The sequence below is a fragment of the Chrysemys picta genome, chromosome 1 (genome assembly GCF_011386835.1).
Source record: "Chrysemys picta bellii isolate R12L10 chromosome 1, ASM1138683v2, whole genome shotgun sequence".
In the NCBI taxonomy this organism is placed as follows: Eukaryota; Metazoa; Chordata; order Testudines; family Emydidae; genus Chrysemys; species Chrysemys picta.
The window spans coordinates 4,705,637-4,776,814 of record NC_088791.1 but is presented as its reverse complement, the minus strand read 5'-3'; the positions used below and the strand labels follow the sequence as shown (position 1 = coordinate 4,776,814).

At 48.3% G+C, this 71,178-nt stretch overlaps 1 protein-coding gene and 2 long non-coding RNA genes across 4 annotated transcripts; all 3 read right to left on the bottom strand.

The window, feature by feature from the left end:
- Window positions 1–13,863: 13,863 nt before the first annotated feature.
- Window positions 13,864–35,980, bottom strand: LOC135972707 (uncharacterized). The gene is made up of 3 exons (XR_010589191.1): window positions 35,277–35,980; window positions 19,659–20,228; window positions 13,864–18,620 (listed from the first exon to the last, which is right to left on the bottom strand). It is a non-coding gene; the product is annotated as an uncharacterized LOC135972707 (long non-coding RNA).
- Window positions 35,981–39,698: 3,718 nt separating this feature from the next.
- On the bottom strand, window positions 39,699–54,833 carry CIMAP1B (ciliary microtubule associated protein 1B). Of its 2 annotated transcripts, XM_065551651.1 has the most exons (8): window positions 54,702–54,797; window positions 52,201–52,351; window positions 51,456–51,590; window positions 50,766–50,969; window positions 47,391–47,492; window positions 43,427–43,548; window positions 42,861–43,001; window positions 39,699–42,359 (listed from the first exon to the last, which is right to left on the bottom strand). In XM_065551651.1, exons 3-8 carry the CDS (start codon window positions 51,562–51,564, stop codon window positions 42,279–42,281), a joined length of 759 nt encoding a protein of 252 aa, XP_065407723.1. In that variant the 5' UTR covers window positions 51,565–51,590; window positions 52,201–52,351; window positions 54,702–54,797; the 3' UTR covers window positions 39,699–42,278. The 2 variants fall into 2 exon arrangements, with proteins under 2 accessions (XP_065407723.1, XP_065407720.1); XM_065551648.1 differs by lacking the exon at window positions 52,201–52,351 and having other exon boundaries at window positions 54,702–54,833.
- A 5,993-nt stretch (window positions 54,834–60,826) lies between these two features.
- On the bottom strand, window positions 60,827–66,324 carry LOC135972701 (uncharacterized). Its single transcript, XR_010589182.1, has 2 exons — window positions 65,784–66,324; window positions 60,827–62,184 (listed from the first exon to the last, which is right to left on the bottom strand). It is a non-coding gene; the product is annotated as an uncharacterized LOC135972701 (long non-coding RNA).
- Between the last annotated feature and the right edge of the window lie 4,854 nt (window positions 66,325–71,178).

The following is a 71,178-nucleotide window of genomic DNA, read 5'->3' as shown; positions in this document are numbered from 1 at the left end:
GTTGCTCCCGAACAGCTGTTATCAAAGGGCAGTGAGATGCGCCGCTTTGGTGTTTGTGCTGGTGCCGCCAGCATTCATCAGCACCCTGGAGGCTCCTTGAGGGCTGTGGGCAGTGCCTCTGGAGACACATGGGGCCAGTGTGTGTGGCATTTAGTTGTTGAGTGTTCTCCTGGGCACCTTTCCCGCTCCCTCCTGGCCAGGGCCCAGGGAGCCTGGGACTCTGCAGGTGACCAGATGGTTTAAATTAATGGTAATTCATCCTATCTCCTAGAACTGGAAGGGACCTTGAAAAGTCATTGAGTCCAGCCCCCTGCCTTCACTAGCAGGATCAAGTACTGATTTTGCCCCAAATCCTGAAGTGGCCCCCTCAAAGATTGAACTCACAACCCTGGGTTTAGCAGGCCAATGCTCAAACCACTGAGCTATCCCTCTCCACCCCCCAGCAGGTTCTCGCTGAAAGGCCGGGGAGGCAGGGACAGAGAGATGGTTTTGTCAGAGCAGCCATCAGCAAGAGTTGGTGGCTGCACTCTGAGACCAATGAAGTTTTGTTGTGAGAATCACTGCCCTAAACATACCTTGCTGGTAATACATGACTAGAACATGGAAAGTTTACATTAATACAGTTTTCCCTATAGAATCATAGAATCATAGAATATCAGAGTTGGAAGGGACCTCAAGAGGTCATCTAGTCCAACCCCCTGCTCAAAGCAGGACCAATTCCCAGCTAAATCATCCCAGCCAGGGCTTTGTCAAGCCGGGCCTTAAAAACCTCCAAGGAAGGAGACTCCACCACCTCCCTAGGTAACGTATTCCAGTGCTTCACCACCCTCCTAGTGAAATAGTTTTTCCTGATATCCAACCTGGACCTCACCCACTGCAACTTGAGACCATTGCTCCTTGTTCTGTCATCTGCCACCACTGAGAACAGCCGAGCTCCATCCTCTTTGGAACCCCCCTTCAGGTAGTTGAAGGCTGCTATCAAATCCCCCCTCATTCTTCTCTTCTGGAGACTAAACAATCCCAGTTTCCTCAGCCTCTCCTTATAAGTCATGTGCTCCAGACCCCTACTCATTTTTGTTGCCCTCCGCTGGACTCTTTCCAATTTTTCCACATCCTTCTTGTAGTGTGGGGCCCAAAACTGGACACAGTACTCCAGATGAGGCCTCACCAATGTCGAATAAAGGGGAACTATCACGTTCCTCGATCTGCTGGCAATGCCCCTACTTATACAGCCCAAAATGCCGTTAGCCTTCTTGGCAACAAGAGCACACTGTTGACTCATATCCAGCTTCTCGTCCACTGTGACCCCTAGGTCCTTTTCTGCAGAACTGCTACCTAGCCATTCGGTCCCTAGTCTGTAGCAGTGCATGGGATTCTTCCGTCCTAAGTGCAGGACTCTGCACTTGTCCTTGTTGAACCTCATCAGGTTTTTTTCGGCCCAATCCTCTAATTTGTCTAGGTCCCTCTGTATCCGATCCCTACCCTCTAGTGTATCTACCACGCCTCCTAGTTTAGTGTCATCTGCAAACTTGCTGAGAGTGCAGTCCACGCCATCCTCCAGATCATTAATAAAGATATTAAACAAAACCGGCCCCAGGACCAACCCTTGGGGCACTCCACTTGAAACCGGCTGCCAACTAGACATGGAGCCATTGATCACTACCCGTTGGGCCCGACGATCTAGCCAGCTTTCTATCCACCTTATAGTCCATTCATCCAGCCCATACTTCTTTAACTTGGCGGCAAGAATACTGTGGGAGACCGTATCAAAAGCTTTGCTAAAGTCAAGGAATAACACATCCACTGCTTTCCCCTCATCCACAGAGCCAGTTATCTCATCATAGAAGGCAATTAGGTTAGTCAGGCACGACTTCCCCTTCGTGAATCCATGCTGACTGTTCCTGATCACTTTCCTCTCCTCTAAATGTTTCATAATTGATTCCTTGAGGACCTGCTCCATGATTTTTCCAGGGACTGAGGTGAGGCTGACTATAGCTATAGCTATAGCTTAGCTAGAGTGGTAAATGCACCAATTACTTATGCGAGCCAGAGGTTTGTTTAGGGTATTACTTCTAGCTGTCTCACGGGTCATGGGCTCACAGCTGTATTGTGAAAGAGACAGGCTTGGCTGGCTCAGCCAGACTCTTATTAACCAGAGGGCAAAAGGAGAAAGGTAAAGACAAATGCACCGGACTTCACTTAGGAAAAAAAATCCAATGCCCGTGAGATGCTGTCTGGAGAGACTCATGACTACGAGTGCTGTCCTCAGGGCAGACTGTGAAAAAGCAGGGCGGAGACCCTAGCTGGTGCTATGTTCTATATTTAGATTTCACCGACCCAGTACCAAGTGTGAACTTCCAAAGCACACCAATAGTTTTATAATGGAGTCTCAGAAAATCCCCTTTGACACTCTAGCCTATCTTGCCTCCCATGCAAGCTGGAATATGTTGTGATTGGAATAACAGAGACTTGGTGGGATAACTCACATGACTGGAGTACTGTCATGGATGGATATAAACTGTTCAGGAAGGACAGGCAGGGCAGAAAAGGTGGGGGAGTTGCACTGTATGTAAGAGAGGAGTATGACTGCTCAGACCTCCGGTATGAAACTGCAGTAAAACCTGAGAGTCTCTGGATTAAGTTTAGAAGTGTGAGCAACGAGGGTAATGTCATGGTGGGAGTCTGCTGTAGACCACCAGACAAGGGGGATGAGGTAGACGAGACTTTCTTCCGGCAACTAGCAGAAGTTACTAGATTGCAGGCCCTGGTTCTCATGGGAGACTTTAATCACCCTGATATCTGCTGGGAGACCAATACAGCAGTGCACAGACAATCCAGGATGTTTTTGGAAAGTGTAGGAGGCAATTTCCTGGTGCAAGTGCTGGAAGAACGAACTAGGGGCAGAGCTCTTCTAGACCTGCTGCTCACAAACCGGGAAGAATTAGTAGGGGAAGCAAATTGGATGGGAACCTGGGAGGCAGTGACCATGAGATGGTCGCGTTCAGGATCCTGACACAAGGAAGAAAGGAGAGCAGCAGTATATGGACCCTGGACTTCAGAAAAGCAGATTTGACTCCCTCAGAGAACTGATGGGCAGGATCCCCTGGGAGAATAACATGACGGGGAAAGGAGTCCAGGAAACCTAGTGACAGAGGCTGTGGAAAAAGCTAATGTACTCAATGCTTTTTTTGCCTCTGTCTTCACGAACAGGGTCAGCTCCCAGACTACTACACTGGGCAGCACAGTATGGGGAGGAGATGACCAGCCCTCTGTGGAGAAAGAAGTGGTTCGGGACTATTTGATATGTGATAAATGGTGACTTACAGCAAAAATATTCACGTTACACCCAGTCACAAGAGACCAGTCTCTCACCCAGGTCAATTTGCCTCCCAGATCTCACACCAAAGACAACACTGATAGCCAGGTCTATAGTAAACTAACTAAAGTTTATTAGCTAAGAAAAAGGAATGAGAGTTATTGAGATATTAAAGCAGATAAAAATATATGTACAGGTTAGTCACAGTTTAGAATTCCTAAAGGTAGAAGAGATTTGGAAAACTGGCAGTTTCCCAAAAGTCTTTTAGGGCAACTGTCATAACTATAAAGGGAAGGGTAACAGCTGTCTTGTGTACCGTACTATAAAATCCCTCCTGGCCAGAGACTCCAAAATCCTTTTACCTGTAAAGGGTTAAGAAACTCAGGTAATCTGGCTGACACCTGACCCAAAGGGCCAATAAGGGGACAAGATACTTTCAAATCTTGGCGGGGGGAGGGGGAAGGTTTTTGTTTGTGCTCTTTGTTTTGGGAAGTTGTTCACTCTTGGGACTGAGAGGGACCAGACATCAATCCAGGTTCTCCAAATCTTTCTAAACAAGTCTCTCCTATTTCAAACTTGTAAGTAAATAGCCAGGCAAGGCGTCTTAGTTTTACTTTGTATTCTCAACTTGTAAATGTACCTTTTACTAGAGTGTTTATCTCTGTTTGCTGTACTTTGAACCTGAGGCTAGAGGGGAGTCCTCTGAGCTCTTTAAGTTTGATTACCCTGTAAAGTTATTTTCCCTCCTGATTTTACAGAGATGATTTTTACCTTTTTCTTTAATTAAAAGCCTTCTTTTTAAGAACCTGATTGATTTCTCCTTGTTTTTAGATCCAAGGGGTTTGGATCTTGATCCACCAGGAGTTGGTGGGAGGTAGGAGGGGGGATGGTTAATTTCTCCTTATTTTAAGATCTAAGGGGTTTGGATCTGTATTCACTAGGGAAGTGGTGAAGAGTCTCTCAAGGCTACCCAGGGAAGGGAATTAGCACATTTGGGAATGGTGGCAGCGGACCAGATCTAAGCTGGTAGTTAAGCTTAGAAGTTTTCATGCAGGCCCCCACATTTGTTCCCTAAAGTTCAGAGTGGGGAAGCAGCCTTGACAGCTACCCAGAGTACCTCTTCTTCTCATTCGGTTATTCTGCCTGTGAGAATCCAACCAGTCCAGAGATGAAGAATTTTTCCTTGTGTCCATACTTCTAGTTTCTTCTCACAGAAAAGATGTGGGCTCTTCCTCTGAGGGCAGACAGAGGGATGCATATAAAGTCTTTGATCAGCACACACAATGACCACTTGCCTACAAATGCACACGAATTTTCACTTTCCCGTTAAATTTCTTCCTTTGCATTACACAAGGCTTCTTTCTCATTGGATGGGTTATTTAGTTATAGGGGTATATATAATATAAATGTTTGCTATTACATTGTAACTGGGTACAGATAGGTTAAAACAAAACATGCACCATCATTTGTCAGGATGTTTAAACACCAAATTCATTCTTATACATTTAACAATCACCTTCATTTATACTTATACACAAGTTAATTGGGGGGAGGGATAGGTCAGTGGTTTGAGCATTGGCCTGCTAAACCCAGTGTTATGTGTTCAATCCTTGAGGGGGCCTGTAGTAGGTTTGGGCCGAGGTTCGGCCCTCAGCGGGGCTGTGGGGTGTCCCACCGCCTCGCTCTGGTCCGGCAGTAGTCCGGGGCAACGGGCACACAGTTAGGGGCTCAGGCCCATAAGCAGGGGCTGAGTCCAGAGGTCCGAAACCCAGGCCCTTAAGCAAGGGCTGAGGCAAAGTCTATAGCAGCCCAGGCCCTAAGTCAGGGCGGGGCAGCAAGCAAATAGACCATCAGGTCCCCAGCCTCTCTAGGCCAGGGGAAACAGGGGGAGTCTGCCACTCAAGGAGTGGGTGGCAGGGGGGACGCAGACCCTCCCACTCCACTGCGTCCCAGTGCGGCGCCCTAGCAGCGGCGGAAACTCGCTGCTCTCAGTGGGAATCCCGGCCGCAAGACACCGACATCGGCTCTGGCAGTGCACCAGCCAGACTGGGGTCGGTTGCCCCCGGGCTACTTCCACACTCCCCCTCATAGGGTACCTGGGCCGTCTTAGTGTCATCGGTGCTCTCCACCAGCATCGGCTCCTCTGGGTAGCTGGCACGGGGCAGGCTTGGCCAGTCCTCCTCGGGGTAGCTGGCACGGGGCAGGCTTGGCTCCTCCTCGGGGTACCGGGCGAGAGGTAGGCTCGACCGGCCCGGTGCGTCAGCAGGCCGGTCGTGGCCTGCGGCTGTTTCCCAAGTGGGAGCTCGGCCACGGACGTCTGCTCTCTCCGCCGGCCTGGGCTCCACTGAGCTCTGCAGGTGGGCTTTTATACTTCCGGGTCGGGGCCGTGACCTCGGAGGGGTGGGCGCCTGACCCGATGGCTCCACCCACGTTGGGATTAGGGGAGGTTCGGCCCTCAGCGGGGCTGTGGGGTGTCCCACCGCCTCGCTACAGGGCCATTTAGGGATCTGGGGTAAAATCAGTACTTGGTCCTGCTAGTGAAGACAGGAGGCTGGACTCAATGACCGTTCAGGGTCCCTTCCAGTTCTATGAGATAGATATATCACCATATTATAATTGGTCTGGCTTCAAGCTGTGAGTTTGTCAGTTCTCAGTTGACACTTGGCTTACCAGCGTCACAGCACAACTACACAATGGGAATAACTGGCTAGGGAGTAGTATTGCTGAAGGTGATCTGCGGTTTCTAGTGGATCACAAAGTGAATGTGAGCCAACAATGTGATGGAGTTGCTGAAAAGGCTGATATCATTCTGGGGTGCATTAACAGCAGTGTCATATATGAAACAGGGGTGGTAATTCTCCCACTCTACTCAAAACCTGGAGTGCTGTGTCCAGTTCTGGGCACCACAGTTTAGGAAAGAGGGGGAGAAATTGGAGAGAACCCAGAGGAGAGCAACAAAAGGGATAAAAGGTTTAGAAATCCTGACCTGTAAGGAAAGATTAAAAAACTGGGCATAGTTACGTAACCTTTCGGTGGGCTAGAGTTCACTTCATTGCCCTTCTCCAGTGCCCCAAACCCCCAACTCCCATAGAAAAGCAGCTGGAGACCCAAAATTCAGTCTCTAAGGATTGCACACAGTCAACTTCCCCATGTTCAAGTCCCCAAAAGAACAAAAGGGAGGAACTTAATTAAGTACCAACTTTATCAATTTTATGGTAAAGAAACACCATAAATAATAATAATTTAATTTTTGCAACATAACACAGCTATTTTATAACCCACAGACGTTATCTTCACAGTTAAACATAAACAAAGGAAACAAATGAAATCTAAACAGGTCAGTCCCCACAGAAACACAGTGAGAAGGAACTCAGATTCCCAACATGCTGCTTTTTTGACTGCCACTGCACATTGAGTGGATGTTTTCAGAGAACGATCCTGAACGACTCCAAGATCTCTTTCTTGAGTGTTAACAGCTAATTCAAACTCCATCATTTTGTATGTATAGTTGAGATGGTTTTCCAATGTGCATTACTTTGCATTTATCAACATTCAATTTCATCTGCCATTTTGTTGCCCAGTCACCCAGTTTTGTGAGATCCCTTTGTAACTCTTCGCTGTCTGCCTGGGACTTAACTACCTTGAATAGTTTTGCATCATCTGCAAATTTTGCCACCTCACTGTTTACCCATTTTTCCAGATCATTATGAATATGTTGAACAGTAATGGTCCCAGTACTGACCCCCCAGGGATACCACTATTTATCTTTCTCCATTCTGAAAACTGATAATTTATTCCTACCCTTTTGTGACAGCATACCCCATAAGGCTTCATTGGGGGGGGTTGTTTATAAATGTATGTATGATATAACTGGAATATGTTTTGTGCTGGCTGTACCATGTAACATATCTCTGTAAAGGTTATGGTCTACTAATCTGGGAGAGGGATAGCTCAGTGGTTTGAGCATGGGCTTGCTAAACACAGGGTTGTGAGTTCAATCCTTGAGAGGGCCATTTAGGGATCTGGGGCAAAAAAAATTAGTCCTGCTAGTGAAGGCAGGGGACTGGACTTGATGACCTTTCAAGGTCTCTTCCAGTTCTATGAGATAGGTATATCTCCATATATTACTATATCTATTCACCCTATTTGTACATATATATCATTTTCTACTTGAGGTTAAGAATATGGGCTGTATGCTTGCTTGGTTTCTAAGTAAGCTTTGGGAGGCATTTGGTCAGCTTCTTTAGGAAGGAATTCGCCAGTTTAAGTACCTGATCAGGAAACACTTGGAGAACAATGCATCTAAGAATATGCCAATCCACATAAGAAGTCTTCCTGGAGACATGCAAGATACCATGTGGACAATGGCTCCGGCCTGTAAAGACTGAGTCATGCAGGGACATGTGACTTGCCCGGGTGACTCCAGAACTCCATCTTGGAGCTGGACTTTGCATAGGAGGGAGGAGGGGGGTCTCCACCCACGAGAGAGAGTCTATTTAAACCCGTGGGAGACCCCTCCATTTTGGTCTTGAGCTGGCTAAGGAAGGAGCCTCTCCACCCCACAGGATACTTGAAGGGAACTGGAACAAACGACAGTAACTACAGGGGGTGTGAGTGATTGCTGGACCCAGGCTAAAAGGAGATTAGCCTGTAAAAGGGAGCATTCTGGAACTGGTGAGGATCTTATCTGTATTCAGTTTGATTAGGTATAGATTTGCGCATTTTATTTTATTTTACTTGGTGACTTACTTTGTTCTGTCTGTTACTACTTGGAACCACTTAAATCCTATTTTCTGTATTTAATAAAATCACTTTTTATTTAGTAATTTACTCAGAGTATGTATTAGTACCTGGGGGAGCAAACAACTCTGCATATCTCTCTATCAGTGTTATAGAGGGCGAACAATTTATGAGTTTGCCCTGCATAAGCTTTATACAGGGTAAAACGGATTTATTTGGGTTTAGACCCCATTGGGAGTTGGGCATCTGAGTGCTAAAGACAAGCACACTTCTGTGAGCTGTTTTCGGGTAAACTTGCAGCTTTGGGGCAAGTGATTCAGACCCTGGGTCTGTGTTGGAGCAGACGGGAGTGTCTGGCTCAGCAAGACAGGGTGCTGGAGTCCTGAGCTGGCAGGGAAAACAGGAGCAGAGGTAGTCTTTGCACATCATGTGACAGCTCCCAATGGGGTTTCTGTGATCCAACCCGTCACACCTTTGTTTCCCATCTTTTAACCAGTTACTGATCCACGAGAGGACTTCCCTCTTATCCCATGAGGGCTTACTTTTCAAAAGTCAATTTAAATTAAATACATTTTTTTAAAAAAATTATATTTTTTTAGAAATCTAGACCTGTTATGTGTTTTGGTGTAACGTGCATTATCCTTATGTTAAATTTGCATTATCCTAACAAAACATTTACTTTATTCATATCTCTTTTATACGTTGCAGGTCAAAGTGAAAATGAAAAAAGACAAAAAACAATACAATTTTTTTTCCACTCAAAGGCCTCAAAAACTAACCAAGGTGAAGAACACATCAAGAACCAAGAATATATCAACATGTCATCTGAAGGTTCAAGTGGTATATCTACATCCGACCAGCCCAAAGCACAAATACAGCTACCTACTAAAGAAACAGTGTCTCCAAAACCTAAAGGCAGTTCCCGATGTTTGTCAGTCAAAGTGCTCCCATTTATTGAAGTTACAAAAGATGGTTACTGGTGCACCTCTTGCAAAAAAGCTTACGAAGAAGGAAAGCTTCCCAATGCTATAATTGATAAAAGTGGAGGAGCTTGGTTTGTCAAACCAATCAGGAAAGCCAGTGCTGACAAACTATGTGAAAAGGCTGCAAAACACCAGGCCTCTGGAGTGTATCAACATGCAGAAAGCCTTATAAGCCCACTTTCAAAGCCAATTTTAGAAGTACTTAATGAGGCTGTTAAGAATGCTGGAGACACAACACAGTTCATGCGAACAAACATGGCTGTGGCATCCTACTTTCTATTGAAGCAAGAGATACCACACACTACAAACTGGAGGCCAATGTTAAGTGCATTGTCACTTGTTCATCCTGAAGTTGAACACTGGTTCCGAACAAGACCAGCAAATGCTCACTATCTTTCTGCAAGAAACTCAACTGACTGGCTAGAAGCATGCGGTGCAACTGTGAAAGACTCAACAGTTGAAAAAGTGAAGAACTCTCTCACCACATTCCAAAAATTTGCATACATGGCTCATGAATGCACTGATGCAAATGGGCATCAAGTATTAAGTCATTGTGTATGTTATCTTGATGTCCGGGTTAGGCCAGTAGATGCATTTCTAGATGTTCAAGTTATAGAAGACACATCGGCTGCATCTGTGACAACCCACATCTTAGAGGACTTAAATGCTTGTCAATTGGACCCCAAACAGATGGCTGCTTGTGCATTTAATGGAGATGCAAACTTCTCTGGAAGACAAGATGGAGTACAAGCTTTGCTCAGAGAAAAGTGTAACCCTAATCTCTCCTATACACGCTGCAGAGGCCATCTACTCCAATTAACAGTAGTACGAGCAGCAGAATCTTCAAAAGACATTTAAAAAGCTATAAATGTAATGTCTTCATTATATTCTTTTTACAGCAAGAGTCCAAAAAGACTGAATATCTTGGAAAATATAGAAGATACACTGGGGGAACTGAAGTTCAAATTAGTCCAACCAGGGAAAACCCACTGGCTTTCTCATGAGCGATCCTTCGCTGTTGTCTTAAAAGTACTCCAGCCGTTATTACTGGCTTTGGAAAGTATCTACCAAGATGGGATGGATCTAAGTAGTGAGGCTGGTGGATTACTTTTGCTACTACGTTCAGAGAAGACTATTGCCATTCTCTCTCTCGTAAGTCTACCGTTGAAACCACTTGGGTCATTAAACAATGCCATCCAGGCATCCGCTACAACAGTAGTAGATCTTTGTCCAGCAATAGAAGATGCATTTGGATCAATCAGAGATCTATCCATTGGAAAAGTACTGGAAGAAGCAAAGACTTCAGTCCAGAAGTTGACTACTGAAGGCATTTATATTGAATCCTTAAGTGAAGAAGACAAGAAGTGTTTAAGACAACTGAAAAAATACGCAGACTTGATTCTTTAAAATCTACAACAGCGATTTCTAGATTCTACTCTACCTCTACATACGTTTTACAGATGCCTGTCCTATAAAACACCAACAGTTGAGTGGAGTGAGGCACTACCAGCAATGGGGCTGCCATGCGATTAGGACAGAATAGAGAATTTGAACACAGAGTGGACTATCATACAACGAATGAATGGATATTTGACTTCAACTTCTTTTTCATCATCACTAGTGGCTCGACCCGTTCTTTGTGTTCTGTTTCCTCGGATGAAAGAAGAAGGAATTCATTTCTTGCTACTTCCGGTCACAATAGCCACAGCTGAGCATTCTTTTTCATCATTGAATAGAATTTTGTGTTCTGAAAGAAGTCGCCGTCTGCCTGATCATGTGAATGAACTAATGAGCATATCAACTGAAAGAATGGAAGTACCGGGCACACGAGAAGCCACCAAAGATGAACGCATTGCATTCAAGAAGTTCCTTAACAGAGTTGTGCAAAATTATAACAAGAAACCAAGAAGGATGTAGACATAGTGCTTCATAGAAGGCTTGAGTAGCCAACTTTAATTTGTGTGATGATTTTAAAACATGAGTTAAATTAATAAAATGGTCATGAAACATTTTTCAGTTTTCACTATGGTGCCATACAGACCACCTTCCCCCTCACAGTCTCACCCCTCATCGGTCCTGACACACACACCCCGTAAATTCGAACACCCCCCCACACACACACACTCAATTTCAATTCCTGCGGAAGCCACTGGTGATAAGCTATGCATTACAAACTCAGTTGATGGACATCATGACGGCTACTACTTTGATGAGAAGCTGCCTTGATTTCGCTGTGGCCTACAGAGACAACAGAAGAGGCCCTCACTGTTGCCAGAGAAATGGCAGAAAATTTAGGAGCTGAGTCTGTCTTCAAGGAAACTTGTATTCATTGGAAGAAGAGACAGTTTGGTTATGAGGGCAGAGATGAGGTGATGGGAAGCTCGAAGAAAAATTCAAGAGGGAGTTTTTTTGCTTGCTCATTGACACTGCTCGAGTGTTCACCAAAGAAAGAAGCACAGCGAAAAGATCTGAGGGTTTTGTGTGACCTCAATAAGGTGCTAACGGACAGGAAGACTCTTGAAGAATTGTACGGATTTTCAATGAACGCTGACAGATAGGGAATATTTGGAATCAAGTCCTCTCTGTCGAATTGGACAATATCCATCACATGTTGCCACATGGGAAGCACTCTCCACTCCAAGTTCTCCAATTCATTCATGATGCAGGGCTGAAGGACACTTTCCTAATGTGTGGAGAGCTTGCGGATTCTGCTCACACTGCCGGGAACAATCCCGAGTGACGAGTGCAATTTTTCAAAGCTCCAGCTCATTAAAACATATCTTCTGTCGACGATGGCCGATGAGAGACTGACATTGCTTGCTGTTTTATCCCTCAAAAATGCCATTGGCCAGTCTTTGGATCTCTCTAGTGCTGTGCTTCAGTTTGCAAGGGCAAAGGTGAGAAAATGAACTTTGGAACTAAAGGAACACGGTACCATTCTAAGGCTGTCACCTACGGTAACTCTAGTTAATACTGGTCTATCCAGTGCACACCGTTCAATTTCTTGATGTTACTAATTTCAGTTATTCTTAAAATTAAAAAAAACCTATAAGCTTAGAGGATATTATTTTCTTTATTTGCATATACATGGCAGGAATAAATATATATTTACAGATCCTAGCGTGCAAATATATCGTCTCATGTGACAGGGATAAATCATGCATGCAAATTGTACCTCAAAGTCATGAAATGGGCTACAATTAAATAAAAAAGAAGGTATTCAAAAGTTTAATAAGTGGAGGAGGGAACTCCGAAGACAGTCCTCACCTGCGGCGCCATTTGGTCTTGGCTGACCCTGTGTGCACGTCACACCAGGTGGAGTTAGGAACAAATTAGGGTTGTCAAGGAATTAAAAAAATTAATCGTGATTAATCGCTCTTTTAAACAATAATAGAATACCATTTATTTAAATATTTTTGTCTGTTTTCTAGATTTCCAAATAGATTGATTTCAATTACAACATCAAATACAAAGTGTATAGTGCTCATTTATTATTATTATTACAAATATTTGCACTTTAAAAAAAAAACAAAAGAAATAACATTTTTCAGTTCACCTAACACAAGTACCTTGGTGCAATCTCTTGATCATGAGAGTTGAACTTACAAATGTGGAATTATATGCAAAAAACACCTGCATTGAGAAATAAAACAATGTAAACTTTAGAGCCTACAGGTTGACTCAGTCCTCCTTCTTGTTCAGCCAATCGCTCAGACAAACAAGTTTGTTTACATTTGCAGGTGATAATGCTGTCGGCTTCTTGTTTACAATATCACCTGAAAGTGAGAACAGGTGTTCACATGGCACTGTTGTAGCCGGCGTCGCAAGATATTTGCTGGATGCACTAAAGATTCATATGTGCCTTCATGCTTCAACCGCCATTCCAGAGGACGTGCGTCCATGCTGATAACAGGTTCTGTTTGCCAACCATCCAAAGCAGTGCAGACTGAAGCAAGTTCTTTAGAAAGCTCACATTGGTACCTTCTTTGTGTTTACATCAATTGAAGGAGTTATCAGAGTTTGGTTTGTAACTCATTAGGCCTTTAGGAACAAAGGGACTCTCGAGTCCTCCAGGCAGTCTAAAAAAATTTGTTAAAACACTCATGACTAAGGCATCTTCTAACCATTTTAATTTATTCCCCTGTGTGAACTGGAGACGTCCTATTCAACTTGCTTTCTCTATAACCATTCAGATGATGTGTTAGAGATCCTTTTCCTTTAGTGCTGAATCTTGCACATACACTTTGTAACTCAAATCCCTTAGGGAGCTCTGAAAAATGTCACCCACAATTTTTACTTTAGGCTTTAGGAAGAAATTCCCTGTTTCCTTCATAAAGAACTAATTCATTGTTCTTCTGCTTTCTTTTGAAGCTGCTGGTGAATGACACTCATTGAGACAGGATACTGCATTAGATTGGCCACTCGTCTCTTCCAGACTGGCAACTTCTACGATCCCATGTGCAAAAGTAATGCTAGGTGCACATCTTCTACTGGTCTATCTTAGTGTAGCTCCAGTGAAACAACACAGACTTACACTAGGGGAGGAGGTTGTGATTAGTGTTTGGTTTTGATAATAAAAGAAAACACTTCTGTTTTGCTAAGGTTTACAAACCAAAGCACCTGCTATCCCAGCCATGTCCTGTGTGATATTTTTTTTATGGACTGGAAATTAATGAAAGAAATGTTATAAATAGTAAAACCTAAGAGTTACAAAAACCTCGGGATTGTTCTTTCAAAAGTTTACCGTTGAACACTGACTTTTGCTGCTTTTAATTATCTTAATTTAAAGTAAACAAACACACAGCCTGGTTACCTTGTCAAATCTTTTTTTTAAACATTTCCTTTATTTTTCTAGTAGTTTACATTTAACACAGTAACTGTACCGTATTTTGCTTTTTTGATTTGTCTCTACTACTGCCTGATTGCATACTTCCAGTTAAAAATAAGGTGTGTGTTTGACTGGTCAAATTTATAACTCAGGCTTTGGGGGGATGGCGAGGAGCAATCATTAGGTCAATGGAAACTGTGGGTCATGTTAAACCCAGCAGGCATATTCATGGGAAAAGGAAGAAGCAGGAAATGAACGGCAAGATACAGATTCATGTCTGATCGCAAAGGCCTGGCTTTGAGAAGTGTTGAGTACACCAAACTTGATGGTTTTTTTCTAATTCCTTCCTGGCTCTGGGCTTCCTCTATTAACAATACAGTGAGCCTGATTCTCAGCTACACAATGGGTTTTTACACCACTCTGAAAAGTGCAAATGGAGCCGGGACTGTAAGGAGTGTGGAAGCAGAGAAAGAACTGACAGGAAGGGGATTGCAATGCATGACAGTTCGTTAGCAAGAGTTAGGCTAACTGTAACCCCAATAACGCGAGATTTGTAGAAGCGAGGAATGTGTGAGGCGAGTGGGAAAGAACTGTGTGAGAAGTTGTTGCGACCTTGTGTAGATAATATGGAATGTAGACTAAGAGTCTACATTAGTGAGCAAAACACAATATCAGAATGACCTATGTATAAACAAAATGCAGCTGTTGGTCATTATTGTCTGTAACAAAAGGCATAAATGCTTGCTGTAATTGTTTACCTGTTGAGAGACCTGTTTAGCTCTCTCCCTCTATGCAATTGACAGAGAGATAATAAAGTATCTGATTTGCTGTACCCAAACAAAAAGTGAGAACTCTGTTATTCTCCGACAGGAGTATGTTACCTACATCTACATTAACTTGAATGTCTCTTTCCCAGGAGAGAGGGGTGTCAAAAGACTTTAGTTTCAATGAGAATGATGCTAGGTGATCTCCTATCCATGAAGACGGACCCTTTCTGCCTTTTGACTTTCTAACAGAAGCTGCATAACGGAGAAGTTTTTCAACTTTTGCTTTTATTGTGTTTTGCTTTAGTTGAGACTGAGCAAGGTGAAACAAGGAGTTTAAAATGGTGGCAGACAAACTTGATTGTCAAACTCTGCAATTGCAATGAAGAAGTAAGAGAACTGTGTGAGAAATACACCACTTTGGAGCTGGTGATGGGACACGGCCCTTCATGAAACCGTGGAAATCTAGTCTTGCTACTCTGCTTCCTTTCTTTATTTTGACAATTTTCGACTCCCCTTCATTCCAAATTCAAACATATACCACCTCATACTACTGGTCTTCTAGTTTAATTGCTCTTCCATTCGTTATCTTTTCATATCACCAAGGGCTTTGATATCCTTTGGCCAAAAATGTCCTCCAGGTTTGGATACCTCCAGAGTTGGGGCACAACTCAGGAACCTTGTAGCCTGTTATAAATAAATGTTGAACATGAACTGCTCCAGTTTGCTTCAGTGGGAGTTTTAAGTACTCAGTACTTCAGAGAAATGGGCTTGGATCCTCTCCTGTTAGTCATATAAAAATGCTCCTTTGGAAAAAGGCTGGCTTAGCTATGTCCAGAAGCAAGAATAGTGGCTAATTTATCCCAGGTCCAATTCTGTTCGGTCTGAATACTTGTGTGAAATGCCCTCATTGGAATTCAAAGGATCAGATTTGCTAGGCCTTCCAATTTAAAGAAAAGAAAAGAAAAGAAAAGAAAAGAAAAGAAAAGAAAAGAAAAGAAAAGAAAAGAAAAGAAAAGAAAAGGTGTGTTTGCAACATACTTGTGAAATCAACTTTTGGTTGTGTTGTTAGGATATAGATATTCAGGCCTGTCTGCAAAGGCCTATACTTGAAGAATTTAGGTGTATTCTTATCACTAAGCTAGTTATAGAGGTATTAAAGAAAGAATCAAAATCACTGTCTGTCTGTGTAAGGACCTTCTCTTACTGTGACAGTTTGAGGTCCTGTTTAGTCATACTGAAATAAGGCAATGTGGGGCTGTTAGGAAGGTGATCCGATCTATCACCTCCAGAGAAAGGGAAAAGCCTAGAAGATGTAAAAGGAAACTTAGTTTGATAGCATCCTGTCTGGCAAGAACTCACTTCTCAATAGCTGGGATGTGAAATCCTCATTTCTGTATTGTTCTATCACTGTAGTCTCCACTTCCCTATTGTTTGTCTGTATAATCTCTGTCTGGTTCTGTGATTGTTTCTATCTGCTGTATAATTACTTTGTTTGGGTGTAAACCAATTAAGGTGGTGGGATATAATTGGTTAAATAATCATGTTACAATATTTTAGGATTGGTTAGTTAAATGTGAGTAATATGATTGGTTAAGGTATAACTAAGCAGAACTCAAATTTTACTATATAGTCTGCAGTCAATCAGGAAGTAAGGGGGGAATGGGAACAGGGAATGGGGATGGGGGAATTGGAATCATGTTTCGTTAAGGGGGGGAATGGGAACAGGGACACAGGCAAGGCTCTGTGGTGTCAGAGCTGGGAAGGGGGACACTGAGGAAGGAAACTGGAATCATGCTTGCTGGAAGTTCATCCCAATAAACATTGAATTGTTGGCGCCTTTGGCCTTTGGGTATTGTTGCTCTCTGTTCATGCGAGAAGGACCAGGGAAGTGAGAGGGTGAAGGAATAAGGCCCCTAACAGATATCATTTGAGCAAGGAGTGGAGATTGCTGCTGACCAGTTGATGAACACAGAAGGGCAAAGAATGAGAAGAAGATTCATTTCATTGAGCTATATTGGTGCAGTGAAATCAAAAAATCTCAATACGAGGTTGAACTATTTCTGCCCCATTGCCCTACAGCTCAAAGTTCAAAGCTCATGTCAAAGAGCTGACATAGTTGAATTTAAACCTCCCCCCCACAGTAGGTTGCCCTAGAGGACGGCTTTCCAGATGGATGCTACGTGCTACATGTCACTGGACATCCCATCAGAGGAGAAGAGAAGAATGTCCTGGAAAAAGGAGAATTATTCAGAGATGGCTGCTGATTCCATAATTAAGTTTCTGCAGAGTCTCTGTTGGGGAGTTTATTATTCAAAATGCTCTCAAATGACCTGCCAGAGATACATTAGTTTTAACATTCATCCTTAGCACCGGGAGGAGGGGTAGTGATGGAAATGGGGTTTGGTTTGGTCAGAGGGCTCCAGATAGTGTTGCCATCTCTCCAGTCACACAAACCCTAACACTGTTGCCCTGCCCCTACCCCAACCCAAGGCCCCACCGCCAGCCTGCTCCTTCCCTGAGGCCCCACTCGTTCACTCCATCCCCCCTTCCCTCCGTCACTCACTTTCCCTTCCCGTCACTCACTTTCACGGGGCTGGGGTATGGAGTTGGGGTGTGGGAGCAGGTGTGGGCTATGGGCTGAGGCCGAGTGGATCAGCGTGTGGGAGGGGGTTGGGGAAGTGTCCCATGCTGCCGGCTCCACAGGGAGGAATTTTGTCCAAGGCCATTTTTAAGCAAGGAGGGAGGAACAAGGAGAACCAGAAGACCAATATTAGGATGCAGTAGAGTTTTTAATGCAATTGAAATTGGCAATATACAGTTACAGGAAGAAATACTACAGAGCAGAAAGAATGTATTTCCAGTGTTACTAGAAGGGCTACGAACAATCGCAGGCCTCAGTGGGGTGTATTTCAGACAAGATGTTCTCTTTGCTTTGTTGCAGCTGCAGAGGTTGACAAACGAGTCCCCTTTACAACCATTTGAAGTTCCTTGTTTTACCCCAGTTGGTGGGAAATGAGACAAAACCAAATAAAAGCAGAGAACTATGAAACTTCTCCCTATATGTCGGCCATAGCAAAGATCAAAGTGAGGCGCTAACGGTATGTATTGATGGAAAGGTTAGAACATTTGAGATCTAATTCTCCTTGACACCAAGCTCTCTTTTTCCCCTCTAAAGGGACTTAAACTAATAATAAATGTAACTGATATCCATCTTAAGGTCCCTGTTTCCTTTACACTGCGGGGTTAGTGTAAACAGCCTGAGTGTAATTCAGAATGAGTCCACATGTGAATAAGAGAAACAGAACATGGCTGGCAAAGCCTTGGCAGAAAGAGTCATAAAGCGTAACAGTAGAAATGCAGCATGGCTATCAGACCACGGTGCTGCGCACACACAGCTCCCACTGAGTTCAACTGAAGCCATGTATGCACAGCACTTCTGAAAGCCATGCCCAAAAGATTAGGGGTGAATCTGTATCTTGCTGTTCATTTCCTGGTTCTTCCTTCTTCCACGGATGTTCCTGTTGGGTTTAGCATGGCCCACAGCGTCCACCGAGATACCTACGGCCATATCCCCCATATCCCAATAATCCCCCGTAACCATAAAGACCTGGGTAACCGCAGTATCCCCCATGGCCCCATAATCCCCCATAACCGTAACGGCCGCCGTAACCACCGTATCCCCCTAAACCATACAATCCTCCGTAAAGGCCTCCATAGCCGAATCCCCCATGACCGAATGAGCCCCCGAAACCAGGTCCGACCACAGGTGCTCCTAGGGCTCCCACTCCACTGTGCTGAGGGAAATTGCTGAGAATAGGTCCTGGGAGGGTCACGACCACCGGTGAGGGTCTGATCACCACTTCGGAGTCCTGGCACTGCCTAACGCATGGCTCGTTGCAGGTGCCAGTGACTGGACAGGGCCGGGCCACCCCGCATTCTGGATAGCACAGGCTGGAGAAAGTCATCTTTCTGCGATGGAGGTAAACCTGAAACACACAACAGGGATTAGAGTAAAGGGAAGGTACACGGGCCGTTTCAAGAAAGGCTTCATCTCGATTACAATTGTAGTGAGGTCTGCATGGCGCCTGAGAGAGTGGGGGGGGGAGTAAACTTAGTCTCTATGTGTGTGGCCATGTGTTTGTTCCTATTTTCTCTTTCTAAGCTTCTTCTCCACTCACACTAAACTTCCCTCCCAACTGGCCCCTTTGAGCTCCTATCAATAACATTGTCTGAAAAACATCATGGTCATCACTTCCTTTTGTTTGGGGATTTAAGCTCTGCATGCAAACCAGTTGAGTCCAGTGTCAGAGTGTGGTTCATTGGTTTGCCAGAACTAGGGAGTCATCAATACTTGCTGATGAATAAACAGAAAACTTTACTTTTCTCCAAAGAAATCACTAAGGACCAGCGCCTTAGCTGGGATAAAATGGGTTCATGTCCACTGACTTCCATGGAGCAACAGTAAATAACACCATCTGAGGAGAAGCACTTTCAATGGGTATTTCTGCTCAGAAGAACCTAGGAATTGCTAGATTGGAGCACACCACTTGTCAGCTTCATCCATTTTCGTGTCTCCAGTAGTGAGGAGTAACAGCTACTTGAGAATAAAGTAGAAGACCACTGAACTGGCCCTTTCTCTACTAACCTGGACAAATGTATTCATAATTCAGATAAGTGAAATGTGGTTTAGTGACTTTCTGCAGCTACTGAAAAGATTTAGTAAAGAGTCCTGTGGCACGTTATAGACTAACAGATGTATAGGAGCATGAACTTTCGTGGCTGAATACCCACTTCTCCGGATGAAAAGATTTAAATGCCCTAATTCTTTTTCCAGATAATAGAAAATATGTTTCCCATGAATCCACCAGTGCCTGCAACTAAATAACTACACAAGTTCATTATGGAAGAGCATAAATCCCTCATAAAAAATCACAATGAGTAAAAGCAAGATTCAGTGTTAAATGAAAATAAACCTACTGTCACATCTCTAGAGTTCAAAAGCGATTGAGTCTAATTCGACTTACCGAGTTCACCGAGGAGATGAAGTCCGGAGAAGTGATTAGAAAAGCCTTGAGTCTTGAGCACTTTTATACAGTTCCTAGGACTGCCTAGAGGATCTGCGACGCTGTTTGTGGTGGAGGTGCTAATTAGTTGCCAAACAAACTTGATTGCCTTGCTATGTCTTCTTTTGGATGGAGCTGTTTTCCTCAGGGGTTTTGATTATTGGGGCAATCTCAGCCTCAGAGGGCGTGATATGCACGTTGCACCCTTCATCTTTCTTTCATCTTAAATTGTACGGGTGAACTACATTCCTCATGTCATTCCACTGCCTTTTTTTGTGGCTGCAATGAATGTCAAGGTGATTCTGAACCACATCGGTAGCACAACTGGCTCTGATGGAAGGAACCCAGTTTGGTTCTTTCAGTTCATACTGGTCGTGGCCAGGGGTATTGGGTCATTCATTGTAAACCTGCTAGGAAGGAGGGAGCCATTTTTCTGCATTCTCGCTATCTCCATCCCTACTGGGTCAGATCCACTTGCTTTGAAGTCAAAGAGAATCCTTCCATTTCCTCCAGCATGTTTCCTGTCAGGACCTGAAATTTGAAATTCACCTGTTGGCAGGGATATGGTAAAATGCCCTATGAATAATTTTAATCCCACTTTACACTTTCAAACTGGATCTTAGCAGGGACCTAAGTGTGATGGCTGTTTGTCCAGAGGTGAATTTCTCCCAATGGTGAGTAAAACTTCACCTAATATTGGACCTCCACTTGTGTCACTAATGTTGTCACAAAGGGCTGCCTAGGACAGATTTGCTCACGCGTCAAAGTAGGGATGGTGGTGAGTGAAAAGATTCAATCCTCTTTTGTAGATAAGGTTTAAGTTAAGTTTTGGAATCTGTACTCCATCAGAAACCATCTCTCCATCCATGAGCAGGCAAGAATCTGAAATCTTGTAAGACAATGCATCTGACTGAGCCCCGCAAGAAGCGGAGGAGAAATGAAAATAACTCATTCTTGGGGCAGGAGGAGATGGCTGTGTGATGAGATTTGACATAAAGTCGGACTAACCATAGGGCATATTGCAGAAAACATTCCTGCCTGAACCACAATGTTGTTTAGAATGTAAAAGATATCCCCAAGAGTGGGTTCCATATCCAGGGAAGAGGCCAGAAGGATCTTCCGTTAATCTTACGCAATGGTAATGAATTCTTCCAGGTTAGTGAAATGAGGCTCAGGGTAGGTTATCTCTGTAATATTGCCAAAGGAATTACAAGTGTGTACATTTCAAGCTTGTGTATGTGTCGTGTAAGAATAAAAATCTTAATACTGAATTCAAATGGAAAAAATGTTGGGATAAGACAATGTAAGTCTGCTCAAGTGTAAATGCCCACCACTGAGGCTAAATCTTCAAATAAAGGGAATTAAAGTGCATGGCAAGACTTTAGGTGGTAGTTTATTGTTCATTCTTTCATGAGAAGATGTTTCACTCCAAAGTTCCCCAAAAAACCATGAAAACAAAATGTAAAAAATCCAGAATGAGCCTCTCTAAGAGTTACTCTCAGGTTAGTGATTTATTTGGAAGCCATCTAATGTAATGTATTAGAGGGGTGGGCGTGTTTGACGATGCATCTGAAGAAGTGGGGGGTTTTACCCAGGAAGGCTTATGCGCAGATAAATCTGTTAGGCTTTAAGGTGCTACCCGACTCCTCATGAGGTTCAGGAGATACAGGTTAGTGTTCTGCATGAGTAGTCCCAACTATTGGGGTTCATTTTTGACTCTGCCAATCACTCCCTGTCTGACCTTCACCTAAATGTGCCTCTGCTTACAGGTATAATTGTAATATGCAGGGTGGATCATCTGAAGCGTCCTCTGATCTAAGCATTTCAAAGCACTTCACAAACACACATCATGTTTTATTTGACCAAAGAGGTGTATTATTATAATAGTAGAAACTTTTTACTAGAATTAGATGTTCCAATATTGAAGATTGGCTTCACTTTAAAAATTCATGTCAAGGTCTCAGATGTCACTCCAGTGCTCAGTTCATGAGTGCCAGCCTCTGAAATGGGGGCTCTTTGATTTTCATTCAAATGAACCTTTGCATTTACCCTTTATATACATTTTAAAATTGAAGGGTAGGTGCTGAACCAGTGGAAAGGAGAACAGTTCCATCAACTTCAAATTGAAGGAAGGCACTTTACCCAACCTGGGTGAGAGAAAACCTTTCTGCACCTCCACCCAGAGCTGCTCAGATCTAATATACAGGGAAATCAATGGGAAACATCAGCTATTGCATGTCCACCCATGAGCAGCCAAGAGAACTGTGTCTTGTGAGAGACTTCAGCTAATAAAGAAAAGGAAAAAGCACAAGACTGACAGAGTTAAGGAGAACTTCTTCAACTGTAGGATTGCTGTGGGATGAGACTGGATTAATTGCAGGTCTGATCAACCTAGGGCATTCTGTAAGCCCCTTCTGAGCCAAAGTTTTTCATCCAGAATTAGAATGATTTTAAAGTGCAAAATTTACCCTCACCAGAACTTTTCTAACCTGAACAGCATAAAATGCCGTCCCTCAATTGTAGGGCAGAGAATATCACTGAAGTCTATAGAACTGGACTGATGTACACTAGCTGAGGACCCTTTACAGAGCAGAGTTTGTTAATCCAAGGGACATGCAAAGCTTTTTTGAATGAAAAGCCAAACTGCCGCAAATAAGGAGTGAGGTTGTGGTTCGGTCAGGGAGAGGCATTTCTTTGGCCTTTTAGTGTTTCCTATCCCCCTCCTGCTCTAGACTGGTTGCTTGACCTTATGTCAGGAGAGGAGTTTGAGGCAGGACTGTCATTCAAGTGTACACTCCTATATTACACTCCCACCATACCCAGCAACACGTTAGCTCTATCTCTACCCCCCGCCATCTGCTTGTGGGCAGAAGTAACACACAGTGTCTTTGTTCTTTGCTGACATATACTGGTAAAAATATAAAAAAAATCAATAATCAAATGAGCAAAATAGCCCCAAAATTCTATCTCAGGCAAATATACAGGACTGAATACAACATTCTCATCACTAACACACTAACACTCCTGAATAGCTGTTACCAAGGGCAGTGAGATGTGCCACCTTGGTGTTTGCTCTGGTGCCTCCAGCATTGATCAGCACCATGCACCATGCACACTCCTCAGGGACTCTGGGTAGTGCCTCTGGATGTACGTGGGGCCAGTGTGCGTGGCACTAGAGGGAGCTCTTGTCAGTGGAGGCGGCTGCGGCATTTGGTCATTGGGTGTGTGACGTGTGACTCCATATGTTTTATAGAAATATGCTTATGAGTGTGAATATGATGTAACTGGAATATGCTTTATGCAAAAGGTCTCTTGTAAGGTATCATAACAAAGGTTATATCCTACTGAATATATTCCTCATATTTGTATGCATGTATCATTCTTGTATCTGAAACTAGAAATGTGACGTATAACTCTGAGGTCCTATTGTAATTGTGCAACGGGTGGGCCATTGATGGTGGTTTAGAATTTTGATGGCTCCCATGGACTAGGACAATAGTTTGTAAATGGTTTATTTACCTGCAAACCTTCCTGTGTACGTGTGGGCCAAACCAGGAAGAATGGAGACTGGGGTCGTACAGTGACATGTGACCATGTGACATGCTACTGGAATCCATCTTAATCCTTGTACTTTTGCATTGATGAGGCTGGGGTGGGGAGCACCACAGACAAAAGATTCCTGCCTTGTGCCAAAGCTATAAAAGGGGGTGGAGCAGGACAAAAGGGCTGCCAATCATGAGAAAACCCCTGCTTATCACCTGAGTTGTCTGCTGGATCTAACAAAGACCGTACCATGGGAAAGGATTGGGCCCAGACTAGGAAGGACTCTAGTCTGTGAAGGAAGCTTATTGGAAGATCTTTGAGGGTTAGCTATTATCTGTAATCAATTTCTTAATGCATTAGGCTTAGACTTGCATATTTTGCTTTGTGACTTACTTTATTCCGGTAGTTATTACTTGAAGCCACTTAAATCCTACTTGGTATATTTAATAAATCACTTTTGTTTATTAAAAAATACAGAGTAAGTGATTAATACCTGGGGGAGCAAACAGCTGTGCATATCTGTTTATCAGTGTTATAGAGGGCGGACAATTTATGAATTTACCCTGTGTAAGCTTTATACAGAGTAAATTGGATTTATTTGGGGTTTGGATCCCATTGGGAGCTGGGTGTCTGGGTCCTGGAGAAAGGTAATCTGCTGAGCTGTTTTCAGTTAAATCTGCAGCTTTGGGGGCATGGACCAGACCCTGGGTCTGGGTTGCAGCAGGCTAGCATCTCTGGCTCAACAAGACAGGGCTCTGGAAGTCCCAAGCTGACAGGGAAAATGGGATCAAAGGTAATTTCAGCACATCAGGTGACAATCCCAAGGGGGTCTCTGTGACCAAACCCATCACAGGATGTTCTCCTGGTCATCTGCTCTGCTTGCATGTGGCTGGGGAACGGGGAGCCTGGGACTCTGCAGGTGATCAGATGATTCCTGGAGTGGGCTCTTGCTGAGGGCCTGGGAGAGGCAGGGACAGAGAGACAGTTTTTTCAGAGCAGCCATCAGCAGACTCTTATTAAAGAGAGGGAAAAGGAGAAAGGTAAAGACAAGTGCAAATTACTTCACTTAAGAAAAAAATCAAATGCACATGAGACGCTGTCTGGAGAGACTCATGACCATGAGTGCTGTCCTCATTGTAGACTGTCAAAAAGCAGGGCAAAGACCCTAGCTGGTGGTATGCTCTATAATTGGATTTCACCAGTACCAAGTGTGAGCTTCCAAAATACTACAATAGTTTTACAATGGAGTCACAAACAGTCCCCTCAGACACTCCAGTCTATCATGTCTGCCAGGCAAGCTGGACTGTGTGTTAAGTGGTGGTGACTTCCAGCAAAAATCAAGAAAATAGTCACATTATATCTAGTTCCACACTCACCCAGGTTGGATTGCATCCGAGATCTCACACCAAAAACAACACTGATAGTCAATTCTACAGTAAACTAACTGAAAAGTTTGCTAGCTAAGAAAAAGGAATGAGAGTTATTGAGATATTAAAGCAGATAAAAATATATGTACAGGTTAGTCACAGTCTAGAATTCCTAAAGATAGCAGAGATTTGGGAAACGGGCAGTTTCTCAAAAGTCCTTTTGTGCTACCCAGAGTAACTCCTCTTCTCATTCAGTTATTCTGCCTGTGAGAATCCAACCAGTCCAGAGATGAAGAATTTTTCCTTCAGTCCATACTTATAGTTTCTTCTCACAGAAACGAAGCTGAGAGACTGACTTCTGATGTGGGCTCTTTCTCTGATGGCAGAGAGAGGGATGCATATAAAGTCTTTGATCAGCACACACAATGACCACTTGCCTTCAAATACACAAGAATTTGCACTTTGCTGTTCCGACTTGCATCTGAAGAAGTGAGGTTCTTACCCACGAAAGCTTATGCTCCGAATACTTCTGTTAGTCTCAAAGGTGCCACAGGACCCTCTGTTGCTTTTTACAGATTCAGACTAACACGGCTACCCCTCTGATACTTGACACTTTCCTGTTAAATTTCTTTATTTGCATTATATATAATGTAAATGCTTGCTATTACATTCTAACTGGGTACAGGTAAGTGAAAACAATGCATGCACCATCCCATTAGTTGTCAGGACGTTTAAACACCAAATACATTCCTTACATTTAACAATCACTTTCATTTATACTTATACAGAAGTGAATTGGCCTGGTTTCCAGCTGTGAGTTTGTCAGTTCTCAGCTGACACTTGGTTTACCAGCGTCACAGCACAAGTACACAATGGGCAATAACTGGCTATGGGTAGTATGGCTGAAAAGGATCTTGGGTTCCCAAAAGCTTAGACTGAGTTCACTGGAGTCTCAGTTAAAGTCTCTGATCACTAAATCTACACAGTCTGCTGAGTCAAAAGCAACATCTTCCCTCCATTTGTTTTCAGGAATCTTTGGTTGGAATCCAGGCAGACTCTTCCTCCTCCTCCGCTGAAATCACTGCTAGCCAGTCAGAGAACTGATTAACCAACCACCCCAACTCTGTTACGAGAAAATGCAAAACAGAGACTAGCAAAACATAAATGTCTCTTCCCCACGATCACATTCACAGAAAAGTTGGTGACTTACACTCGTTGAGACAATTTAATTAAACTGTTTGGCTAAAATCAAAAAAATTCAAAGTGAACAATTAAAATAAAATAAATTACTGTTCCCTCCCATTTTCCCCTGTAAATAACATTCCCCAGGCTTCCCTGTTGGAGGGTTGTAACAATTAGCTTATGTTGTGATCCACTTTCACCATGTTTTCTTTATTCGGGAGGATAATACTTCTCCAAAAGAATGACAAGTTTGTCGATTTCTATCTATTCCATAAAAAGCAAGAGAGAGTCCTGTGGCACCTTAAAGACTAACAGATGTATTGGAGTATAAGCTTTCGTGGGTGAATACCCACATGCGTCTGATGAAGTGGGTATTCACCCATGAAAGCTTATGCTCCAATATCTCTGTTAGTCTTTAAGGTGCCACAGGACTCTTGTTGCTTTTTACAGATCCAGACTAACACGGCTACCCCTCTGATATCTTGTCCATGATGTGGTAGAACTGTACATCTCAAGACATATTTCAAACTTCAAAAACTTGCTTTAGCTCACACCAGTCGTTGCAATGAAAGTCACCAGGTGCACTGTGTGTGCTACTTTATCTTTCCTTGGAAACACATCTCTCTAATGGGTCACAGTAACCCAGTGGTAAGTAATTTTCTCAGGTTTGTGAAATGAGATACAGGATATGTTCTCTCTTTAACGTTGCCTTCTTTATACATGAACGTAATCATGGTTCCAAGGAATTACAAGTGTGTACCGTTAAACTTTACAGTGTTTACAGTTAAAGCTTGTTCATGTGCATTGTAGGAATAAAAATCTCAATATAGAATTCAAATGGGAAAAACTTTGGTACAAGAAAATTTATATCAACTCAAGTGTAAACACCCACGATTAAGCCAATACCTTCAGATAAAGGGAGTTGAAGAGCGTGGAGGCACTCGATGGTTGATCATTGTTCTCACTTAGATCAGAAGATCTTTCACCCAAAAGTTCCCCCCAAAATCATCAAAACATCAATAAAAAAATATATCCAGAATGAGCCTCTCTAAGAGTTCCTCTCAGGTCAGTGACATATTTGGAAGCCATGAATGGTAGGATTCCAGTAGGGTTCAGGAGATACAGATTAGTGTTTGGCATGAGTAGTCCAAACTAATGGGGTTCATTTCTGACTCTGCCAATCACTCTGTCTGACCTTCACCTCCGGTATCTCCGTCTCAAACAGGTATAATTATATCTCTCAATGTGAATTGTCTGAGGCTTCCTCTGATCTAAGCATTTCAAAGTACTTCACAAATGTTCATCAAGTTTTATATGGCCAAAGAGGTGTATTATTATAATAGTAATAACTTTTTACTGTGATGAGATGTTCCAATATTGAAGATTAAATTCACTTGAAAAACACATGTCAAGGTCTCAGATGTCAGTCCCCTACTCAGTTTGTGATTCCTAGCCTTCAAAACTGGGGCTCTTTGATTTTCATTCCATATTCCTTTGCATTTCCCTTTTATATATATTTTAAAGTTTAAGGTTAGATGCTGAGCCAGTGTAAAAGAGCACAGTTCCATCAACTTCAGACTGAATGAAGGCACTTCAACCAGCCCATGTTACAGAAATCCTTGTTTGGAGTGTATCTTTCTGTGCGTACTGTAGCCAATGAATTTAGTTTATTGTTCATTTATTGTGTGGTTATGACTAACTAACATGTTATGTCATATATAATCGTATGTTGACTAGAGTTATATTGTAGGATTATAGAAGTATAAGATTGATTAGTAGTTAGAAGAGATAATCATGTATTAGCTATCAAAGTAATTAGAGCTGAAACGCAAGGCCTACAGCCTGAGGCCTGTAAGATTTTATCTTAGCCATACTGGGACATAGAGTTAATTAATTAATGCTGATATAAGTAAGTGACCCAAGGATAACCCGATGTGCTAAGAATACAGGAAAAGACGTACCAAGTGCTAATATTGCTGGAAGATTAATTTTAAATCTTAAAAATGCTGTAAAGGAGCATCTGTTTCCAACATGTGCCTTAACCATAGGATACAGATCCTGCATCAGTGCTAATGAGAATAAAGAGAACCTAGAAAACCTATCGAAACCAGGGTCCCTTAAGTTTCATGGGGACATCAGACCAATAAGGAAAAAGAGGGTTGACACATTTATGGAAATACACAGAACGCAGGTATAGACAGAATCACATTATAAAAGAGAGTGCCCAGAGCAGGAATATTGAGCTCCCTTTGGGAAGCTCCAGCAGGAACCATCCCTCTACTGATGATCAATCCAGAAGAGACGCTATTGTTAAGGATGTGAGCACAGCTAGATTTGTAACTTGTGCATAGAATTTCTATATGCTTGATAATCATAACCTAAATTGCAACTTTACTAAAACTTGTAAAACAGACTAGACCTTGTACTTGTGAATGTCTGGGTGGTCACTACCCTTGGTCTTTATGTGTTCCCAGAGACTCTAACTCTGAAACAAGTAGTAGAAGTGACTTTCACTCTGTTAAGCTTGAAACTGTATCCGCAGAGCCGAACCCACAGTGGTGTAATACCACATAACAAAATTCACTTTAAATAAAAGAAAAGGCTACAGTACTCTGCATCTCCTCCCCCAGCTGCTCAGATCCAGTGTACAGTGAAATCAATGGGAAACATCAGCTACTGCATCTCCACCCATGAGCAGCCGAGAGAACTGGGTCTTGTGGGAGATGTCAGCTAATGAAGAAAAGGAAAGAGCACAAGAGAGACCTAGGGCATTCTGCAAGCCCCTTCTCCGACAAAGCTTTTCAGCCATAATTTGAATGATTTTAAGGTGGAAAACACACCGCCAACAGGATTTCTTCTAACCCGAGCAGTATAAAATGCCTTCCCTCAGTTGTAGGGCACAGAACATCATTGAAGTTTATGGAACTGTTCTGATGTACACTGGCTCAGCCGCCTTTACAAAGCAATGTTTGTTAAGGAAAGGGAAATGCAAAGCTTTTTTTGAATTCAGGTCAAACAGTCCCAAATTCAGAGGCTAGGAATCACGAACTGATGACGGGTATGACGTCAGAAACCTTAACATCCAATTTTAAAGTTCATTTCATCCAGAATTTCTCACATGCGGCCACCATTGGGTTTTTTTGCAGTCACGACAGCCTCCAAAGCGTGGATCAAGATTTGAGCGGGGGGGTGGGGGGTGGGGGCAAAGAAGTGTCTCCTCCCTGCCACGCCCAGATGTTGCTCCCAAATAGCTGTTATCGAAGGGCAGTGAGATGCGCCGCTTTGGTGTTTGTGCTGGTGCCGCCAGCACTCATCAGCACCCTGCAGCCTCCTCGGGGGCTGTGGGCAGTGCCTCTGGAGACACTTGGGGCCAGTGAGCGTGGCATTTACTCGTTGAGTGTTCTCCTGGGCACCTTTCCCGCTCCCTCCTGGCCAGGGCCCAGGGAGCCTGGGACTCTGCAGGTGAGCAGATGGTTCCTGGGGCAGGTTCTCGCTGAAGGGCCGGGGAGGCAGGGACAGAGAGATGGTTTTGTCAGAGCAGCCATCAGCAAGAGTTGGTGGCTGCACTCTGAGACCACCACAATTTTTGTTGTGAGAATCACTGCCCTAAACATACCTCGCTGGTAATACATGACTAGAACTGGGTCCATGGATAGTTTACATTAATACAGATTTCCCTATAGCTTAGCTAGAGTGGTGAATGCACCAATTATTTATGCGAGCCAGAGGTTTGTTTAGGGTATTACTTCTAGCTGTCTCACTGGCAGGGCCGGCTCTAGGCACCAGCAAAGCAAGCAGGTGCTTGGGGCAGGAAATTTGCAGGGGCACAAGAATCCAGCATGTGAGCTGAGAAACAACAGGGGGCCCTGGGAGCTGTAGTTCCTTGGTTAGCTCCCTGCCTATAGAGCCAGCCCTGGAGCAGGGAAAGAACTACATTTCCCAGCATTCCCTCGGCCGCTATTAACAGGAAAGGGAGAGGGAAGGAGTGTAGAACTGAAACTTCATGCTGCAGCTTGCTGTGAATGGTAGGGACAGAGCCAGCTCTAGGGTTTTTGCCGCCCCCCCCACCTCAGCCCTGGGCTCCCCCCGCACCCTTGTGTTGCCCCAGCCCTGGGCTCTCCCCCGCCCACACCTCCTGCCGCCCCAGCCCTGGGCTCTCCCCCGCCCACACCTCCTGCCGCCCCAGCCCTGGGCTCTCCCCCCACCCGCACCTCCTGCCGCCCCAGCCCTGGGCTCTCCCCCGCCCACACCTCCTGCCGCCCCAGCCCTGGGCTCTCCCCCGCCCACACCCGCTGCTGCCCCAGCCCTGGACTCTCCTCCCCCCCCGCCCACACCTCCTGCCGCCCCAGCCCTGGACTCTCCTCCCCCCCCACCCACATCTCCTGCCGCCCCAGCCCTGGACTCTCCCCCCACCCGCACCCGCATCTCCTGCCGCCCCAGCCCTGGACTCTCCCCCCACCCGCACCCCCTGCCACCCCAGCCCTGGGCTCTTCTCCCCCCCCACCCACATCTCCTGCCGCCCCAGCCCTGGACTCTCCCCCCACCCACATCTCCTGCCGCCCCAGCCCTGGACTCTCCCCCCACCCGCACCCGCATCTCCTGCCGCCCCAGCCCTGGACTCTCCCCCCACCCGCACCCCCTGCCACCCCAGCCCTGGGCTCTTCTGCCCCCCGAACTCGCATCTCCTGCCGCCCCAGCCCTGGACTCTCCCCCCACCCGCACCCCCTGCCACCCCAGCCCTGGGCTCTTCTCCCCCCCCACCCACATCTCCTGCCGCCCCAGCCCTGGACTCTCCCCCCACCCGCACCCCCTGCCACCCCAGCCCTGGGCTCTTCTCCCCCCCCACCCACATCTCCTGCCGCCCCAGCCCTGGACTCTCCCCCCACCCGCACCCCCTGCCACCCCAGCCCTGGGCTCTTCTCCCCCCCCACCCACATCTCCTGCCGCCCCAGCCCTGGACTCTCCCCCCACCCGCACCCCCTGCCACCCCAGCCCTGGGCTCTTCTGCCCCCCGAACTCGCATCTCCTGCCGCCCCAGCCCTGGGCTCTCCCCCCACCTGCACCTCCTGCCGCCCCAGCCCTGGGCTCTTCTCCCCCCCCACCCACATCTCCTGCCGCCCCAGCCCTGGACTCTCCCCCCACCCGCACCCCCTGCCACCCCAGCCCTGGGCTCTTCTCCCCCCCCGAACTCGCATCTCCTGCCGCCCCAGCCCTGGGCTCTCCCCCCACCTGCACCTCCTGCCGCCCCAGCCCTGGGCTCTTCCCCCCCCCCACTCGCACCTCCTGCCGCCCCAGCCCTGGGCTCTCCCCCCACCCGCACCTCCTGCCGCCCCAGCCCTGGGCTCTTCCCCCCCACACTCGCACCCCCTGCCACCCCAGCCCTGGGCTCTCCCCCCACCTGCACCTCCTGCCGCCCCAGCCCTGGCTCCCACCCACACCCCCTGCCGCCCCAGCCCTGGGCTCTTCTCCCCCCCCCCGGCACCCGCACCCTCTGCCGTCCCAGCTCTGGCCCCCACCTGCACCTCCTGCCGCCCCAGCCCTGGCCCCCACCCACACCCCCTGCCGCCCCAGCCCTGGGCTCTTCTCCCCCCCCCGACACCCGCACCCCCTGCCGTCCCAGCTCTGGCCCCCACCTGCACCTCCTGCCGCTCCAGCCTGGGCTCTTCCCCCCCCCCGGCACCCGCACCTCCTGCCGCCCCAGCACTGGGCTCTCCCCCCACCCGCATCTCCTGCCAGCCCAGCCCTGGGCTCTCCCCCCACCCGCATCTCCTGCCACCCCAGCCCTGGCCCCCACCCGCACCCCCTGCTGCCCCAGCCCTGGGCTCTTCTCCCCCCCCACCCGCATCTCCTGCCACCCCAGGGCTCTCCCCGCACCTGCACCCCCTGCCGCCCCAGCCCTGGGATCTTCTCCCCCCCCACCCGCATCTCCTGCCACCCCAGCCCTGGGCTCTTCTCCCCCCCCCGCACCCGCACCCCCTGCTGCCCCAGCTCTGGCCCCCACCTGCAGCTCCTGCCGCTCCAGCCTGGGCTCTTCCCCGCACCTCCTGCCGCCCCAGCCCTGGGCTCTCCTCCAAAGAAAGAATTGGGTGGACTAAATGGACATTGAACCTCTCTATCTGAAGCCTAGCAAGGCAGGTACGTGGATCCCACTAGAATTTAACATGAAAAGTAAGGGAGGGGAGGCTGTACTAGACTGGGCAGCTTTAGATACAGTACCAGGCGTGTAGGAGGATTTCCACTTCTGAGCCATGGAAGCAGAAATTGACTTTTCTTTTCCAGATTTAGCTAATATTCAGAAAGGGAATCCAGCACCTGCCTTCCAGATTTGAACACCCTCAAAATTCAGGAGCGCTCAAGCTCAGTTTGGGCAGCTGTTACTTCATTTCTCCCAAATCAAATATACTGATCCACTGTAACTTGCTGTAGGAAAAGTAGAATAAATTGAGCAAGAAATGCTTCCCAGTGGTTATTAGGACTGGAATTGCTATTTTCAACAGCCATTGCTTTTTTATTATTATTATTAAATTTTAGTTTTATTTGTGTAAAAGTAAGACAGTGATATTGCATTGGCAAATTCCCCATAGAAACAAAGTATGGAACAAAAGAATAATAAAGGCATCTCAACTTTTCCTCATTTATGGAGGACAGTCTTATAATCTGCATCCAGATAGCCTTCAATCACACAAGCTGAAAATTGTTCCACAGTTCTGTAACCATATGGGAACCAATCCTGTCTGTGTTCTGTGCACATCCAAAATTCCTGTGGAATGACCCGCCCTGGGAGTGAGTTACCAGTGACCCAGGGCTGGGGTGGCAGGAGGGTGCAGTGGGGGAGGCAGCCAACATTTTTTTTGCTTGGGGCAGCCAAAAACCTACAGCCGGCCCTGCTCACTGGTCATGGGCTCACAGCTGTATTGTGAAAGAGACAGGCTTGGCTGGTTAAGCCACACTCTTATTAACCAGAGGGCAAAAGGAGAAAGGTAAAGACAAATGCACCGGACTTCACTTAGGAAAAAAATCCAATGCACGTGAGATGCTGTCTGGAGAGACTCATGACTACGAGTGCTGTCCTCAGGGCAGACTGTGAAAAAGCAGGGCGGAAACCCTAGCTGGTGCTATGTTCTATAATTAGATTTCACCGACCCAGTACCAAGTGTGAACTTCCAAAGCACACCAATCGTTTTATAATGGAGTCACAGAAAATCCCCTTTGACACTCTAGCCTATCTTGCCTCCCATGCAAGCTGGACTATGTTGTGATTGGAATAACAGAGACTTGGTGGGATAACTCACATGGCTGGAGCACTGTCAAGGATGGATATAAACTGTTCAGGAAGGACAGGCAGGGCAGAAAAGGTGGGGGAGTTGCGTTGTATGTAAGAGAGGAGTATGACTGCTCAGAGCTCCGGTATGAAACTGCAGTAAAACCTGAGAGTCTCTGGATAAAGTTGAGAAGTGTGAGCAACGAGGGTAATGTCGTGGTGGGAGTCTGCTGTAGACCACCAGACCAGGGGGATGAAGTGGACATGGCTTTCTTCCGGCAACTAACAGAAGTTACTAGATCGCGGGCCCTGGTTCTCATGGGAGACTTTAATCACCCTGATATCTGCTGGGAGACCAATACAGCGGTGCACAGACAATCCAGGAGGTTTTTGGAAAGTGTAGGGGACAATTCCCTGGTGCAAGTGCTGGAGGAACCAACTAGGGGCAGAGCTCTTCTCGACCTGTTGCTCACAAACTGGGAAGAATTAGTAGGGAAAGCAAAAGTGGATGGGAACCTGGGAGGCAGTGAGCATGAGATGGTCGAGTTCAGGATCCTGACACAAGGAATAAAGGAAGAGCAGCAGTATACGGACCCTGGACTTCAAAAAAGCAGACTTTGACTCCCCCAGGGAAGTACTTCATATATGAAAAATATCCAATGCACATGAAATGCTGTCTGGAGAGACTCATGACCATGAGCGCTGTCCATAGGGCAGGCTGTGAAAAAGCAGGGCAGGGACCCTATCTGGTGCTATGCTGTATAATTAGATTTCTCCAACCCAGTACCAAGTGTGAACTTACGAAGTACTACAATAGTTGTATAATAAAGTCACAGGAAGTCCCCTTAGACACTGCAGTCTATCTAACTTCCCAGGCAAGCTGGACTGTGTGATAAATGATGGTGACTTCCAGCAAAATTCACAAAATAGTCACGTTACACCCAGTTCCACACTCACCCAGGTCGATTTGCATCCCAGATCTCCCACCAAAGACAAGACTGATAATCAATTCTACGGTAAACTAACTAAAGTTTACTAGCTAAGAAAAAAGAATGAGAGCTACTGAGGTGTTAAAGCAGATAAAATATATATGTACAGGGTAGTCAAAGTCTATAACTCCTAAAGGTTGCAGAGATTTGGGAAACTGGCAGTTTCCCAAAAGTCTTTTAGGGCTACCCAGAGTAACTCTTCTTCTCATTCCATTATTCTGCCTGTGAGAATCCAACCAGTGCAGAGACGAAGACTTTTTCCTTGTGTCCATACTTATAGTTTTTTATCACAGAAAAAAAGCTGACAGGGTCACTACCGATGTGGGCTCTTTCTCTGATGGCAGAGAGGGGGATGCATTTCAAGTCTGATCAACACACACAACGACCACTTGCCTTCAAATATAAGAGAATTCCCACCTTCCAGTTAAATTTCTTCATTTGCATTACAAAAGGCTTCTTTCTCATTGGATGGGTTATTTAGTTACAGGGATATGTACAATGTAAATGTTTGCTATTACATTCCAACTGGGTACAGGTAAGTGAAAACAATGCATGCACCATCCCATTAGTTGTCAGGATGTTTAAACAGCAAATTAATTCTTATACATTTAACAATCACTTTCATTTATGCTTATACAGAAGTGAATTGGCCTGGCTTCCAGCTGTGAGTTTGTCAGTTCTCAGCTGACACTTGGCTTACCAGAGCTGGCACTTGGCTTACCAGTGTCACAGCACAACTACAAAATGAGGAATAACTGGCTAGGTGGTAGTATTGCTGAAAAGGATCTTGGGTTCCCAAAAGCTTAGGTTGAGTTCACCGGAGTCTCAGTTAAACTCTCTGATCACTAAATCTACACAGTCTACTGAGTCAAAAGCAACATCTTCCCTCCACTTGTTTGCAGGAATCTTTGGTTGGAATCCAGGCAGACTCTTCCTCCTCCTCCGCTGAAATCACTGCTAGCCAGTCAGAGAACTGATTAACCAACCCACCCCAACTCTGTTACGAGAAAATGCAAAACGGAGACTAGCAAAACATAAATGTCTCTTCCCCACAATCACATTTACAGGAAAGTTGGTGACTCACATTCGTTTAGACAATTTAATTAAAACAGTTTGGCTAAAAACAAACATTCAAAGTGTACAATTAAAATAAAAGAAAGTACTTTTCCCTCCCAGTTTCCCCTGTAATTAACATTCCCCAGGCTTCCCTGCTGGAGGTTGTAACAATGTCACTGACCTGCTGCAAAATGCTTCCGAGTTCGGGCAAACAGCCTGTTTCCTGCTCCTGGGCTCAGCTTCTCCCAGCCCCACAGAGCTCAGGGCCTGACGCAGAGCAGCTGCCCTGACTGCTGCCCTCATGTAGCCTGACCCCAGTGACAGGGAACCTATTGGGGCAGACCCAAAACTACCACACCACTTCCAGAAGCTTCTGGCTGGGGAGTGCTCAATCTGCTAGCGACATAACTCACTCCTATCCACCCCCGCTCCCACCATAGAGCGCTTAAAGAGATAGCTCCCTGTTAGGCCCTGGGGTTAATCTGCAGCAAGGGAGGTTTAGGTTAGATCAGTTGTCACCAATGGGTTGATCGCGATCCATGGTCGATCCTAGAGAATTTCCTAATTGATCGCGATCTCTCATGCTGTAGCGCGGCTGCCGCTAAGGTACGCTCCCTGCCTACCCCGGCCCCATGCCGCTTCCAGAAGTGGCCAGTGCAGCCCCGCAGCCTGGGGGCAGGGGAGCAGGGCTCTCCCTCCGCGTGCTTCTCCTGTCTGCACGCACCGCCCCTGCGCCTCCCATTGGCCGGGATCGGGAAGCTGACCCCAGTGAAGGAAAACAAAAGGCAAAATTATAGGAAGGACCTTTTAAGGAGATTGAAGGGGTGAATGCCGTCACATCTGATGTAAGGAAGCCACTTGTCTCTTCCAGCCTGGCAATTGCTACAGTCTGCACGCACTGCCCCCGACAGCTCCCATTGGCCGGGATCGGGAAGCTGTGGCCAATGGGTGCTGTGCGGTGGTGGATGCAGAGAGGGGCAGTGCATGGAGCAGCACCTGTTGGTGTCCACTGACTGCGACTGGCGTGCGGCCAGGGTAGGCAGGGAGCCTGCCTTAGCCTTGTTGTGCAGCCGACCAGGAGCTGCCCAAGGTAAGGGCCACCCAGCAAGAGGCCGTACCCCAAACCCCAGCCCTGAGCTCCCTCCTGGAGCCAGCACCCCATACTGCCTCATGCACCCCAAATCCCCTCCTTCATCCCAATCCCCAGCCCTCCTCTCAGAGCCAGCACCCCGCGTCCCGGCCTGCAACCCAACACCCTGCCCCAGCCATGTCCCCCCTCTCAGAGCCAGCACCCCGCACCACCTCCTGCACCCCAATCCCCTGCCCCAGCCATGTCCCCCCTCCCAGAGCCAGCACCCTGCACCTCCTCCTGCACCCCAACCCCCTGCCCCAGGCTCAACCCCCACTGTGAACCCCTCAGCCCCAGACCAGAGCCCACACCCTTCCCAAATCCCAACCCCTTACCGCAGCCTGGTGAAAGTGAGTGAGGGTGGGGGAACAACGGGGGAGGGGGATGGAGTGAGTGGGCCAGGGCTTTGGGGAAGGGGTTGCCCTTAAATTCAAAATGTGATCTTCGGCATAAAAAGGTTGGAGACCACTGGGTTAGATATTAGGAAAAAACTAACTCTACAGGTAGTTAAGATGTGGAATAGTGGCTACAGCTTTATTCACCATTTTTAGCAGATTAGTTTTTCCCCAGACTAATCTTGACAGACTGAGGGGCAAATTCCATGTCTGTAGTCTTTCTAAAGTCATGGGAATGATGTGGAGGAAAGCAGATAAAGGCTGTTCCCTATCACCCACAAACTAATGGATTCGCAGAAAGATTTAATGGAACTTTAAAAGCTATGCTAAGAACGTACGTCACCAGGCATGAGAACGATTGGGACGTTTTACTTCATTATTTGCTCAATGCAGACAGAAGTGTTCCCACAGAATCTACTGGCTTTGCCCCTTTTGATCTCCTATCTGGGAAGCAGGTTAGGGGAGCCTTAGATTTGATTGGAGGCTCAGGGGAGGGCAGTACTGAGGAAAGAGGACAGCCTGGAGGGGAGTATGTCACTCGTTTTAAGGAGAATTGACAGGTAATGAGGAATTGAGTGCGACAGACCCTTGAAACAAGTCAGGGAACTCAGGACGTTTGGTATGATCGGCGCACCGGAGAAAGGTCGTTTGACACGGCTGATTTGGTGTTAGTGCTGACCCCAGTGATGGGGGGAAAGGCAGGATGATTGGGAAGGACCGTTTAAGGAGATTGAAGGGGCGAATGCCGTCACATCTGATGTAAGGAAGCCCAGCCGCAGAGGAACGGTGCAAACCGTGCACATCAATAGATTAAAACTTACTCTGAAAGGGAGATGGCAGGAAATTTGATTTGTTGTGCTGATGAAGAAACCTTCTGTGTCCCTTGAATGGATTTGGTCAGGGAGAGCAGGGCAGGGAACCCCCTGGAAATCACTGAGGATAGGCAGTAGCGTAGCTGGGGGGGTGCAGGGGAAGTAGCTGCTTCCCCTCGGCACATTTTCCAAAAGCGGCACCTTAGTTAGGGGTTACCATGGCGCCAGCGGGCGCGGCCCACGCTCCGCTCTGAAGCTTGCCCTGCCGGGCTGGCAGACCGAGGGCAGTGGCAACAGTGAAGTTTCCTGGGCATGCTCAGTTCGTGTGAGCATACTCAGTACACCCAAAGTCACCCAAAGTAGGGAATTGGGAGCAGAAGTTGTTTGTGTCCTTACCCTGGCACTGGGCTCCTGCAGCCAGAGGGGGGGGCGGCACGGCCGGAGGAGCCATGGGGGGGTGGCATGGCCAGAGGAGCGAGGGGGGGCACAGCATGGCAGCCCGCAGCGCGGCCGGAGCCATGGGGGGGGGGGCCGCGGGGCAGCACAGCACGGCCGGAGGAGCCATGGTGGGGGGGGGGGGGCGCGGTGCAGCCGAAGGAGCCAGCCAAGGGTGGGGGCACGGAGCGGTCGAAGGAGCGAAGGGGGCGTGAACAGAGGAGGAGCCAAGGGGGGGCGCCTTTCTAATGTTTGCTCCCCCTGCTCTTGGAACCTGCCTACGCCACTGAGTATAGGGAGGGTTTAAATCCACCCCCAAAGCAGGAAACGCCAGCCCTTTCAAAGCACCACAAACAGGTATTTTCCTCGCCAGGTTTAACTGCCAAGATTGCACACTCCCTGCAAAGCTCAGGGCCCCGCCCTGCTCCTAGCAGAGCATCCCCGGCTGAAGGGGAAATGCAGAAACAAGTTCAGGAGGAGGTGGAAAGCGTGCGTGAAACGGGGGTAATCACTGAGTCAAAAAGCCCCTGGGCATCTCCTATTGTAATGGTACCTAAACAGGACAAAGCCATGAGAGTGTGACGGACCCAGGGCACAGTCTAGACTAGTGAGTAGCTGTGTCACCCTGGCTGTAACCTGGGGTGCCCGGCACACTGCTCTGCTTCTGTAGCCTCCAGTCCTGGACTGCTCACCAACAGGCTCCCGCACGTCAGCCGCTTCCAGCTTGGTCTGTGTGTGATCTGCAGCCAGGCACAGCTCAGCTCTTACCAGCCTTGTTCATACTGCAGGGTGACGCCAACACAGCCCCAGTCTTATATTTCCCCGCAGAAATGGATGTCCTGTACTGCTGAGCCCTCTCGTGGACAATACAAACTTAATGTGCAGCAAGAGAGATTTAGGTGAGATATTAGGACAAATCTGCTAGCTATAAGTATACTTGAGATTTGGAACAAACTTCCAAGGGAAACCCTACCAGACCACCCTCCTTTGGTATAGCTACACAGGAGAAAAGGTACCAACTCCAGACGGATGCCCTGGAGCACAGAGCTGCAGGAATATGATGTGGAAATTGTCCATATTAAAGGCAAAGAAAAGGTGGTGGCAGATGCACTGTCTGGGCAAGAGGGTTCCAAGCTGACGTATATGGATTAGCCAGTGGAGAGTCAACAGAGTCAGGGTAAGGGGTGAGGTGTGACCTAGGACCCTCAGCAGGCACAGAGTTGCATGGCATTTTACAGGGATATCCTGGTTCTGAGGCATACAGGTTAAGTTTACAGAGGGTGGCATGTGAGGGCTCTGCCCAGAGCCAAGAGCCTGCTGGTCGTCATAATCGTTGTGAAGCGTACGGACAGATAATGTTTAGTTATCTGATAATTACACAGATACTTATGTATCTGTACTGGAAATCACGTGCTTAAGGTCTGGGAGTTAAGGCAGGCCTCAAAAAAAAGATGAACATGCTCTTGTCAGGCAGGAGGGAAGATACCTGTCTCTCTCTCACTCAAGCTGGTCTTGTGTGTATTGGGTATTGTCCTCTTCACAAAGGAGGCTTTTCCGGAGACTGAGCCGAATGCTAATCAAGAGCTTGTGAAATCACCAAGAAAGAGGCACACAGGGGAAAAAAACAACCAACCAGCAGAGCAGCACCCTGTTAATGAGTAAAGACAATGGAGCATTGGAGCATCCCTGGGGGGCAGAGGTTTCCTCTCCCTCACCTTCACAGAGGAGACAAGCTGATAGCGTGGTTTCCCTCATGAAAAGAGGAGCACAGCTAGGCCTGGCTGCAAAACACTGCAAGGACTTTGGGTGAGCGTTAGTTAAATACGTCCAGGTTTTAAAATGCGGGTTCTGCTTTTATTTTATATGTAACCATTTGTTTCCAGTATTTCTATTTGCTACCATTTGAATCTGTTTGTTAAATAAACTCTGCTTGTTTCCACTCTAAACATGCCTAAGGGCTGTGTGTGAAGCCGTGCCGAGCTCTCAGGTGGAGCTGGTAAGGTGGGCTGGGCTGTTCCTTCGGGAGCAGTGAATCTTGCGAGTGTCCAGTGGAGCAGGGCTGGATGCTCCAGGGAGCCCCTCGGAGGGCTCGGGGGTTGAGGTGTCTTATAGTGAGAGACTAAGGAAACTTGTCCGCTTTCGTTTATCCAAGGGTAGGTTAAGAGGGGACTTGACCATGGTCTACAATTACCTACAGGGGGAAGAGATTTCTGACTGTTGACAGTTCTTTAAGCTGGCAGACAAAGGAGGAACCTGAAGGTAGACAAATTCAGACTAGAAATAAGATGCCATGTTTTACAGTGAGGGTAATTCACCATTGGAACATCTGACCTAGGGACACAGTGGGTCAAACCTGGATGCCTTTCTAAAGGATCTGCACTAGCTTAATCAGGAGTTCTGGGCGTGAGGCAGAAACAATTGCATGAGGTTCCCTGTTTTATATAGGAGATCAGAATGGGTCATCATAATGGTCCCTTCTGGTCTTAATGTCTATGAATCTATGGGCTGGTGAATTGTGTCCCAGGGAAGGAGTGGGAGTTCGCTCTCATGGAATATTTGTAACTTAGACTGAAACAATGCTCCAGACAGAGCTGTCAGCTCTCTAACATCTAGGCCTAGGTAACCCCACTACTTAGTGAGCCAGATCAGGTTCTCCCGCCCCAGAACCCTCTAGGGTGGTTTGTGCCTCACCTGGAGCTTGTTTTTGTGTTCAATTTCCCTACAGGGATGGGGATGTGGTTATTGTAACCACATCTGGGTATAAATATATAGTGTCTGTAATGAACTAGCTAGTGTGTAAAAAGAACAGGAGTACTTGTGGCACCTTAGAGACTAACAAATTTATTAGAGCATAAGCTTTCGTGGACTACAGCCCACTTCTTCGGATGCATTGTTAGTCTCTAAGGTGTCACAAGTACTCCTGTTCTTTTTGCGGACACAGACTAACACGGCTGCTACTCTGAAACCTAGCTAGTGTGTGACACAGAGAACGATAGAGAGAGCACTGCCCTCTAATGGACAGAACCAGCATTGCACAACGGTGTGTGGTGAGCCCATTACAGGGACAGCTCCTGTCGCCCAAGTGGGTGGGGTCTGTGTTTTTGGAGCAGGAGGATCCGATTTCTATCCGGAGTGACCTCAGCATGAGCCCAGACCAGGCAGCATATTGCAGTGGGATCCTTCCCCTGACACAAGGAAGACAGAAAAGGTTCAGCAAATGGAAACCAGAACGGGACAGGGAGTCGCGAATGGGGCTCGGCAGAAGCAACTTGGGGAACGCTCAGCTCTGGGCCTCTCATCCCAACACAGGCAGGGGCCCTCTCTGCACAGCTCCAGGGAGAGCCCAGCTTGTGCTCAGCTCCAGGGATCTGAGCGCCAGAAAGATGTCAACACAGTGGAGGGAACTCAAATAAGAGCAGCTACACTGCTGAGGGGCCAGGGGCCACTGAGTTGTGGGGCGGGGAGGGGGGGAAGCTGAAAGCACTACCCCTGCCGAGGCTGGCTAAGGGACAGCCAAGGGGCAGCAGGAGAACAGGGAGAGGAATCAGCATGATAAAGGGGGTGTGATATGGAGGAGTGGGCTCAAACTGAGCAAAGGGAAATTAGGCCAAGGATCTGGAAAGATGCCCTGGCAGAGAGATGGGTGGGGAGAGGGAACTGGCCAGCCAGGGGGATGGGTGGGAAGCCCATTCCTAGACTGAACAAAGCCCTGGACAATAGCTTGTAGCTGATGGTGGCAGCGACCTGTACTCAGAGAGGGACAATCCCAGGGGCTGATGGGGAAACATGAGGGCATAGAGCAGTCTAAATGAGACCCTTCCACCTCCTCACCGGCTTGCAGAAAGTGCTGGGCAAGGATCCAGCAATTGTTCACCGGAGGCCCAGGAGAGAAGCCAAGAGCGAGGGGCATTGGTGGGCTGGGCTGCGTTGCGTGGGAGCCAGTTGCTGCACTAGGTCTCCTAGCACCGAAGGGGACCACAGAGATGAGAGCGCGGGCGTGTTAGCCACCCCGGTGTCTGCCGCTGTGACTGGATCTCCCCCAGGAGTGAAAGTCAGAACGTGAGGGGAGCCCCCGAGCTACTGGGGCTAGTGCAAATCAGTCTGGTCTGTCAGGGGCGCTGCAGCCAGCCTGACCTCGCCTCACCCCCTTTCCACACACCCCCTGGAGCACAGCATTCACACGATGGCCTGCTCAGGTTCCTCTGTCTGGCCGCTGCTGAACGCCCCGAAGGAGCCAGGCCCAAGCTCCCCGGGTCTCCCTGGGCCTGAGGAGCTGGGGGCTGACTCGCCAAAAGCGACTGGACAGAGTGTTAAGTCAGCAAAAATTTTCAAATGCACAATTCTTGTCCAGCCCGTCCCTCTCTCTAACGCCCGCGACCAGCCGCTCCCTCTGCTCCTCCGACCATGCTCGCTTAATCCACCACGTCCACAATGAGGGGCGCCAGGTAGTCGGAGTGGCGGATCCCAAAGGTCTGGCCACGCTGCTGGACGTACTGCAGGGAGAGGGAGCAGAACACCGCAGGGTCAGTGCATGAGATCTCAGCTCCTCCCCCCAGCACCTGCTGTAACCCTGCAGAGACCCTGGCTTCCAGGTTATAAACACACACGCCCCCCCCCTTCAGATCTCAATGCTCCCCCACAACTACAATCCTGCCTGAGACCTTAGCTCCCCACTACACGCGCATGCACACACACACACACACTGCATCACCCTCCCACCACACACACACTGCATCACCCTCCACACCCACATACACTGCATCATCTCCCCCCACACTGCATCACCCCCCCTCACACACACACACACTGTATCACCGCCCCGCACACACACACACTGCATCACCCCCCCCACACACACACACTGTTCACTGCCAGGGAAATCTCTCCATGAGCTCTCCAGTCTCTCTGCCAGCCAACACGTATGCAACACGTCCCTGACACAATAGCTCTTGTGAGCCCGTGTGTGTATGTGTGTGTCCTGGCCCCCTCCTCACCTTCTCCGGGCTGTGTGCCCCAGGCCCTGGTTTCTGTGTGTTATCCCCAGGAAGCATGTTGCGGGCAAGCATGCTGTATTGGGGGGCCCGGGTCTTGAACACGCTGGGTTCCACCACACGATAGTTACAGGGCCCTGGCGTCTGCACACAAGGAGAGCGGAGCTCAGTTGCCAACAGGCCACTCCCAGGGCCCCCCCCCAAAGTAGGCCGAGCCGCAACCCAGCTGTCATTCTGACCCCCCCATTCCCCATTGCCAGGCATGTCCCCCATCCCGGGCCGGCTCCAGGCACCAGCTTACCAAGCAGGTGCTTGGGGCGGCCACTTCAGAGAGGGGCGGCACGTCCAGCTGTTCGGCAGCAATTCGGCGGACGGTCCCTCACTCCCGCTCGGAGCGAAGAACCTTCCGCCGAATTGCCACCGCAGATCGCGATCACGGGTTTTTTGTTTGTTTGTTTGTTTGGCTGCTTGGGGCGGCCAAAACCCTGGAGCCGGCCCTGCCCCCATCCCCCTTTCCTCACCCCCTTCCACCTGAGTACCCCCCCCCCAGCTCCGCTGCTGCCTCTCACCTTGCTCAAGTCCTCATAGAAACTGCCGACCAAGCTGCGCCCCAGGAGGGAATAGTTTGGGGCAGAGCTCTTGTTGACGACCTTGGGCCCAATCATTGGGGGGAGCCCGTAGGCGGCAGGCCCTGGGATGGGGGAAGAGGAGGTCAGTGGGGGTCAGAATTGCCATTCAAACACCACTGTGGACAAATCAGAAATCTGACAGGGCAGCTCCGGGGCATGGGGGGAGGGCAGGGCAGGAGTGAGGCGAAACTGTGGAGGGGCAGAGCTTGGGGGGTGAGGGCAGAAGGGAATGGGGTGGGGGAGGGCAGCAGTGAGGTGAGACTGGGGAGGGGCAGGGCTTGGGGGGGGTGACGGCAGAAGGGAATGGGGTGGGGGAGGGCAGCAGTGAGGTGAGACTGGGGAGGGGCAGGGCTTGGGGGGGTGACGGCAGAAGGGAATGGGGTGGGGGAGGGGAGGGCATCAGTGAGGTGAGACTGGGGAGGGGCAGGGCTCGGGGGGTTTAGGGCAGAAGAAAATGGGGTGGGGGAGGGCAGGAGTGAGGTGAGACAGAGAGGTGTAGCCTATAGAACTAACCTGCTTGCTTGCGTCTATCTATCTTTTCTTATAGTTTAAGTATTTGATGTATTGTAATAGGTTTATAAATTTATATTAAAGTAAGTTTGGCTGTAATGCAAAAAACCTACAGGTCATATCCTGTATGTTAAGCTAAGGCAAAGTTAGTATATCTATATTAAAACCTTTTACTTAAAAAGTAAAGTTAATCTATACCTTGTTACCTAAATAAATAAGTATCCACGCCTATGTCTATAATCTTTTTTATCTATATCAATAATCAATATAAAATGGCATAGGGGTTTTTTCAATGTTGTACCCACAAACTTAACAGGTACACCACAAGGAAACTTATGTGCGTATGTACATGTCATCAGTACGCACAAACATACTAGCCTATGGGGTAAGCGTACCCTAACATTTTGTGGGTAAAAAGTAAAATTTGGGCATAATTTTCCCCCCCAGCACTTGTGCCTTATAAAAGAGGAAACACACCTCGCTAAAGCACTCCACTCGATCATTCTCATTTACACTGTATTTCTACTCTCTCTCTATCTATTCTATCTACAATAACTACTACTATCAGTAGGCTATACTTGTTCTTCTCAAACTTTAAGTTTCAGAAAAACTAGGCTAAGCTTGCTTTCCCTAAGTTTTATTCTTAGTTTGTTTATCAGGTTTTAATTTTAATTTTAAGTTAGTCAAGTAAACCCTAATTTAGTTTTAATAGCTCTTAGCATTGGCTTTTCCTAAGCCCTGCATCCCTCACTCAAAAATTAAAAAACCTAAAGTGCAAGGCTGGTCCTGTGTCTCTTACCACCAGGTTATCAAAAAAGGGTGTAAGTATATTAACCAGAGTTTTGTAGCATATAATACTATATTATCATATGTATCTTTTCAATAGCAGTAATGCAATTGTAACTTTGTAACTCTAATTACACTGCTCTACAGCCAAAATGCTTCTGAAATAGATGGAGTCAAACTTTACTAATTCTGGATCACTGAGAACGAAAATGATGCTTAAAATTGTTGATTGGCTCTAGTTTTCAAGATATGCAATTGGGTCAGTATATACGACCCTTGACTTGGGAATGGCGGAGGATAAGTGAGTTATAAAGGGAAGGGATCTCAATTTAAACCAGAAATGACTAAAATACATCTTTGACTGGATCTATGAATAAATCTATGACTGGGTTTGGACAGTACTTGCTTTTTAGGCAAAACAATGAATGATGCAATCTGAAGCTGGTATTGCGTCATACATGAGATGAATTGCGTCATGTTATTCCTAGAAGTCATGGATGATGCAATCATAACGAAGCTTACATCACTCTGCTGAACAAATTGCCCTCTATCAGCTCTAGAAATCATACAGTGTCGTGCTCTCTTATTTGTCAGTGTTTGATTTTGCAAAGGGACACATTTCTGTTTAGCCAAAGTGAGCAGAGATGCCTCGTACTTGTGTGAACAGTGCAGATAACTTCTGCTATGTTTGTGGTGAAGTGACTTTTGCATCACAAAAGTGCAGTCTAACCACTATGGTTAAGAAAGCCTATCACCTTTATTTTGGCTGCAAAATTGGAGATCAGGACAAGAGGTGGGCCCCCCACATATGCTGCAACACTTGTGCAACAAATCTTCGCCAGTGGTTGAACAGGAAACGGAAATCTATGTCTTTTGCAGTGCCAATGATTTGGAGAGAGCCAACAGATCATACCAGCAATTGTTACTTCTGCATGGTGCCTCCAGTTGGGAAAGGCAGAAGTAGGTGAGACTGGGGAGGGGCAGGGCTCGGGGGGGAGGGCAGAAGGAGACAGGGTGGGATGGGTGGAGGTGTGAGGCGACACTGAAGAGGGGCAGGGGGCGGGGGAGGGGCAATGGTAGCTGTGAGGCTGTGGCAGTACTTCACTCCCATCCTGGGCAAGGCCAGCCCTGCTCTCTCCCATTGCTGTTGCCTGCCCCCTGGCACTCAGGCTTGGCACAGCTGCTGCTCTGCCCTGACTCGGTGCAAGGAGTGGCAGCGCCACTTAGGTTCCTTTCCCCTGGTTGCCGGCCCCCCCTCCCCCCCGAGATGGGGACCCTGGACTCGATCAGCTGCAGCACCAAAGCCTATGGGACTAAGGAGCCAGCAGGACTGTCTGCTGCTCCTGGAGGGGCAGGAACAGTCTCTACCACGAATCGGCATGACCCCCTGCTCCGAGAGCCCCATCCACCTGGGCCTTAGTCCTCTGAAACACCCCCTCACAAGCCTCCGGAGCCAGCCTGTCTCCGCTCTCCTAGCAGGGCGAGCTTTGCGCTGGCATCAAGGGCAGGGCGTCCAGAGCAAGGGAGTCCCCAGCAGAGAGCTGGGCCTGTGCACGGCTCTGGGAGCAGGGTGACTCCCCCCTTTCCAGTGACGTCAGCGGGGAACCTCCCAACTGACGCCAGACCCTGACCCCCACCCTAAATCCTGGCCTGGCGCTCCGTCGCCAAGGGCTTGGATTCTGGTGCACCCAGCTGAGCGCACAGGGCCCAAGAAGGTAAATACTCCCCTCTGAGGTGCTGCTAGGTCCCATCCCCAAACCACCAGGGCTGCGAGTGGGATCTCAGTCCCTGTAGCTGTCAAGGACACCCCCCACATATGTGTCATTCATTGCGCTCCAGCTGGCCCTGGCGAGGGCACTAGGGAGTTGAGTTGCTGCCCCTCAAGTCCAGGTCTCCCCACTGAAAGGTGCATTGGTTCTCACCTCTCTTCCCTTTAGGTCTGGAAGCTGCCCCCTCCCGCACTGTCCCCAGGCAGGACGTTCCAGGTGGGGGAAGCTGCTATTAGATGGTTATTTTATGATTGCACTGCCCCCCGTGAGCAACCGGGGGAGAGCAGGGCCGTGGGTGGGGAGCGATCATTATCCCTCCGCTGTACCGTTCATACCCCTGAACCAGGCCCCTCTCCTGGAGGGTATCACAGTGCAGAAGTGTGCTAGAGAGAAGCTGAGCAGTCGGGGGGCGAGGGGTGATCACAAACAGATCCAGTGCCCGTCCTGCAATAGGCTTGGCAGAATCGTCTCCTCCAGTGGCTCTGGCCTCTGTTCAGCATTCAGTAGCAGTTGCCAGGATCCGGGGTCCGCTCGCACCCCGAACCAGTGGGTTGATCCCCCGCTAACAGTCTCTTGCCACCCTGCCCAGTAGCACCTGCTTTGGCTAAGAGGCTGGAAAAGCAGTGAACTGGCTCTAGGGTCTCTGGGCGTGGAGATGGGCACGTGCTGGAGCCAGGGCTTCCGGGAACGGGAAGGGGAGAATGGGGACAAATCCAGACAAACGTCTGAGCCATCGGGCACTGATTTGCACCTGGGAACCTCGAGGGGTTTGGCCAGTGGTGCAGTGGGGCGGGGGGAGCAGGAGCTAGGTCAGAGCCCAGCCCCACGGGCTCTCCTACCTGGAGTCTGGTCATTCGCAAACTCCTTCGTACGCGAGGCGAGCGAGTAGATGGGCGCGGACCGATAGGCCCATTTCCCTGCCTTCTCTGGGGAATATCGACCTGAAACAAAGAGGGAGGATAATATTGGAGCATAGACAGGAGGGGCACGCCCCATACCCCACTGATTGGCACACCGTGGACTGAAGCAGCTGGGAGCTCACAGATAGCCAGCGCTCCAGTCCTACGCCCTACAGCACCCCCTGCTGGCAGAGGGTGGGACTAGAATAACTAAGAGCTCCCCCCCATCTAGCGCTCCTGCCGGGCTCCCTGCACAGTACATGCAAGTCTGCAAATATCAGAAGGGTGTGAAGCCCAGGAAAGAGAGGGATTAGCAAGGAGGATACACAAAGCGGGAGGGGAATCAGGAGGAATGGGATAGAATGAACAAGAAGGGAATTTAGGCTGACGCTCAGGATCAGTCCTTGGCAGTGATGTCTATGGGGCTGGGGAATCATATCTCGAGGGTAACATAAGAACATAATGGCCATAGGATCAGTCCAATGGTCCATCTAGCCCAGTGTCCTGTCTTCTGACCGTGGCTGGTGCCAAACTCTTCAGAGGGAATGAACTGAACTGGGCAATTTATCAAGTGATCCATCCCGCATCATCCAGTCCCAGGTTCTGGCAGTCAGAGGCTTAGGGACACCCAGAACGTGGAGTTACATCCCTGACCATCTTGGCTAAAAGCCACTGATGGCCCTATCCTCCAGGAACTTATCTAGTTCTTTTTTGAACCCAGTTATACTTTTGGCCTTCACAACATCCTCTGGCAAGGAGTTCCACAGGTTGATAATGAAAATGAACACGCATCGGTCTGCTCTGCTTTGGATCATTATCAAGCAGAACCCGTCATCAGCATGGACGCACGTCCTCTAGAATGGTGGTTGAAGCATAAAGGAACCTATGAATCTTTAGCGCATCTGGCACATAAATATCTTGCGACCCCAGCTACAACAGTGCCATGAGAACACCTGTTCTCACTTTCAGGTGCCATTGTAAATAAGAAGCGGGCAGCGTTATCTCCTGCAAATGTAAACAAACTTGTTTTTCTGAGTGATTGGCTGAAGTAGGACCGAGTGGACTTGTAAGCGCTAAAGTTTTACATTGTTTTTGAATGCTGTTATTTTTTTGTACATAATTCTACATTTGTAAATTCAACTTTCATGATAAAGTGATTGCACTACAGTACTTGTATGAGGTAAATTGAAAAATACTATTTCTTTTGTTTTTTAGAGTACAAATATTTGTAATAAAAAATAAATATAAAGAGAGCACTGTACACTTTGTATTCTGTGTGTAATTGAAATCAGTATATTTGAAAATGTAGAAAACATCCAAAAATATTTAAATCAGTGGTATTATATTATTGTTTAACAGTGTGATTAATCACATGATTAATCGTGATTAATTTTTTAATTGCACGATTAATCATGATTCATTTTTTAATCACGCGATTAACTGCGATTAATGTTTTAATCGCTTGACAGCCCTAATCTTTTTCTTTTTAGACGCTATGACCAGAACTGCACACAGTATTCAAGGTGTGAGTGTACTATGGATTTATATAGTGGCACTATGATATTTTCTGTCTTTTCTGTCCCTTTCCTAATGGTTCCTTATATTGTTAGCTTTTCTGACTGCCACTGCATATTGAACAGATGTTTTCAGAGAACTATCCACAATGACTCCAAGATCTCTCTCTTGAGTGGTAACAGCTAATTTAGACCCCATCATTTTGCAAGTATAGTTGGAATCATGTTTTCCAATGTGCATTACTTTGCATTTATCAACATGGAATTTCATTTGCCATTTTGTTGCACAGTTTTGTGAGATCCTTTTGTAACTCTGTCATCAGCTTTGGACTTAACTATCTTGAGTAATTTTGTATCATCTGCAAACTTTCCCACCACACTGTTTACCCCTTTTCCAAATCATCTGTGAATATGCTGAACAGCACAGATCCCAGTACAGATCCTTGGGGGACCTCGCTACTTACCTCTCTCCACCATGAAAACTGACCATTTATCCCTACCCTTTGTTTTCTATCTTTTAACCAGTTACTGATCCATGAGAGAACCTCCCCTTTTATCTGTCTTACTTTGCTTAAGAGCCTTTGGGGTGGGACCTTTTCAAAGGCTTTCTGAAAGTCCAAGTACACTATAGCCACTGGATTACCCTTATCCATATGTTTGTAGGCCCCCTCAGATAACTCTAATAGATTGGAGAGGCATGATTTCCCTTTACCAAAGCTGTGTTGACTCTTCCCCATCAAATCATGTTCATCGCTATGTCTGATCATTCTGTTCTTTACCACAGTTTCAACCAATCTGGCAAAAAGAAGAACAGGAGTACTTGTGGCACCTTAGAGACTAACAAATTTATTAGAGCATAAGCTTTCGTGGACTACAGCCCACTTCTTCGGATGCATATAGAATGGGCATCCGAAGAAGTGGGCTGTAGTCCACGAAAGCTTATGCTCTAATAAATTTGTTAGTCTCTAAGGTGCCACAAGTACTCCTGTTCTTCTTTTTGCGGATACAGACTAACACGGCTGTTACTCTGAAACCAATCTGGCTGCGCTTGAAGTCAGGTTTACCAGCCTGTAGTTGCCAGGATTGCCTATGGAACCTTTTTTTAAAAAAATCGGCTTTACAGGGAGCTCCAGGGCCACCCGGGGGGGGGGGGAGCAAGTGGGGCAATGTGCCCCAGGCCCCGGGCCCCGCAGAGGCCTCCATGAGAGTTTTCAGGGCCCCCTACAAGAGTTTTTGGCGGGTCTTCGGCGGCAGGTCCTTCAGTGCCGCCAAACACACCCAGAGCGAAGACCCGGAGCTTCTTCTGCTCCGGGTCTTCAGCGGCAATTCGGCAGCGAGGGCTTCTTCCGCTCTGGGTCTTCGGCGGCAGTTCGGCACTGGGTCCTTCACTCGCTCCGGGTCTTCGGCGGCAATTCGGCACTGGGTCCTTCACTCGCTCCGGGTCTTCGGCGGCAGTTCGGCAGCGAGGGTTCCTTCCGCTCTGGGTCTTTAGCGGCAGTTCAGCGGCGGGTCCTTCATTCACTCCAGGACCCGCCGCCGAAGTGCCCCGAAGACCCGGAGCAGAAGGACCCCCACCGCCGAAGACCTCAGGCCCCCTGAATCCTCTGGGAAGCCCTGGGGAGCTCTATCACTTGGGACAAACACACCAGGATTGTACAGAGCCCTGGAGCATGGACTGGAAGCAACAACCCTGTGCTGATATTTTCCATCACAGACATCATATCACACACACACACACACATATCAAGCCGCACCCACATAGCTTGGCTATATACAGCAAGTGAGAAGGGGTCAGACTGACCTGGCCCGGGGGTCAGGAAGGGCATCAGATCCCTGGGACGGCCATAGATGGAGTAGGCAGGGTTACCATCTTTGCCCTTCATGGTCATCTTGGCTGGCACCATGTACTTGGGCCCCGGGGAGCACTCATCCTGCAGATGGAGGCGGCGGATGCCGAAGCTGTACGCAGGGGCTCGGTAGCGGGAGGGGTCGTGAAGGGGGTAACCTGCAACAGAAAGGAGAGATAGAGCCAGGGCACAGAGGGCCTGGGCCAGATAGTGAGAGCTCCCAAGCCCAGCCCTGAAGGGAGCGTGGGGCATGGCAGAGCTGTCTCCACACAGGCCACTGGGGCAGGCATGGACCCCAGCCCAGACCTGAGAAGGGCAAGGGGAGGGGAGAGCTCCCTCAGCACAGGTCTTATTGTGCAGGAAAAGCAGTGAGTGGGGGAGAAGTGAGAGATCCCTTGGTGCAAGGGGGCAAGGTGAGGGGTGCCCTTGGGGCGAGCTCGGGATGGGTGAGCAGCCCCATTCGGCTGCGGGTGGAGAGCGCCCCCAAAGCAGAGCATTGGGCATGTGCATGGAGCTGCCAGCTGGCCCTTGTGTCCCTCTCTCCATGATGCTAGTGGGGAGCCCCGGCCCACCCCTCCTCACGGAGCCTGGGGGGCTCCTATTCCCGCTGGCCTGGCCGGCTCCTCGCTGATGCTCTCTCTCACCTACGTTTGTGGGGAGCCCGTACTTGGGTCCGGGACTGCTGTAGAGAGCAGCGATGGGCCCTCTGGGCCGGTGGGGTCTCCATGTTCCCACCCAGACGTCAGCAGACATGCTGGATTCCCGGTGTTTTCCCACAGCTGGTAAGGAGATAGAGAGCCCCGGTTAGGGAGAGGGCTGGAGAGCAGCAACAGCCCTTTGCCCCCACAGGTGGGAACGGGCCCCCAAGCCTACTTGATGCCCATCCCTCTGCAATACACAGGTTGGCCTGTCACACTCCAGTAGGGGGCAGCAGCACACCTACAGCTAATAATGGTCTACTGGTTAGAGCAGGGAACGGGACGTCAGGCAACCTGGGATCTCTTCCCAGCTTTTCCAGCCTCTCTGCATGGCCTTGGGCAGATTGCTTTACCTCAGGGTGCCTCTGTACAATGGGGACATTGTCTTTGGATGGCTGTTTGAGATGTTCGGATGAATGGTTCCCTGCACCAGGAACGTTATTTTTCATCAATCGGAAGAGAGAACTGCTATGGGAATGGCCCCATCACACTTCGGCCGGGGGAGGGCAGCACGCACACAGCTCACCAAGAGAATCAGCTTTAGCCAGAGGACCCAACACACTGCAGCAGGGGCAGCAACACCCATACTTCAGGAGTCCTGTCCCCCAGGTCCTGACCCCAGGGGCTAGTGCAGAATTGGTGGGCAGACCTGGGCTCTCACTAAGGTGACACAATCATCCTTGTCCCACACCTGCGCCCTGCTCTAGCTCAGGAATTCTCCTTTGGGGATGAAGCTTTCTCTGCCGGGTCTCCGGTCCTAAAGAGGAATCGGTTGGGAAGTTGCCGCTGTTCCTGAGTCACTGGGTCTGCAGAAGCAGTCGCTCCGTTGCAGGAGAGATTGCCTGTTGGATTGGAGCACATCAAGGAAGGATCCTACTTTTTCTCTGCCTTTTTTGTCCCCGTTCGAGGCTCTCTGGACTGCGCCTACCATTCCCAGTGGTGCATTAGAGACCACCCCCCCCAGGGAGACCTGTGCCGGCACACAGAGGTAAAGGCACTTGTGCAGTGAGATGCCACGCTGGGATACAGCACTAGAGCTCAGCAGCAGGGTGGACTAGCGTGGCTCGTCTCTACTGGGCTACTGCACCCGCTCCGCACCTGACGCTCACATCCAAGGATCGCATCGACTATCAGGAAGGTCTAAGGGGACGAACTGCACAAGGAGACAAGATCAGCAAGGCCAATGAGCTCTACCTGCTGGGATTTCCTGAGGCAGAGCCCTAATAAGGTTTGCCCCAAGGAGATCCTGCGTGCTCTCCCTCTCTCTTTTATCCAGTTACTATGGCATCAGGGACAACAAACAGATGCTGCCCTTAAGCGGTGGGTGGAGCCAGCCGTGGGTCAGCCACAGCCCAAAGGGGAAAGTTCATTTCCAGGGTGACTAGAGACCAATGTCTGGGAGCTCCAGGGCTCCGATTCCGGCAGAGGCATGAGGGAGTCCCAGCCCCAGAACAGGCAGAGAACGCACCGTTTTTCAGAGGAACAGCTGCTGCTGACCACACGCCATGGCCCCTGCAGTGCTGCCTGATCGCAAGCTGCTGCTGTTGATACAAACTTTCAGGAGAGGGTGGGGAAGAAAGGGCATGTAGCTAAAGAAGAGGCCTGGGCATCAGGACTCCCAGGTTCTCTCTCTGGTTGTGCCTCTGACTACCCGTCTCCGGGCCTCAGTTTCCCAATACGTAAAAAGCAACAGAGGGTCCTGTGGCACCTTTGAGACTAACAGAAGTACTGGGAGCATAAGCTTTCGTGGGTAAGAACCTCACTTCTTCAGATGCAAGTACTATAGAAGTGAGGTTCTTACCCACGAAAGCTTATGCTCCCAATACTTCTGTTAGTCTTAAAGGTGCCACAGGACCCTCTGTGGCTTTTTACCGATTCAGACTAACACGGCTACCCCTCTGATACCCAATACGTAAAAAGGATAATGATATTGATCCCTGGGGCTAATTCATTCATATCTGTAAAGCACTCGGAGATCTTTGGCTGGGAGACACTAGAGAGGGAAAAGGATCACTCTGGTATATTGGTAACGCTGGAAGTACAGAGGCAGTGACCGCGAAGGGACGAGCCCCAGCAGGAAAGTTACAGGGGCTAGGATCAGCACTGGGGTTGGAGAGATTTGCTCGGTACGCACTGTGTGGAGAGGAGACTCAGAAAGAGCAGCTGCTCCCGCCAGTCCCAGGAGTCCAGAGGCAGAACTGGGGGCCCTGGGAGATCTGGGGGGGGGGCAGGCAGGGGTATCCCTGGGAGATCTGGGGGGTATGGGCAGGGAGCTGGGGCCCTGAAAGATCTGGGTTGCGGGCAGGGATCTGGGGAGCAGGACAGGGGTGTCCCCAGGAGATCTGAGGGTGCAGGCAGGGAGCTGGGGGCCCCAGGGAATGTGGGGGTTGGGCAGGGAGCGGGGGCCCCAGGGGACATGGGGGTTCAGGCAGGGAGCTGGGGGCCCCAGGAGGATCGGGGGGTTGGGCAGGGAGCTGGGGATCCCAGAAGACATGGGGGTGCAGGCAGGGAGCTGGGGCCCCAGGGGGATGGGAGGGATGCAGGCAGGCAGATGGGGGCCTCAAGGGGATCAGGGCATTCGGGCAGGGAGCTTGGGCCCCCAGAGGATGTGGGGATTAGGGCAGGGAGCTGGGGCCCCAGAGGGATCGGGGGTCCAGGCAGGGAGATGGGGACCCCTGGGGGATCGGGGGTTCGGGCAGGGAGATGGGGGCCCCAGGGGGTCGGAGGGTGCAGGCAGGGAGATGGGGCCCCTGGGGGATCAGGGGGTGCAGGCAGGGAGCTGGGGCCCCAGGGGGATTGGGGGGGGTGCAGGCAGGCAGATGGGGCCCCAGGGGATGTGCGGATGCACGCAGGGAGCTGGGGCCCCAGGAGGATCGGGGAAGTGCAGGCAGGGAGCTGGGGGCCTCAAGGGGATCAGGGCATTCGGGCAGGGAGCTGGGGGCCCCAGAGGGATCGGGGGGTGCAGGCAGGGAGATGGGGGCCCCAGAGGGATCGGGGGGTGCAGGCAGGGAGATGGGGGCCCCAGGGGGATCGGGGGGTGCAGGCAGGGAGATGGGGGCCGCAGTGATATCGGGGGGTGCAGGCAGGGAGATGGGGGCCCCAAGGGGATCGGGGGATCGGGCAGGGGTGTCCCCGGGGATCCGGCCGCGGGAGGGATGGAACGCAGCGCGTCAGCTCACACCGAACACTGACCTGGACGCGGACCCGAGAGAAGCCTGCGGGGGGGCGGCGGCCGCAGCACTGAGCCGGGAAGCGGCGGGGCTGGGATTAACCCCGCTCCCCCCCCCCCCATTGTTTACAGCGTCTCCCGGCAACCAGCCCGGTCCGCGCCGCCCCCGCCCGCTGCCTCCCGGCAACGGGGCCGGGCACCCCCGGCAGAGACCTCCCCCCCCCCCGCCCGGCCCCCGCGGCCCACGTGGGGGACCCGCCCCCCCCAGGGATCCTCCCGGGGTCCCCAGCAGCCCCCACCCCCTCGGGCTCTCGCTCTCTGCTCCCGCCCTGCTGAGCTCGCCCATCACCCTGGTATCGGCCACCTGGGGTCCCCCCCAGTGCCCAAGCCCAGCTCAGCACGGATCGGGCCCCTGGGCAAGCTGTGGGAGAGCCCCTAGGAAAGGGCTCCAGAGAGGGACTCACAAACAGGAGATCTGGGGCAGGGCTGGAGCCACAAGGCCAGCAGCTAAGCTAGGACTGGGGGCCCCTTGCCCTGCCCCCGTGGGGGGAAGGGGCTGTGCAGGAATCTTGCGGCCACATGGAAGACAACCCCAGACAGTAACAAGCGGGGGTGGGTGCCGTGCGCCTATGTCGCCTTGTGATCACCATTCCCGCTGCCCGGTAAGGTGGCACACGGGGCGCAGTGTCACCCCTGTGTGCAGGGCAGTCCAAGCCATTGCCCTACAAACCGGAGCTGTGTAAGGCAACCGCTGGCATGAGGCCACCACAGGTGACGGGCTCCCAGGAATCGGTTGGGCCCAGTCAGACAGCCTAACCCACAGCCGAGGGAAAAGTGCCACTCAAGTGGGGGCGCCAGTGACTGGGGGCCAGGACCGGGACCTCCCCTCTGCAGAGCAGCAGGGCCGTGGAGTTCATAGGACATGAAAAAAAGATGGACCTTAAGGTTGCCAAGTCAAGAAGTCCAAAGGTAGGAAATGCCCCTGGCATCCCAAATTCAGCCCCCTTGTGCAGGCCAAGACAGTGCACTAAAACACAGTTTTTAGTTCCATGATCATCAAATAGTGACTTTCCACAGGACCTCTGCCTCCAGGAGTTTCTTCTCCTTGCTCCTACTGGCTCCTCTCCTTTGTCCCCCCCCCCCCGACACACACTGCTACCCTTCCCCATCCCTTGGACCTGCCCCTTTTCCCCTTCTTGTACCTATTCCCCCATCGTGGTCTGGAGTGGCTTATGACTGTGAGTACTGCTGCAGGGCACATAGGTGCTGACTCTGTGAGTGCTTCGGGGCTGAAGCACCCACCAAAAGCCCCGCTATCAGCTCCTCCCCCTCCCCTCACCACCTCCTGCCTGCCAGCAGGCCCCTATGATCAGCGCCTCCCACCCTCGCGCCTCCCGCCCACCACAGTTAGCTGTTTCGTGGCTTGCAGGAAGCTGGGGGGAGGAGCGAGCATGTGGCACGTTCGGGGGCGGGGACAGAACGGGGCATGAAGAGGCAGAGCGGGGGTGGGAAGAGGCGGGGTGCGGGGGTGTGGCATCAAGGGGAGGGGTGGAGTGGGGGCAGGACCTGGGGAGTCGAGCACCCCCCGGCACAATGAAAGTCAGCGCCTGTGACAGGGCAGATTGTCAAAAACAGGGCAGACACTCCAAACTGGTGGTATGTTCTATAATTAGATTCACCAAGCCAGTAACAAAGGCGAACTCCTGAACCAGTGTAACAGTTTTACCAGGGAGTCACAGACAGTCCCCTTACACCAGGAGTTAGCACAACACATTTTTAGAGGTGTCAGAATGCGGCCACCAATTCTTGCTGGTGGCTGCTCTGACAATGCTGCGTAAGGAGGGTGGGATATGCATCAGCTGTCTGTGGAGTTCCAGGCGCCCCGTGCACCGCCCAGATGGGAGCGAAGGAGCTGCCAAGGGGAGTGACCAGTGACCAAATGCGACAGCTGCCTCCACTCACAAGAGCTGCCTACATATGGCCAGAAGCGCTACCCAGAGCCCCCGAGAAGGCTGGGCCGTGCAGGGCGCCAACCGCTGCTGGCAGCGCCTTGGTGCACACACCAAGGTCGTGCATCTCATTGCCCTTGGTAACATCTATTCAGGAGCAACTGGTGGGCGCTTGTCATGGAGTGTGGGGGAGTCAGGGCCCTGCACCCTCACTTCCTGCGATTCACCGGGACTCTCAGCCAGCCAGTAAAACAGAAGATTTAGATGACAGGAACACAGTCCAAGACAGGTCTTGCAGGGACCGCCTCAGTTAGGTCCATCTTGGGGGGGGGGGCAGGGAGGCCAGAGCCCCATTGGGAGGCCAGAGCCCCATCTGGGCTCCCCTTCATTTTTCCAGCCAGCTCCAAACTGAAACTCCCTCCAGCCATCTCACTCAGCCTCCCCCCGGCTCCTCCCCCACTCTTTGTCCAGTTTCCCAGGCAAAGGTGTCACCTGGCTCCAACCTCCCTCCTGGGTTCTCATGTTACATGCTCAGATATCTTCCCTCAAGGAAAGTCTCCCTCCCTAGTGCAAACAGTCCCAGCAAAACTCCCCTGAAACCTTTCCAGGTCAATGCTCCCCACTCAGTATTCAAAGAACACATTAAGAACGTTCCCACTTCGTCACATCGCTGCAGGGAGGGGCCACTGCTTTCCCCACCCTTTGCCCTCTCCCCCCTTCCCCCCACACTATCCACCCAAGGCAGTCGTGACAGTTCCATAGAATTAAGTGACATTCTGTGCCTTAAAGCTGAGGGAAGGCGTTTAATGCTGCTTGGGTTAGAAGAAATCCTGGTGGGGTGTATTTTCCACTTCAAAAATCATTCAAATTATGGCTGAAAAGCTTTGTGTAGGAGACGGGTCTTGCAGAATGCACTAGGTTGGTCAGACTTCCAATGAATCCAGTTTCATCCCACAGCATTCTGACCATTGAAGAAGTTCTCCTTAACTCTGTCCATCTTGTGCTTCTTCCTTTTCTTTATTATCTGCCGTCTCTCACAAGACCCAGTTCTCTCAGCGGCTCATGGATGGAGATGCAGTACCCAATGCAGGGCCGCCCAGAGGCTTCAGGGGGCCTGAGGCAAAGCAATTTTGGGGGCCCCTTCCATGAAAAAAAAGTTGCAATACTATATAATACTATATTCTCGTGGGGGCCCCTGTGGGGCCCAGGGCCTGGGGCAAATTGCCCCACTTGCACCCCCTCCCTCCCCCCTGGGCGGCCCTGACCTGATGTTTCCCATTGATATCACTGTACATTGAATCTGATTCATAGATTCATAGATTCTAGGACTGGAAGGGACCTCGAGAGGTCATCGAGTCCAGTCCCCTGCCCGCATGGCAGGACCAGATACTGTCTAGATCATCCCTGATAGACATTTATCTAACCTACTCTTAAATATCTCCAGAGATGGAGATTCCACAACCTCCCTAGGCAATTTATTCCAGTGTTTAACCACCCTGACAGTTAGGAACTTTTTCCTAATGTCCAACCTAGACCTCCCTGATCAGACGGGGGTGGAGATGCAGACTCTGCAAAGAAAGATGAACTCCAAACAACTTTTTATCTAACCTGGGCTGGGTACAGTCCCTTCCTTGAATGTGAAGTTGATGGAACTGAGCCTTTTACACTGGCTCAGCACCTGCCCTTAAACTTTAAAATATATATAAAAGGGAAATGCAAAGCTACACTGAACAAAAATCAAAAAGCCCCAATTTTGGAGACTAGGCGTAAGGAACTGAGCACTGGAATGACATCTGAGACCCTGACATGCATTTTTACAGTGAATCTAATCTACAATATTGGAAGATCTAATGACAGTAAAAAGTGATTACTACTATAATAATACACTTCTTTTGGCAGTAAAAAATTTGATGAGTGTTTGTGTTTGTGAAGTGCTTTGAAGTGCTTAGATCAGAGGAAGCCTCAGACAATCCATCCTGCAAGTTACTATTCTACCTGTTTGCCACGGAGGTAAAGGGAGGCACATTCAGGTGAAGGTCAGGCAGGGAGCGATTGGCAGAGTCAGAAATCCCAATAGTTGGGCCTACTTATGCCAAACACTAACCTGTATCACCTGAACCCTACTGGATACTTCCAGATGTCACTAACCTGAGAGTAACTCTTAGAGACGCTCATTTTGGATTTTTTTTTCTTTTGGTTTGATAATTTTTGGGGGAACTTTTGGGTGAAACATCTTCTCATCTAAGTGTGTACAATAATCAACCATCAAGAGTCTTGCCATTCACTTTAACTCTCTTTATTTGTAGTTGTTGTCTCAGTGATGGGTATTTACACTGGGCCAGAATTAAATTGTCTTGTTCCAAAAAATTTTCCCGTTTGAATTCTATACTGAAATTTCTATTACTATACTGCAGATGAACAAGCTTGAAATGTTCACACTTGTAATTCCTTTGGACAATTATTATCCTCATGCATAAAGAAGAGAGAGGAAACCCTGTACCTTGTTTCACAACCCTGGAAGAATTCATTACCATTGCGTTACTGTGACCCATTAGAGAGACGTGCATACAGAGCACCTGGTGACTTCATCCCAACAGGTGCTATGATTTAAAGCAAATTTTGTAATTATACATGGAGATTTACAAGGCTACCGCACTCATGGAAAATTGACAGGCTTGTCATTCCTTTGGAGAAGTATTATCCTCACATTTAAAGACGACACAAATAAAGTGAATCACAGGATTAGTCCGTTTTTATTGTCGATGCTGAGATCCAAGGATGCAAATATTTTGTAACCAGACATGTTACTACCCTTGTCTTGTAACACAGTGTAACAGGGATCAACCTAGACCTCAGTCTGAGGTAGGAGCAGTCAGAAGTATTGGGTTATATTTCTGTTTCTACAACTGACCCCCCTCCCCCGTGACCTTCACCTCAACATGCCATTTTTTCTTGCCCTATCAAACATAGTAAGGAAGTTAAAGCTGGAAGTTCTTCAGTGTGCTCAGAACTCCAGATTTCAAAGCACCTCACAAACACTCACTGCTGTTTCACACATGCAAAGGGTTGAATTCTTAGACTATTAATACATTCTTGTTGGGATTAGATACCTCTGCATTGAGTAATAGAGTCACTTAAAAAAAATGGACGCCAAGGTCTCTCGTGTCATTCCCTTAATCTGATCGTGATCTAAAGCCACACAATCTGGTGCTATTTAATTTTCATTCAAATATAGTTTTGCATGTGGTATTTTGTGAAACATTTTTATTTGAAAATGCAGGCGCTCTCTTGGTGTAAATCAGCACTGTTGCTTCAACTTCAACGGTATTCAAGGCCTTAAAATTAAAGGAAGATCCTTCTGGCCTCTTCCCTGGATATGGAACCCACTCTTGGGGATATCTTTTACATTCTAAACAACATTGTGGTTCAGGCAGGAATGTTTTCTGCAATATGCCCTATGGTTAGTCCGACTTTATGTCAAATCTCATCACACAGCCGTCTCCTCCTTCCCCAAGAATGAGTTATTTTCATTTCTCCTCAGCTTCTTGCGGGGCTCAGTCAGCTGCATTGTCTTACAAGATTTCAGACTCTTGCCTGCTCATGGATGGAGAGATGGTTTCTGATGGAGTACAGATTCCAAAACTTAACTTAAACCTTATCTACAAAAGAGGATTGAATCTTTTCACTCACCACCATCCCTACTTTGACCCCTGAGCAAATCTGTCCTAGGCAGCCCTTTGTGACAACATTAGTGACACAAGTGGAGGTCCAATATTAGGTAAAGTTTTACTCACCATGGGGAGAAATCCACCCCTGGGCCGACGGCCATCACAAAGGCCAATGCTCCATTTAGGTCCCTGCTAAGATCCAGTTTGAAAGTTTAAAGTGGGACTAAAATTGTTCATAGGACACAGAATATCACTGAAGTCTATGGAACTGTTCTGATATACACTAGCTCAGCATCCTTGTGTCAGTGGAGGCGGCTACGGCATTCAGTCACTGGGGCGCAATCCTGGGTAGGTTTCCCGCTCCCACCCAGCTGGGGCATGGGGAGCTGGGACTTCACAGGTGGCCAGTGAGTTCCCAACCCACATTCCCAGGGCAGGCTCTCGGTGAAGGTGTTGCCGGCCTAGAGAAGGCCCGAGGGGGCAACAGGGTCCGTTGCCCGGTGTGCTTTGCACCAATGAAGACACCGAGGTGGCGAAACAAAGCAAATTTATTCGAGATCTCTGAATAGGCACTAGGAGACCAGCATGTCTCAAATCAAGCGCAGCACATACAAATAAATTTCCCTTTTTATACTCCGAGCTGTTTCTGTGTCAGCCTTTGTCTATTTCACCCCTACCCCTCCCTTCCAGACAACAGTTACAGCAGGTACACATTGTGTCTGTTAGAAACTTTCCCTTCGCCTGCTTATCTTTTGGCCTTGTAGATTCATGCGCACGCAGTCTTTCCCCCTCCTACTTTCCCCCGCACTTATCACTACAGCGTTTGTGAGCGAGCAAAACAGCAATTGTCTGCTAGAAAAGCTGACCATTACATATTCTGTTTTTAGGCTGTCAGCACTCTAGGCTGGGTAATGTTCACAAGATGGAGTCACTGTGGCTCACCTAGACCCAGAGCAGAAGAGCTTCATCGGCACTTCTGGCCTTCCACTCCCCTGAGTTACCTGGTAGCTATGTCTAGTGACACCAACAATCCCTCCTTTGAGAACACTCAACAAACCTTTGTCAGAGTTTTCTCATACTCTAAAGACAAAATGCGATTAAGCTCCATACAATCAGGATTATCAATGAGAGGGTATAAGGGGACTTCTGGAGTATGGGAGGTGCAAATCTTTCGTATGAGCACTTTACAGCAAGCAAGCAAAAGGAAAAGGACAAAACATATCACAACACCTGTGAGCAAGATGCCAACAATGCCTCCCCCTAGTCCTCCTAGACTAACCAACCCCAAAGGGAATCAAAAATAGTGGGTTCCCCTTCCTGGGCCTTCCACTGATTCAAGGCCTGTTCGGCTGACAAGATATGCTTGTTAATATCCTGTGAAAACTCTGGGACATAGGTACAACATTCTTCTCCAATAAGGACACAGACAATTACAACAACCCAAATGCCCAGAAGATAAGAAACAAATTAAAAACTAAAAGGACCAGGACCATAGGTGAGGTCGGCCTACTGTGAATAGATAAAACCAATGCTCAGGGTTCTCGTGGGGAGTGTGCTGTGGCTGTTCAGAGAGATCACCAGGCATTCCCAGTGACCCTTACTGTCTTTTGAATAACAGCTTAAGTCCCAAATCGTCACTGGCAGTCTTCTCTGCAGGCTGGACAGTCCACTGTTCAGGAGCGGATACTGCTTTCAGTCGAGAGTGATGAATCCAGTTCTTGTGTCCTTCGACCTTTGCCGCTATATGGGAAACAAGCAGGACGGTGTGGGGTCCCTTCCACTTCTCTTGGAGAGGTTCGTCCTTCCAGGTCCGAACGAGTACAGAATCGCCTGGCTGCAAGGAGTGGACTGGGGTATCCAGCAGAAGAGGCTGTGAATCTTTGGTGTATCTGTGAAGAGAAGAAAGAACAGCAGACAGAGAGCACATGTACTGAGACAAGAAACCACACCCCATCTCCCACTCCCTTGCCAGAACCGGTGTACCATTCAGAGGCCATGCCCTTCCAAACATAATCTCGAAGGGACTAAGCCCTAACCTACCCTTGGGGAGAGCATGAATGCGGAGTAACACAAGGGGCAAAGCATCAGGCCACCTAAGAGAGGCCTCCTGACAGACCTTTGAGAGGTGTTGCTTGAGTGTCTGATTTGTGCGTTCCACTACTCCACTGGCTTGTGGTCGCCAGGGTGTGTGGAGCTTCCAGGGGATTTGCAGAGCACTTGATATCTTTTGAACAATTTGAGAGGTGAAGTGTGTTCCATTATCAGATTCCATCCACTGAGGAAGGCCGGAGCGAGGAATGATCTCCTTGACAAACTTAAGAGCCACTGTTTTGGCAGTGTTGTTGCGACATGGGAAGGCTTCAGGCCATCCACTGAATCGATCCACCAAGACGAGGAGGTACCTGTACCCTTGGGTCCTGGAAAACTCAGTAAAGTCTATTTGCCACAACCAATCCTGGGCCTGGGGTAGGTTCCAGAGTGGCTGGTGGCACTGCTACTCCTGGTCGAGGGTTATTCTTTTGGCAGATTAAACATTCAGCCTGTACCTGTGATGCTAGGGGTTTAAGTCCAGAGGTTAGAAAATATTTATTCATGAGCTGGGTAAGAGCCTCTCTGCCTGCGTGTGTAGTTTGATGCAGTTTTTGCAACACCGGTCGAATCAGGCCCTTGGGCAGGAGGATTTTTCCCTCTGTGGAATAAAGCCATCCCTCCTTTTCCTGGAGACCGAGCCTGTCAGCCAGGTTTCTGTCATCATGGGAGTACTGAAGAGTGCAAGCTCACCTACTGATGGGATGAGGGCATGCATTTGGGCATTCTCCTCTGTTGGTGACTTCAGGGTAGCAGCTCGCTTGGCTTCCCTGTCTGCTCTGGCATTGCCCTTGGTTACATCTTGATCTTCCCTTTGATGGGCTTTGCAATGTACCACTGCTACTGCTGAGGGGAGTTGTACCGCTTCTAACAGCCGGAGAATTTGAGACCCATGCTTGACCGGAGAGCCTTGGGCTGTTCGCTTTCCCCTTTGCTTCCACAGACCAGCATGAGCATGCAATGCCCCAAAAGCATACTTTGAGTCAGTAACAATATTAACCCGTTTGTCTTTTGCCAGCTCGAGTGCACGAGTCAGGGTCACTAGTTCAACAAGCTGGGCAGATGTCCCAGCAGGTAAACTCTCAGCTTCCACGGTATCATGAAGTGTCACAATAGCATAACCCGCCCTCCTTTGCCCATCTACAACGGCACTACTGCCACCGGTATACCATTCCAAGTCAGCATTTGGGAGTGGCTGATCTTTTAAATCTGGGCAGCTAGAGTAGTGGGCATCTATGATTTCTAGACAGTCATGTTCCTGCTTTTCTGTCTCTGGTAGCAGGGTAGCTGGATTAAGGGAGGGACAGGTTTGTAGGATAACTTCAGGGTTCTCTAACAGTTTTGCCTGGTACCGAGCAACCCGAGCCTGTGTGAGCCAGAGACCACCCTTAGTATCCAGCAGGGCTTGAACCATATGGGGAATATACACTTGCACAGTTCCTCCCAGTGTCAGTTTTTCAGCTTCCCCAAGCACTAGGGCAGTGGCTGCGACCGCCCTCAAGCATGCTGGCCAACCCTTTGAAACTTGATCCAGTTGTTTAGAGAAATATGCCACAGGACATTTCCAGGTGCCTAATAACTGAGTAAGAACTCCCAGGGCTACCCCTTTTCTTTCATGCACATACAGTTGGAACAGCTTTGAGAGATCCGGCAGACCCAGGGCTGGGGCGTCCATCAACTTCTTTTTCAAGATTTTAAATGCCCTGTCCGCTTCTGGGGACCAGTGAAAGGGGTCATGATCTGCTCCCTTAACACATTCATACAGAGGTTTAGTCCACAGTCCAAACTCTGGGATCCATATTCTGCAAAAACCTGCCATGCCCAAAAATGCTCTAAGCCGTTTACGGTTACTAGGGAAAGGAACTTGGCAGATAGCCTCTCAAATGACAGAAAGGAGGCTTTCTCCCTGTCTGATGTGAAATCCCAGATACTGAACTTCAGGGAGTGCAATTTGAGCTTTACTTCGAGCTACCCTGTATCCTCGGAGTTCAATAAAGTTCAGGAGACTCACAGTGGCTTTAAGACAAGGGATTAGACCCACAGCAGCAATTAGCAAATCATCTACATATTGCAGAAGGAGGGCTTTGTCCTCATTGTCCCACTCCTCCAAGTCTCTGGCCAGAGCCTGGCTGAACAGAGTGGGGGAATTTTTAAATCCCTGGGCCAATACTGTCCAGCAAAGCTGCTTTTTAACCCTTCTGTTGTCCTCCTTATGCCTTGCAGTATTTTGCAGATCTCATAGTTGCTTGGGCACATTCAGGCCCCCCTTTCTCTTGGTTGTCAGCCAAGTCTTAGCTGTGAACAATGTCCTTGGATAGGGCCAGCATGACTGAGCTTGCTAGCTATATTTTCCCAGTTAACTCGTTCTGTTCTTTTTCCTTCTCCCTTTCTTGGCTTCTTCTGACTTACAAAGGAACCTTCCACTCTTCACTCATACACCTCTTCCCAACAATGAACACATACACATTGCCATCATACACCCTTCCAGTAACATAACTTCTATACAGAGCTTTGAAGCAACAAACCAGGACGAGCACACTCACTTCTGAGGATTCCACTCGGTACAATCTCTGGTGTCCAATAGCTTTACTTTTTAAACCTTAAAGCCTTCTCTGTGCCTCCTCCTTAGCCTTGGCTATAACCTGATTCCGCTCCACTTCAGACAACAAGGTTCTCATAAGTATATTGCAATCATCCCAGTCAGGTTTATGGCTAGCCAGACACCCTTCAAAGATTGAAATAAACTTGCTTGGATTCATCGAGAACTCCCCTGCCTCTGCCTTAAAAGCAGCTAGATGTACAGGGTTAAAAGGAACATGAGAGTACACAGACACAATCTGGGCTGCACAATCCTGTGTTCCTGGACGGGCTACCACATTCTCAGTAATCAACGGATACAATCCCACTGGGGGGGTACTCTCTGGAGCCTGTGGGGGTGGAGGAGCTGAAGGGGACACCGATTCTGCCATTACAACAGTGGGAGGGTTCTGGGGTTTAGCAGCCGTTACTACCGAGCCTGTCGGAGTCAAATGACACTTGTGCAAAATATCAGTCCTATTTCTTAACACCATAAACGTATACGCATAGAGATGTTCATTCCATTTACCTGTTCTCTGACAAAACAAAAGCAACTGAAGGATCGTGTTGTAATTAAGTGATCCTTCCGGTGGCCACCTTTCTTGGCACTCTAGCTGATACTGAGGCCAATCAACTGTACAGAACCTTTTCAATTTACTTTTAATCAACTGGTCCGATCCAAACACTTTCCAGTTCCCCAGAATGCATTCTAAGGGTGTACACTGTACCCTGCCGGCTGTACTCTGTCCCTGCCCCATACTCTAGGGAGACACTGGGCGTCCCCAGGTCACAACAGATAAAGTCCCCACTGGACTGTTCCTACCTTATCCAAGGGTCCGGTTCCTTACCGTCGCCCGCAGCTGCTTCTCCACTGTCCGAGTGCGTTGCACCGTTGTGCCCTCCGGGGTCGAGCAAACCACGTCTCCGCCAAGGCCCCCGATGAAGTCACCGGTGAGCTCTGGGCATCGGTCGTCGTCGTAATCCGTCGGCCGCCAGGAGGGATCTGGGCAAGGCTAAATTTCAGCCTCGAGCCCCATGTCGGGCGCCAAAACTGTTGCCGGCCTAGAGAAGGCCCGAGGGGGCAACAGGGTCCGTTGCCCGGTGTGCTTTGCACCAATGAAGACACCGAGGTGGAGAAACAAAGCAAATTTATTCGAGATCTCTGAATAGGCACTAGGAGACCAGCATGTCTCAAATCAAGCGCGGCATATACAAATAAATTTCCCTTTTTATACTCCGAGCTGTTTCTGTGTAAGCCTTTGTCTATTTCACCCCTACCCCTCCCTTCCAGACAACAGTTACAGCAGGTACACATTGTGCATGTTAGAAACTTTCCCTTCGCCTGCTTATCTTTTGGCCTTGTAGATTCATGCGCACGCAGTCTTTCCCCCTCCTACTTTCCCCCGCACTTATCACTACTGCGTTTGTGAGCGAGAAAAGCTGACCATTACATTTCTGTTTTTAGGCTGTCAGCACTCTAGGCTGGGTAATGTTCACAAGATGGAGTTACTGTGGCTCACCTAGACCCAGAGCAGAAGAGCTTCATCGGCACTTCTACCCTTCCACTCCCATGAGTTACCTGGTAGCTATGTCTAGTGACACCAACAAAGGGCTCTGGGAGGCAGGGACAGAGAGACGAGTTTGTCAGTGGGCACCAATAATGTTGTTGTGAGAACCCTTGAATCTTAATCCAAAATTTTGAGAGGTCTTTGTAACTCTTAGGTTCTTCTATTTATAACATTTCTTTCATTAATGCTTGGGATTTCCAGTCTATTAAAAAAAAATATCTCACAGAACATGGCTGGGATAGCAGGTGCTTTGGTTTATAAACCTTAGCAAATCAGAAGTGTTTTCTTTTTTTATCAAAACCAAACACTAAATACAACTTCCTCCTCTGGTTTTCATAGATTCATAGATTCATAGATTCTAGGACTGGAAGGGACCTCGAGAGGTCATCGAGTCCAGTCCTCTGCCTGCATGGCAGGACCAAATACCGTCTAGACCATCCCTGACAGACATTTATCTAATCTACTCTTAAATATCTCCAGAGATGGAGATTACACAACCTCCCTAGGCACTTTATTCCAGTGTTTAACCACCCTGACAGTTAGGAACTTTTTCCTAATGTCCAACCTAGACCTCCCTTGCTGCAGTTTAAGCCCATTGCTTCTTGTTCTATCCTTAGAGGCTAAGGTGAACAAGTTTTCTCCCTCCTCCTTATGACACCCTTTTAGATACCTGAAAACTGCTATCATGTCCCCTCTCAGTCTTCTCTTTTCCAAACTAAACAAACCCAATTCTTTCAGCCTTCCTTCATAGGTCATGTTCTCAAGACCTTTAATCATTCTTGTTGCTCTTCTCTGGACCCTTTCCAATTTCTCCACATTTTTCTTGAAATGCGGTGCCCAGAACTGGACACAATACTCCAGCTGAGGCCTAACCAGAGCAGAGTAGAGCGGAAGAATGACTTCTCGTGTCTTGCTCACAACACACCTGTTAATACATCCCAGAATCACGTTTGCTTTTTTTGCAATAGCATCACACTGTTGACTCATATTTAGCTTGTGGTCCACTATAACCCCTAGATGCCTTTCTGCCATACTCCTTCCTGGACAGTTTCTTCCCATTCTGTATGTGTGAAACTGATTTTTTCTTCCTAAGTGGAGCACTTTGCATTTGTCTTTGTTAAACTTCATCCTGTTTAACTCAGACCATTTCTCCAATTTGTCCAGATCATTTTGAATTATGATCCTGTCCTCCAAAGCAGTTGCAATCCCTCCCAGTTTGGTATCATCCGCAAACTTAATAAGCGTACTTTCTATGCCAATATCTAAGTCGTTAATGAAGATATTGAACAGAGCTGATCCCAAAACAGACCCCTGCAGAATCCCACTCGTTATGCCTTTCCAGCAGGATTGGGAACCATTAATAACAACTCTCCGAGTACGGTTATCCAGCCAGTTATGCACCCACCTTATAGTAGCCCCATCTAAATTGTATTTGCCTAGTTTATCGATAAGAATATCATGCGAGACCATATCAAATGCCTTACTAAAGTCTAGGTATACCACATCCACACCTTCTCCCTTATCCACAAGACTCGTTATCCTATCGAAGAAAGCTATCAGATTGGTTTGACATGATTTGTTCTTTACAAATCCATGCTGGCTGTTCCCTATCACCTTACCACCCTCCAAGTGTTTGCAGATGATTTCCTTAATTACTTGCTCCATTATCTTCCCTGGCACAGAAGTTAAACTAACTGGTCTGTAGTTTCCTGGGTTGTTTTTATTTCCCTTTTTATAGATGGGCACTATATTTGCCCTTTTCCAGTCTTCTGGAATCTCTCCCATCTCCCATGATTTTCCAAAGATAATAGCTAGAGGCTCAGATACCTCCTCTATTAGCTCCTTGAGTATTCTAGGATGCATTTCATCAGGCCCTGGTGACTTGCAGGCATCTAACTTTTCTAAGTGATTTTTAACTTGTTCTTTTTTTATTTTATCTGCTAAACCTACCCCCTTCCCATTAGCATTCACTATGTTAGGCATTCCTTCCCACTTCTCGGTGAAGACCGAAACAAAGAAGTCATTAAGCATCTCTGCCATTTCCAAGTTTCCCGTTACTGTTTCTCCCTCTTCACTAAGCAGTGGGCCTGCCCTGTCTTTGGTCTTCCTCTTGCTTCTAATGTATTAATAAAAAGTCTTCTTGTTTCCCTTTATTCCTGTAGCTAGTTTGAGCTCATTTTGTGCCTTTGCCTTTCTAATCTTGCCCCTGCATTCCTGTGTTGTTTGCCTATATTCATCCTTTGTAATCTGTCCTAGTTTCCATTTTTTATATGACTCCTTTTTATTTTTTAGATCATGCAAGATCTCGTGGTTAAGCCAAGGTGGTCTTTTGCCACATTTTCTATCTTTCCTAACCAGCAGAATAGCTTTCTTTTGGGCCCTTAATAGCGTCCCTTTGAAAAACTACCAACTCTCCTCAGCTGTTTTTCCCGTCAGTCTTGATTCCCATGGGACCTTACCTATCAGCTCTCTGAGCTTACCAAAATCTGCCTTCCTGAAATCCATTGTCTCTATTTTGCTGTTCTCCCTTCTACCCTTCCTTAGAATTGCAAACTCTATGATTTCATGATCACTTTCACCCAGGCTGCCTTCTACTTTCAAATTCTCAACGAGTTCCTCCCTATTTGTTAAAATCAAGTCTAGAACAGCTTCCCCCCAGGAGCTTTTTCAACCTTCTGAAATAAAAAGTTGTCTGCAATGCAGTCCAAGAATTTGTTGGATAGTCTGTGCCCTGCTGTGTTATTTTCCCAACATATATCCGGATAGTTGAAGTCCCCCATCACCACCAAATCTTGGGCTTTGGATGATTTTGTTAGTTGTTTAAAAAAAGCCTCATCCATCTCTTCCACCTAGTTAGGTGGCCTGTAGTAGACTCCTAGCATGACATCTCCCTTGTTTTTTACCCCTTTTAGCCTAACCCAGAGACTCTCAACACTTCCGTCTCCTGTGTCCATCTCTACCTCAGTCCAAGTGTGTACATTTTTAATATATAAGGCAACACCTCCTCCCTTTTTCCCCTGTCTATCCTTCCTGAGCAAGCTGTACCCATCCACACCAACATTCCAATCATGTGTATTATCTCACCAAGTTTCAGTGATGCCAACAATGTCATAATTGTATTTATTTATTAGCACTTCCAGTTCTTCCTGCTTATTACCCATACTTCTCGCATTTGTATATAGATCTAAGATACTGGTTTGATCTTTCCTCCCAGTTTTGTCCTGACCCTCCTTTCTCTCTGCCAATATAGCCCACGCTCCCTCTTGTTTCTGACCCATCTCCCAGGTCTCCATGTTCCCCACTTACCTGTCGGCTTTGCTCACCTGTCCCCATCGAACCTAGTTTAAAGTCCCCATCGAACCTGGTGTAAATCTGTGTTGTTTCACTGGAGCTACACTAAGTTAGACCAGATGAAGATCTGCACCTAGAATTACTTCTGCACATGAGAACATAGCAATTGCCAGGCTGGAAGAGATGAGTGGCCCATCTAATGCAGTATCCTGTTCAATGAGTGTCATTCAACAGCTGCTTTAGAAGAAAGCAGAAGAACAATGAATTAGTTCTTTATGAAGGAAACAGGGAATTTCTTCCTAAACCCTAAATTAAAAATTGGGGCTGAGATTTTTCAGAGCTTCCTAAGGGATTTGAATGCCCAGGTTTCAATTAAAGTTAATGGGCTCTAGTGTCCCAACTCCATGTCTTGCTCTGAAAATCCAAGCTTTAACTTCTAAACCATGAAGAAACCAACGGCTGCAACTCGATAATGACTTCAAAGCACTACAGGCTCATTAGAGTTTTGTGTGTGTGCACAGGGCTGTATTATTTTAATAGCAGATTTTTTTTCCTGGGATTAGATGCCCCCAAATTTTGGATTAAGATCCAGGGGTTCTCACAACAATATTCATGGTGCCCACTGACAAACTCATCTCTCTGTCCCTGCCTCCCAGAGCCCTTCACCGAGAGCCTGTGCTGGGAATGTGGGTTGGGAACTCACTGGCCACCTGTGAAGTCCCAGGCTCCCTATGCCCCAGTCGGGTGGGAGCGGGAAACCTACCCAGGGGTGTGCCCCGGTGACTGAATGCCACAGCCGCCTCCACTGACAAAAGGATGCTGAGCTAGTGTACATCAGTACAGCTCCATAGACTTCAGTGATATTCTGTGCCCTACAATTGAGGAAAGGCATTTTATGCTGATCAGGTTAGAAGAAATCCTGGTGGGAGTAAATTTTGCACTTTAAAATCATTCTAATTCTGCCTGAAAAACTTTGTCGCAGAAGGGGCTTGCAGAATGCCCTAGGTTGATCAGACTTGCAATTACTCCAGTCCCATCCCACAACCGTCTGACTGTTGAAAAAGTTCTCCTAAACTCTGTGAATCTTGTGCTTCTTCCTTTTCTCTATTAGCTGAAGTTTCTCAGAAGACCCAGTGCTCTTGGCTACTCATGGATGGAGATGCAATACCTGATCTTTCCCATTGATTTAACTGTATATTAGATATGAGCAGCTCTGGGTGGAGTGCAGAGTATGCACAGAAAGATATACTCCTAACAAAGTTTTCTCTCACCTAGATTGGATAAAGTGACTTCCTTCAATATGAAGTTGATGGAACTGTTCTGTTTTAAACTTCCTCAGTGTCTCCCCTTAAACTTTAA

Coding starts and splice junctions, on each gene's coding strand:
- CIMAP1B (XM_065551648.1), bottom strand. CDS start 54,801: ATGGGGGGGGGGGGAGCGGGGTTAATCCCAGCCCCGCCGCTTCCCGGC. Junction 50,970..51,455: donor CGGGCTCCCCACAAACGTAG/GTGAGAGAGAGC, acceptor TTTCTGTTGCAG/GTTACCCCCTTCACGACCCC. Junction 42,360..42,860: donor GGGCACACAGCCCGGAGAAG/GTGAGGAGGGGG, acceptor CTCTCCCTGCAG/TACGTCCAGCAGCGTGGCCA.